At 32.8% G+C, this 72,089-nt stretch overlaps 2 protein-coding genes across 2 annotated transcripts; both read left to right on the top strand.

Annotated features, from left to right (window-relative positions):
- The first annotated feature begins 36,474 nt into the window (after positions 1-36,474).
- Positions 36,475-38,032, top strand: LOC114759149 (probable S-adenosylmethionine-dependent methyltransferase At5g38780). Its single transcript, XM_028948242.1, has 3 exons — positions 36,475-36,567; positions 36,795-37,448; positions 37,691-38,032. The coding sequence occupies exons 1-3, from the start codon at positions 36,475-36,477 to the stop codon at positions 38,030-38,032; spliced, it is 1,089 nt and encodes a 362-aa protein (XP_028804075.1).
- Positions 38,033-41,881: 3,849 nt separating this feature from the next.
- On the top strand, positions 41,882-42,621 carry LOC114759147 (probable S-adenosylmethionine-dependent methyltransferase At5g38780). Its single transcript, XM_028948241.1, has 2 exons — positions 41,882-41,974; positions 42,055-42,621. Exons 1-2 carry the CDS (start codon positions 41,882-41,884, stop codon positions 42,619-42,621), a joined length of 660 nt encoding a protein of 219 aa, XP_028804074.1.
- Positions 42,622-72,089: the final 29,468 nt, after the last annotated feature.

Raw genomic sequence — 72,089 nt, 5'->3', positions numbered from 1 at the left:
AAGCCATTCTCTAATCATACCTATCAAGCCATATAACAATTAGGGTGACATAATTCCTTGGGGTCTTGTCACTAGATCCCAACAAGATTAAATTCCAATTAGCCACTAATCAATGTAATTAAGCCCTTAATGAAAGCGTAAGCATACCTTGATTGCTTGCTTAACTTGGCTAATCTCTATTGCTCTTTCTCTCTCTTAAATTCAAGAGAAAAATATTCCCCTTTTAGTTTATCTAAGCTAGCCAAATTTTTTGCTATGGGAGGGGGTATTTATGGGCAAGTTTTTGCCTTTGTTTTGCCTTTGAGAAAATTGAAAATTTCAAAGCTACTTGTTCCTTGATCATGTCATCTTTGTTAAGATGAAGACAAGTGTCTAAATGTGTGATAAAAACCTAATTAAAAATAATAAATCAAGCTCTTTTATAATAAGATCATACTATGTGTCTTCCAAACCCTAAGATCATATCATATGTAACATCCTGGATTAGCCTGAAATGGGTAGGCTACCAGATCTCTTTTGGCAGGAGTTTTAGAAGTTTTCTAGAAGGATGAGAAGATTCCCAGGGACTAAATCGTTTAGTACACTACTATAAAAAGACATATGACATTGGGAACAATGGCAGTTAAAAAGAAAAACGCCATAGAAAAAAAAGGCAATGGTATTTTTGTAAATAAATAGCGTGACTGTTAACTTTCCACAACAATTATTAAGATAACCGCTATGGAAAGTACTTTTAATGACGATTAGTCTTCTCAACCACTATTAAAAGTACTTTCCACGACATTTATCTCAATAACCACCCTAGAAAGTTTAAAAGTTAACCCTATTATGTGTTTTGCTTTTCATATTTTCACAGTTTCACATAGTTAGTGCACCGTGGCCCCCCTGTCCCACTACTGAACTACAATATCGGCAAATCCCCACTGTTTCTTGCTCTGTTTGGTCCTCAATTTCACTTGTGATGTGATCTTCTGCCACCACTATTGCGTCTTTGTTTTAATCGTCTCCACTGAGTGAGTTTCATCTTCTTTCATTCTTTTCTTTTCTTGGTGTCTTGGATGCTTTGGTAATAGAAATCTATTATATTTCAAATAAGTTGATTGATTTTACATTTTGAATGTCTTGCATTGTTTATTTTATGTTTCTTATATGCTTGAGGGGTTGGTTGGTGACATCTGGAGTTAGAAAACCTCAATTACTCCCTATACATGAATTAGAAATATGTTTAAATGTTCAAAGTTGATTAGTTCTTAAGTTTTTAATTTTTTAATAATTTTTTGATGTTTTAGTTCAAATTTTTGTAATAAACTTGAGAATTTACCAATAAATAATCTGTTAAGTGGTTTGGCCAATTTTTTTTTTGTTATAAACTTTATTGATGATAAAGTGTTATTTAAAATTTTATGACAAATTCATATCATTTGTGTTCTCATTTTGGACTCAAAAGTTTTAGCTTAAAGAATCTTTATTCATTGAATTAGTTTGAGATTAAATTGTTACTTTTGTTTTGTTCGTTATAGTTTTTTAGATTTATCTTGTATTTGTTTATTATATTGTTGGTTTGTTGATTGATTGATTTGTCTATTTTTTAAATAATTTGGGATTTTTTATATTTAAAGGGAAATTCTGTCAAAATTTTTATAAAATAAAAAAGACATTCCCTTTAATTTGTAATTAAATGTTAGTCAATTTTAATTTATTGACTAACACTTAATTATTTTATTTATTTGAATATTTGAATTAAGCAGTTAGAATTGAGCTTGACAGTACAACTATGCTTATTGACTCTGTAGAACAATGGATCATCGTTGGATGAAAGCTGAAAGAATTAGCAAAGAATATAAGGATGGAATTGAAAGGTTTTTTGAGTTTGCTCGGAGAAATGCCCCTAGTAAAAAAGATGGCTTATGTTGTTGTCCTTGTGTCAAATGCTTAAATAATAGTCAACAAAGTATTCCTAAGATAAGAGAGCATCTTATCTATGATGGGATAAATTTGAGGTATACAAATTGGATATGACATGGCGAAATTAGAAAGACTACATTGTTGGGAAAGGAGAAGGTTGTGAATTATGACTTTGGTGATAGAATTTCAGATATGTTTTGTGACACACGGTCTTGAGTCCTTTGCACAATTCTCTCCTACATGTGAAAGTTTGTGTAGTGATATAGAGATGCCTTTGTACCCAGGGTGTAAAGATGATTACACAAGGTTGACAACCGTGTTAAAGTTGTTGAACTTGAAGGCAAGAAATGGTTGGACTGATACTAGTTTCACAGAATTGCTTGAACTATTGAGTGGTATTCTTCTAATAAGGAATTCACTTCCAAAAGGAGTGTATGAGAAAAAGAAAATTTTGTGTCTGATGGGTTTGGAATATGAGAAGATACATGTATGCCCTAATAACTGTATATTATTCAGAAATGAGTATGAAGGGTTAAATAAGTGCCTTAAATGTGGCACTTCAAGATACAAAGTTAAAAAAGGAAGTGGTCCTTATAATGAGATGACCAAAGGTCCTCCTTTGAAGGTATTGTGGTATCTTCCCATAATACCATGGTTTAAGTATTTATTTACTAATGCCACACAAGCAAAAAACTTGAGATGGCATTCCAATGAGAAAATATGCGATGAAAAACTTTGTCACTCCGCAGATTCTCCTCAATAGAAAGCAATAGATCAAAAATTTTCTCTATTCAATAGTGTGCTAAGAAACCTTTGGCTAGGGCTCTGTACTGACGGAATTAATCCATATGATAATCTTAGTAGCACACACAGTTCTTGGCCAATTCTCCTAGTAGTTTACAACTTGCCTCTTTGGTTATATATGAAAAGAAAGTATATCATGTTTATCTTTGATGATCTTAGGGCCAAAACAGTTGGGAAACGATATCGATGTAAGAGTTTTCTCGAACTATGAAACGGGAACTTAGAGTCTTCAATGAAGTGTCAAGGACTCAAGTATAGGAATTGGAGATGATTGGGAGCCAAAGGTTATGCTTGGAACCTCAGTGAGATGATTCCTAAGGCTAAACTTGAGTAGCGACCTAATCATAAATTTAAAAAGTTTTGGACTGAAAAGGGTAGTAATAGAAAGTACGCCCAAATATTCTAGAAAAATTCTAGAAAAATGAGAAATAAGGTTTCGAGGCCCATGTGGGGTTAAAAATGATGAAAATACCCATGTAGCAAATTGATAATATTTTCAGGGTCTTAGCTAATTAAGAATATTAGCTGAAATTGAATTATTTAAAATATAAAGAGGCCTCAGATAATTGGAAAAAATAGAAAATAATACTTGAGAAATTATCACATGTTTTAAAAAAAATTCTGTCCCTAGAAAGGGAAGATGTTGGCTTTAACATAATTTAAAGCCTATTTATATACAATCTAAGAAAAGTTAAGATAAATTGTTTATAAGTTGATTTTGAACTTGAGAAAAATTAGAAAAATTTCCTGTGATTAAAAAAGTAGTATTGGTACCCATAAATGTATAGATTCTTAGAGTCATAGACTGATAGAAAGAATTCGATCAAGTTTACTTGATCAAGTCACTCCCTCTTTAGGCATATTATATAATACCATTTGAGGTTAATTATGATGAAGAAAGGATGGCAAAACATGTCCTAGTGGTACCAGGTAAGTCAGGACCCGGAAAAGTACCTAATACAGTATAAAATAGCAAGATAGGTGGAGCAATATCTAGGGGCTACATTTGGCTCAAATTTTTCTTATTTTTCCTCCCTATCTTATTGCTAAATTGATAACGGGACATGGAGGGGATTATGTGTATGGTTAGATGGAAGGAAAAGGTATTACGTATGATGAAATAAAAAAAAAAAAAAGACACATGGCATTTGATTAAGCTTCATTCCCTAGGATTTACACATACGGCTTAATCGAGATTGAAAGAAAGAAGATAAGGGATATATGGCTAAAGAGATTAAATAAATAGCCAAGATCAAGCCATACACACACAAGATCAAGGGCTAGGGTTTAAGCAAATTTTTATAAATATCTCCGCTCCCTATTTAGGCCAAGATTTCAGCCAAACACAAGAGAAAGGGGAGAGACTAAGCAAGGGAGAACCAAGGAAATAGAAGAGAGAAAGCTTGAAGTCCCATGCAAGATCAAGCTCTAACACAAGGTAGTTTTTGATGTTTTTTATGTTTCCCTTGGTGTTATTTAGCTTGGATATGGTTTTATTGAGTTTTGGGGCTTGAAAACTTTAAGGGGAGGTCGTCATGAAATTTCTAAAGTGAGAATAAGATGGAATTGAACCTAGATTAAGGATTAAAGGCTAGAAAAGAATAAGAATCAAGTGGCTTTGTGATGAGTTTGCAAGAAAACCAACTTCTCCCTAACCTTTGAATAATTTTTGGCCAAACCTGGGTTTGAGTTAGGGCTGAAATTTGATGATTTTGATGCTTTTAATGTATTTAGAATGAAAAATTTTGTGGAGTAAAGGTGAGAAAGCAAGTTTGGAATCATTAGAATAGGAAATGGAATTTTGAACCCTAAAACCCTATGTGTTTGGCCAAGGCTTGCTCATGAGGAAGTTGGATTTTGTTGGTTTTGAGCTTAGAAATGGATTCTACATACAAAATATAGGGAAACAAGATGTGGAATTGATTTTAAAATGATTGGAATTAAAGCTCAAAAGTTAGAGGTTAAAGTATGTTAAAGAGTAAATTATGAATGTCATTGGTTCTATGGCTCTAATAAATGAATGGCAATTACATGTTGATATGACTAAGGCCATGTGACATCAAGAAAGATCAATGGGAAAGGTTGATCAAGCAACCTTGATGGCTGGGAGCAAGGGGAGCAAGAGAAAAGATCAAATATAAATGCTAAAGGTAGCAAACATTACCCTACTCTTATGTTCTTGGTATTTGCTTACATGTATGACATGTTTGTATAGTTATGTGATTTTATGAACTCATGCATTGCAAATGTGAATATGTTTAAACTATATCATAGGCCTATGTGTTTTTATGATAAATGCATGATGATTTCTAAACATGTAATTATGTTAGAAAGGTGTTAAGTTACAAGCATATTATGAATGTCAAGCTTGCCATGTATATATGTTTAGGTAGTCACTGTTTGCTATCGAGATTATCCTGAATTTCACCCTCTCTTAATCAAGCATAATAGGTATGATGTGCAAAAGAAGAGGAATGCATAAAAGAGAAGAAAGAAAGAAGAGAAGAATGTGATAATTGAGCTTATGTATTTAATGTAACCTTTATGTTAATGTATATATAAACATGCCTCTCAATGTTATATGATGTTAAATGATGACGATGGCATGTAAGATTGAACATGATGATACATGAGAATGAATTATTCAATGTTGGCATGATTATGAAATAAGAAATAAATGAATATGAATTATTAATGCAAGTAAGAGGGTAAGTTATCCCTAAATGGGTCACAAATTTGTGACAAAGTAGAAGTAAGGCAAACGATGGAATCCACCCATGAAATTTCACATGCTTAAAGTACACATCCTAAGCTTTAAAAAATAATAGATCACTTAGAATGGATGTGTGCGCTAAGAGTTATGACTGTTCAAATTTAGGGTAGAGAAACTAGAAAGTATAGTTTTTACCAAATAAATAGTAAACTTTCACAAATTAACTATACGAATTGATAAGGATTAAGTCTAGATTTATATTCTTTCCCTATAAGGAACTAAAATTTCTTTAAATAGAGACTTAGATCATGTCAATATGATTTTTCTATAATTTTATAAATTTTCAAAGTTGGACAATTTAATAGTGAATAGTAAACCAAGAATTAAATTTCAAAATTTCAATCTACTGGCTTATTTCGTGAACCGCTTGAACTGTAACACTTTCAAACACATACTAAAAGGGGTGAATGGAAGGATGTTTCACCATGTGCCTTGTGAGGTGTCTTCCTTCTAAAAGAACATCTGTTTAAAAACATATTATTTTATTACATAATTCATTCTTCCAAGCATGCCCTTCATAAATTTGGAAAATTCCAACCATGTCCCCTCTTCATAAATTGGCACAAAAAAATGGTAGAAAATTAGGGACTAAAATTGCTCCACCAAGTTTTAGGTCATTCCACTGAATAACTACACCAAATCAATTAAATTGTTTTTAAATAATGTCCAAGCTAGTTGCTCTAAAAATTTATATCTTCATACCAATAACTTCCTTTTAATTATAGGAAGCTTCTTAATTTTTCTCATATTAAAATTTAACCCATAACTCTCTCTATTCAAATTTCTTTGAAATCAGCTTCTTACCGATATAATTTGACATTAAATATTTTCAAAGTTAACCTCTGCACTTTCACAAGTGTTACATCTTACATCTAGAACAACTTAGAGTTAATTTAGAATCATTTTAGACCACATTGGATGGTCTTGAGCTCAAAAACCTCATTTGGGATGTGCATTTCAAAAATTTACTGTTTATGTGGTAAGTTCCAGATTTCTGTACCAATTTCAAAAAATCATAACTTAATCTAGAAAAATCAAAATGGAGTGGTTCAAAATTCTATGGAAAGCTGTTTGAAAGCTCTTTCAATGAAAAATAATCTTGTACACCAACTCCTTTTGAGAAAGTACCAGATTTTTGTAAAAGTTACCACTGTTACTTTGATAAAATTCATTTTTCCAAATTTTGAACCTTAAATTTGAAAATTCATTAAAAATCACACAGTTGTCCATTTTTAACATGTTACCTATCAAATTGAAGCTCAGGAAGTACCAAATTTAGTGATTTAAAACATTTAAGAACTTAATAAAAATGTAGCTCCAAGTTGGCAATGTACTTAGGGTTACAGCATCCATGTGACATAATTATGCATAACTAAAAGTCAAATGATTTTTATGGCTTAACACCACAATTTACAATTGAATCTATAGCTTCCCCTTGGATAATTCAGCTCCTAAGTTGTTGGATTATTTTTGGGAGGAGTGAAATTTTAATGAAATCTCAATAGCAAAAGTAACCAACTATAATACCAAGCAAGCATCATCATTATGCAAAACAACATTAGCTGCCATTGAAGAACTAATACCCTTATAATTGGGCAGCCTCAAACATGCAAAAGCCAAGGCAATAAAATGCAAGGAGCAACCACATCATAATCATCATAGTTCACTTACATGATAACAATCATCCATGCAATAATAAACAATGCAATGTCAATGTTAGTGGCTAGGTTAAACTTTGCTACCTTGCTCCAAATGCTCTTCTTCCTTTCCTTCACAAATATCAAACCCTAACATCACAATACATAAAAAGGGAAGCCATATTACCAACCACACCATGCAAAAATCATAGGTAACATACAAGTAACCCCTTATCCTTTTTATCTTTAATCTTTGTTAGCTAAAGTATATATTTGGTCCTTTAACTTTGTATAAGGTTTCAACTTGGTCCCTTAACTTTACAAAGTATACTTTTAGTCCATTAACCCTAAAATTTGTTTTAAAAAAATGATGATATTAAGATATTAAATGTTGATAAAACATTCTCAAATGCTAACATATGAAGTTTAATTTTCAAAAATCCATGATTGTTACAAGAAATTATCATTAAAACCTAATGATTTTAGGGTTAAAGGCCCAAATGTATGCTTTTTAAAGTTAAGGGACTAAATTGAAACCTTAGACAAAGTTAAAGGACCAAATGTATACTTTAGCCATCTTTGTTTTTGGAGCCTTGGTTTCCTTAATCCTAAAAATCCTTTCTTGGTTCATTCCTACATAATTTTTCATGTAGATTCCAAATATACATTTAGATTTAAGAAAAGAAATTTCTTTCCTCAAGAACCAAGTTAGCCAAACACTTAGGGTTTGTTTTCCAAATATCACAACTTTGATTATAGTGCTTCCAACACTTATTCATTAGGCTTATCCTACACCATTTTCCTTTTTAAACATCATAGAAGCATCAAAACTTTAAAAATCTCATCCTAAGATAGAGTTCTTGAAGTGGCCAAATAGTACCTCTTAAGATTCAACCATGAAATCTTTTCAAAAGTAACATATAACCACTTGAAACAACCATGAAACAAGGTATTCTAACTATGTTTAGCAACCAAAACTTCCTTCCCTACTCAATGTTCATTTCGGCCAGCACCATAAAGGGACAAGAACATATTTTTTCAATCATACAACTCAAGAAAACAAGGCAAGAAACATATTAAAACAACTTACGAACTTTGAATCTTAGTTGGAAGACCAAAGTAGCTTGCTTTTCCCTTGATCTCTCTTCAAAATCACTCTTTCTCTCTCTTAGCGGAATTGAAGGTTTGAAAATGCGGGAAGGAGAGCTCTCTTTTGATGCCAAAATATCTCAACTACCAATATTTAATAATGTGCCAAGTGTCAACTCCCTACTTAGTCTTGAGACCTCTTTCTTAATTAAGTAAATCCAAATGTAATTAATTTTAAAAGTCAAGATCCTCTCCATTTAAAGCTTGACATTTGGCAACTTTAAATACTCTCCATTAATGTCTTGACAAGTGGCAAATTCTGGGCTAAAAAAAGCACAAGACTCTAGTCTTCACTTTATCGATGCACTTTTACTCTGGGTTTAACTTCTTTTCTATAATTACAGTACTCTGACCTTTGTAATTATTTTTTGTCAGATCCATAAATTATTCTCCTTATTTTTCTCTTTCCAAAATGCTCTCTTTAAATCAATCTCAATTTTCCATTAATTAAATAAAAAGAAAAACTATTTCCTTCTCATTAATGATTTTTCCATTTGTCAAAAGAATTAGAAAAAATATTAAATATTTGAGGGTCTCCTTTTAATCCCATAATCTCTTATAATTCCTTGGGATATCATAGAAATTTTCTTGGAATTTTATTCTCCTTAAAAATGTTTATTTGGAATTTTCCAAATAAAGGCCTTAAATTAGCCTAAATCACCCTTAAATTCTTTTGTAATTTTTATAAGGGTAATTTGGTTATAAAACCAATTATATATTGTCATATAATTCTCAAGGCATATTATCCCTATTTTTTCTTAATTTTTTGGGACTTGAAAATATTTTTTATAATTATTTTTGATCAGTTTTTCTTAATTAGTGAAGCATTTAAAATTGACTTGGAAAATCATAATAATTATTTTCTACTAAAATTCTTCTATTTTTCCTTATCATTTTTGGCCCTTAATTGTTTAGAAATACCCTTATCCCTAATTGTCATATTACTGGATGTGACACAGGTCGAGAATAATTTAACAGTTTGTAATAAACTTTCAAATAATTCTTCCTCATTTTTCTTAATTTATTGAGGCCTCTATATAATTAAAATAATTTAATTTGGCCAATTTTTTCTTAATTAGCCAAAATACCAACAATTACAAAAAATTATAAAATAAATTATTTTCAATTTCTTTTCACCCTTTAGGCCCTTTGTTTTATTTTTCATAAATTTTCAAAAAATTTCAGAAATTTTGGCCATAATTTCCAATTTGCTTTTCATTGACTGGAACTTTTCAAAATGACAGTCCGGTCCTTGCCCGGGTTTCACTTCAAAAGTTGTACCGTCTATATCTCTACTATAATACCCAGCCCTTGGTCAATTCTAACTCTCTTATCAACTAGGTTATAATTAGCAGGGTCTAAAATATGATCAATGTAAATAATACGACAATGCAACATATTTCAAATGCTAACCAAAGTAGAAAAGAGTTCAAACTAATAAAAATTTAAAAATATATGCTACTAATGTTATAAAAAGAGTATTTATTATCTAACTAGATAACTATGATAGAAAAGGATAAAACTTAGCTTCAAAATGTCTATCATAATTAAAAGAGATAAAGTCCTTCTTAATTAACTATTTCATGATAAAAAAGAAAACTAATATTCAAAGACCATCATGGATAATAAAACCATTCAAAATCCAAATCATGATAGATAGAATATAACCTGTCTAACATGATCATAAAAATCAATCCTTGTTTAATATCATAACAAATGAGTCTTGAGCTTCCCGAAACCAAGAATATCAATTCACCAATAAGTCTATCTATATCCTTTTCAAATGATATTTAATCATAAATTCATATCAAAAGTATTTAACATCTCAAAGATACCAATTCAAAATGTGGATCCATAAATATCATGTAGTCCTAATGGCGTTCAACTAACTATCAGCATGCAATCCCAATATCAAGTTTAATCAAAAGTACTATAGCACATCAAAGTATGCAAAATGAGCCTTAATATGGCAATATGAAAACATTTGACACATCATTAAAAGGAGAAGTCTATATAATGGTTATAGTACTATTTAGATCTCTAAAGCCTTTCTTATCAGACCCACATGAGAACTAACATTTGAACATGTTAATAACAACAGTGGTGAGACAAATGCTTTAGTAACCAATAATCCGACTCATGATATATGCCAGTATGTGTTCATGTGGTGTTAGTTGGAGCAATTACAAGTGCACAGAATTCAAATAACTCTCATATTGCTAAAGCATATAAAAATACAATAGCTAATCCTCTAACCTACATTATATCCACCCACGTTATATCCTCTAATTGAACTCATGGGCTAAATTCTCATTCATGTGATTGGTAATTAAACAAGCTCATTGATGAAGTGATATAAATTGGCCAAAGTTCATAGAGTATAAGGCCAAATCATGAGTTCCTCCTCTATTCCATTAGTGGGGTTCAATGCCCTATAATAAATAATTAGGCCAAAGGACCAACTAGTATACACCTACTGGCCCTACCGCTTTATATATATATATATATATATATATATCCTCAAATGTACATGTTTCCCCCCTTATATCCTGTTTAGTATATTTCTCATCATCAGCATCCATGACCCCTCTCATATATCAATACTTAAAAGAACAGACAAGTAACAGACATTAACGATGCTATTATTTTTCCCTCCTTTTGACAACTTCATGTATATTTTTGCACCAAAAACTTTTTATTATGCCTAATGGCCCTTGGTGTAAACTTAGTTCTTAAAATTGCACTTTAAGCATTTTTTATTAAAATTTTATAACTCCATCTTTTCAAATTTTTAAATTGAACTCATCAAAATATTTCCTCCTCCCTCCCCTTTATATCTCTTGTACCAAACATAAGGTAAGTTTTACTTAAATACTACATCTAGTCCTAAATATATGAGCTAGATGGGGGTTTGATTTGTTTCTAAATATAATACCTTAATCCACTTTGTCTTTCAAATTCATAATTTTTTCTCCAAAATATCCCTATTGAGTATAAGGGTTTTCACCAAAGGATAAGTCTAATGTATATGATTAAATAGGGTAATTTAGGGAGTTCATCTTGTTACATATAACTAATCTAACTAATTTTCATAATCTCCACAAATTAATTGTCTAACTCTTATATTAATCATTGGAGATAATATATATGAGATTACATGTTTAATTACCTGTCAGCAGGATAAATGCTTGAATTCCTTTTGTTAGGTCAACGACGGCAAGAAAAAGAATGGTATTGGACCGTCAAAACTATTTATTATCCATTTAATTGGATATTTGAGAAGGAAAACCGAATGGAAAAAGGCTAACTATCATGGTGACATTATAGAAGCATATGGTAAGAGAATAAATAAAATGGAATGAAAGAATGAAATGAGGTGGCATGAATTTGGTGAGCGGTGAGAATGCTAAATGGATAAGATCCAATCACCCTATCTTATACAAGTAGGAGGTGGCAATAGATTGACAAATTATATGAGAAGACGAAGCGGTGAGGAAAGATAGAAGCAAGCATAAGGCGGCAACATCAAGCAAGAAAGCTATTTCTTCATCTCATCAAAGTTAAATTACTTTCACGCATATCAAGTATAAGCTCAGAGGATAGAGTCCCACGGAATTCTAGAAGAATTTCAAAATTTCAAAGTGTGTCGCAAGGGAAGAGGTTAGCTGCCCCTTCAGATTTAAAATGTGTGTGAGTATAACATCTTTGAAAAAGTTTGGGTTTTTCATAAGTCTGATTTCAGATTTGTTGGATCATTCAGTGCATTTTTTTTATTTTCATCTTTAATTAATTATATTTGTCATTCATATCTTTTTTCCACTCATTTTCTTTTGTCTCTTTTTTTACCCATAATTTCTCTCATTCACCCTCTCTAAAAATAAGGGTATTTTAGAAAAATAAGTTTTTTTTTTTTTACATATCTGTTGTCTTTAACTACTCCCTTCAGTCCATAATATAAGAAATTAGAAAAAAAATTGTGGTCCAAAATATAAGAGGTTGCCAAGATAATTAATGTGATTTGTTTACTTTTGCTCCTATTAAATACAGAGGAAACAGGAGAGAGATGAGATAATAAAAGTGTATTTAAAGCAATTTATTACTTTTGAATTACTTTGTCACATCCCGAATTTTGGACTTAGAAACACTGGAATTAGCCTGAAATGGGCAGGCTACTAGACCCTTTTTGGCAGAGGTCCCAGATATTCTCTAGAAGGACAGAGGGATTCTCAGGAACTAAATCGCAAAAAGAAAGTTGTTTGGGACTAAGAAAAGAGAAAGTTAGAGCCTCAGAAAAAGTCTTAGGGCCCAAAAATGATAAATAAAGATAAATATAGGCCAAAAGTTATGTTGGAGGCCTCAATGAGATGAATTTTGAGGTTAGGCCAAACTAGGGGCAAAATCATAATTTTACAAAGTTTTAGGCTGGTAAGGACAAAAATGGAAATTATGCCCAAAAATCCCAGAAAAATCTCTGAAAATAGGAATTGGTAGTTTGAGGCCTGAACACTTTAGAAAAATTCCAGAAACATGGGGATAAGGTTTAGAGGCTTGTATGAGCTAAAAATAACGAAAATGCCCCTAGAAGAAAATTGTGGAATTCCCAGGGTTTTGACTGATTTGGAATATTTTCAAAAATGAATTATTTAAAGTATAGGGAGGCCTCAGATAATTGGAAGAAAATGGGAAAAATATTTGAAGAATTATCACAGGTTTTAAAAATAATTTCGTCCCCAGAAAGCGAAGAGGTTGGCTTTAATAAAATTTAAAGCCTATTTATACACTATCCGGGAAAAGTCAAAGTCAAAGGTCTAGAGGTTGACTTTTGACTTAAGAAAAATTAGAGGAATTTCCTGTAATGGATAAATAGTATTGATACCCAGAGATAGATTCTCGGAGTTGTGGATCGGTAGAAAGAATTCGGTAAAGATCACTCCGAAATAAATATTATTAATTATTTTAATTATTTTAATGGAAGAGCAAGGGGAAGAGCATCACTCTCTCTTTAGGCATATTATATAATACAATGTGAATTTATTTGAGGAGAGAAAATGGTGCCAAAACATGTCCCAGTGGTCCTGAGAAAGTCAAGACCCCAAAAAGTACCCTATACAGTGTAGAATGGCAAGATAGGTGGAGGAATGCCTAAGGGTTATTTTTTGCACGAATTTTATATTAATTTCCTCTCTATTTTAATGTCTTAATAATGAAGGAATATGGAAAAGACAAGTGTACAAATTGGGCAAGGATAAGTCCAGTTTCATATTTTTCTCCTCTAGAGAATTGAAAGAGCTTCGAGTAGAATTTTGGAGCACCTTAATATGATTTTTTTATAGAATTAGTTATGATTTTTGAAGTTGGACCTGTAATCTAAAATTTACTAGTAAACAGTAACTCAAGAACCAATCACAAAGTTCAATCTACGGGCTTGTCTTGTGAATCGCTTGAACCATAACGCTTCCAAACGCGTACTCTGAGGGGTTAAAAGTATGATGTTTCATTTTGGTATCAAAGCAAAAGTTCTGACAATTGTTTAAACAGAACAGAGGTTTTGGTAAAAGCTCTGATGAAGGTATAAATGGAGCACTAGTTCAAGCAAAGCTCGGTAAGAGTGACATCTGTATCAAGGAAAGTGTTGGGTTACTAGGATTAGTCCAACTAAGGTTATGAAATTGAGGTGATTCTCCAGGGGAAATAGACACAAAGGAGAAGTAAGGAATGACTAAAAGTAATCTAAGAAATAGGTAGCACTATTAAGAGACTCCCCCCAGAAAAAGAATGGTTGAACTGAAAGAGACCTTGACTAGGGTATGAGTCAAAGTCAAAAGACTCCCCAAAAAGGTAATGGCTAAGAGTAGTAAACCTAGTAGGGGTAAAAGTCTATACCTTAATAGGGAAGCAGGATGACAACCCAAACCTTAAGTAATCGATGTGACCTTGATAGAGACAAGACAAGATACTTGAGGTTTGTTCAAATCCCTGAATAGAGGTAGAAACCCTTAAGGGATAGTAAACCAAGAGGGATAGATAATAGATGATATTGAATGAAGAATTGATGATAAGTTAGATGCTTGGCCTAGACACAACACAGCAAGGTGATTAAATGCTCGCTATGTGATGTGATTAGTAGATGATGATCAATACTTGACCTTAGGAATGATTGGCCAGAAGGTAAAGAAGGTTAGAAAAAGTAGAGTCAGGCAAGATCCCTCTTGATATAGTGGAATGAAAATAGATGAGAAGGTGAAATTTGATGGTTGCACTGAGAATTGATTTATAGAAAGAGATAAGTAGGTTCCCGATGATGCCTAGAGCGTGATGATGCTTAGATGTACGGTGACGTTTGGGACTAGTGAGTATTCCTTTATGTCCCTAAGGCATCAATGAGAAGTCCGACCACATCACTCAGGCCAGTAGGGAATCTAAGAGAGGAGATCCCTACAAATAGATGCCACTGCCATAGTAATCGAATGCGCCAGTTTGAGAGGCTCCCTTTTATAGGGATATGGTGTCCTGATAGAAATTGAATATGAGGAGAGTCTTGGCCATAGAATGTCTATCAAATTGGGAAGTGGTTCTCCAATGCAGAATGACGATGCTCTACTAAGAGTGAGCTGTCCTTTGAAGGGAAGGAAAGGAAACAGTTATGATAGAGTTGACAACATTATGAAGGTAACAATGCATCCTCCTGGAGCAGTAGAGTTGACGCCGTGCTTGTAAAAGTGTTATGTCCTCCATCAAGGTAGGGAAAGTGGTTGAGTTGACATACTCTGGCGTGAGCAACACCTCCTTTCATGGAGAGAATAACAGCAGTCGAGGAAAGGCTCATGGAGTTAACCTTACCCCAATGAGAGCAAAGTTGGCCAAGAGTAATGAAAGGATGGAATACCTGAGAAGATGATAGAGATGATCTTACAAGACCTCTCCCTATAAGATAAGAAAGAAAATCGTAAGACATAACAGACTAGCATGGATATGATGATAAGCCCAGAAGGCCATGGGTATGAACTAATGGCCTAGAAAATTAAAAGGGCATAATGAAAGGGAAATGGCCTGAGGTAGCTAAAAGTTAAGAGAAAAGGAAAGGCAGGAAAGATTAATGATTCTGGAGTTGACAGAAAGGATTGAGTAAGGCCTAAGAAGACAATACTGGCATTTGTGATCAGTCTTGGGGAATAATCAGTCAGGTTACCAGCTGAGGGTAGGTGACTTATTCCTTGACTCAGTCTACTGGTCTAAAGGCTCCTAAAGAGTAGATATGGCTCGGGTAGAATGGGAAAAAATCCAGGGTCACAGTAGATCCTGAAGAGGCTTACGAGAAAGCACAGTAGCTCTCAAATTCATAATAGATCAAGCCTAAAGGAAGGTTATTAAGCCATAAGAGTAGTATCTCTTTAGAGCGTGAGAATGAGACAACCAGGGATGAGTCTAAGATGAGAAAACCTCCTCAGGTTGGTTGCTTAGTATAGAGAGAGTACCCTTGACTTTTTCACAGACACTATTATTGTTGAATAGGCTGAGCTCAATTTTGTTCTAGTCAATAAAAGAAAGTAAGGAAAGTAAAAATTAAGGAAACCACAGGCTGTAAGCCTTAAAGGTTATGCATCAAGGCAAGCTATATGTGAAATGAGAGTGTGAAAGAAAGGAGATAGGCCCTTAGGATAAAGATGAGAAAGGTAGAGTATGCCGAGAAGAACAGATAAAGGCAGTGTTAGAGGAACCTGGAATGCTATGGTTCAGTGAAAAGCCATGAAGACATGTACATTGCTATGGCATTATTATGAAAGAATGGGCCTAAAGTATGGGAAGGCAATGATAAGATACATAAAAGCAAAGGTCATACTCGTATAAAGGACAGAAAAGTAAGAAAAGGAAAGCTATGTTAGCATGAATTCCAGGATTAAAACCTGGCAATGAGGTATAATGAAAAGTTAAGGAGGTGAAAGTTGAGTATAAGTGAGGATATTCTCCTCAGTTAACCTCTCATTAAGGGTAAGGATAGAGGCTTGACCTGGAAAGTTCGAGGACGAAATTTCTTTTGAGAGGGGGAGAATTGTCACATCCTGAATTTTGGGCCTAGAAGCACTGGAATTAGCCTGAAATCGGCAGGTTACTAGACCTTTTTGGGCAGAGGTCCCAGAGATTCCCTAGAAGGACTAAGGGATTCCCAAGGACTAAATCGCAAAAGGAAAGTTTTCTAGGACTAAGAAAAGAGGAAGTTAGAGACTCAGAAGAAGTTTCAGGGCCTAAGAATAAGAAATAGAAATAAATATAGGCCAAAGGTTATGTTGGAGGCCTTAATGAGGCGAATTTCGAGGTTAAGCCAAACCAGGAGCAAAATTGTAATTTTGTAAATTTTTGGGCTGGTAAGGGCAAAAATGAAAATTATGCCCTAAAATCCCAGAAAAAATCCCTAAAAATGGGAAATAGTAGGTTAAGGCCTGAACACTTCAAAAAAAAATTCCAGAAAAATGGGGATAAGGGTTAGAGGCCTATATGAGGCTTAAAATGACAAAAATGCCCTAATAAGGAAATTGTGGAATCCCAGGGTTTTGACTGATTTGGAATATTTTTAAAAATGAATTATTTAAAGTATAGGGAGGCCTCAGATAATTAGATGAAAATGGCAAAAATACTTGAGGAATTATCACAGGTTCTAAAAATAATTCCGTCCCCAGAAAGCGAAGAGGTTGGCTTTAATAGAATTTAAAGCCTATTTATACACTATCCAGAGAAAGTCAAAGGTCTAGAGGTTGACTTTTGACTTAAGAAAAATTAGAGGAATTCCTTGTGATGGATAAATAGTATTGGTGCTCAGAGATAGATTCTCGAAATTGTGGATCGGTAAAAAGAATTCGGTGAAGATCACTCCAAAATAAACATTATTAATTATTTTAATTATTTTAATGGAAGAACAAGGGAAGAGCATCACTCTCTCTTTGGGCATGTTATATAATGCCATGTGGATTTAATTGAGGAGAGAAAATGGTGCCAAAACATGTCCTAGTGGTCCCGAGAAAGTCAGGACCCCAAAAAGTACCCTATACGGTGCAGAATGGCAAGATAGGTGGAGGAATGCCTAAAGGTTGTATTTTACACGAATTTTATATTAATTTATTTTCTATTTTAATGCCTTAATAATGAAGGAACATGGAAGAGACAAGTGTATGAATTGAGCAAGGATAAGTCCAGTTTCATATTTTTCTCCTCTAGAGAATTGAAAGAGCTTCGAGTAGAATTTTGGAGCTCTCAATATGATTTTTATAGAATTAGTTATGATTTTTGAAGTTGGACCTATAATCTAAAATTTACTAGTAAACAGTAACCTGAGAACCAATCACAAAGTTCAATCTAGGGGCTTGTTTTGTGAATCGCTTGAACCTTAACGCTTCCAAATGTGTACTCTGAGAGGTTAAAGGTAAGATGTTTCATACTCTCTCTGGTCCTATATATAAGATGAGTCTGATTTAAAATATAAGCTTTATTTTTGAATTTGACTGAGCATTTATTACTCTCTTTTTTTTCCTATTTTACTCTTAGTTGACTGAATTTAGTAGTCTCTTTCATTAATATTACCTCCATATATTCATTCTCTTTCGTCTTTTTTTAGTTATTGTCTCTCATTTACTCTCTTAATAAATAAGAACAAATTAAAAAAAAAACATTTCTGACCTATTTATACTTTTTAACTAATTTTAACTACTAGTTTGTTAAATATAATTTAGTTATTTGAAACTTATATATAGGACTGGAGGGAAAACATTCTTCAAGGGTAAAATAGAAAATTTTGTAATTTTAAGACACATTTAATGACTAAACTTTTATTTCTTGGTATGTAAGAAACGTTAATGAACTTCTTATATTATGAATTAGAGAGAATAATTTTATCTAACTTTTCAAATTACGTAAGTTAGTGTTTAATGCTTATATTTTGAACCAAATAGAGTATTTGTTAAGGTAGCAATTTTCTTTCATACATGTTATATATATATATATATATATATATAGAGAGAGAGAGAGAGAGAGAGAGGCAATACATATTTGTTGTAATTTACTGAATTATTAACATGTTCGGTATTAGCCATTCAGTATTTGCACTAAAAATACACGTGAGATCACTCGAAAAGAAAGAAAGGTCAATCCCTGACTTACAAAACTTTGAACTGTATTCCTATAGACTTATTGGATTAAGTTTTATTAACTTGAGGCGACGGGAACTCAATTCAATAACTATAACATAAAGAAACATGTAATAAAAGCTGTTTGCCTAAAATAAAATAAAAGCTCATAAGGTATGGTGCTACTATATATAATTTTGACTTGTAGATTTTTATTAATTATTATATTATTATTAATACTTCAACTATTATTACGTGTGACGAAATAATAACTAAAATATTTCTAAGACTCATAGTTTTATTATTAAAATTATAATTATAGTTAGATATGAGTCCATATTTAGCGTTTTCCAAAAAAAAATATTACACATCTATATAAATGGTGTTATATATTCTTAAACTCATTGAAAGTGGGGAATGTCAAAAAAAAATATCAGAAGTGCCTGCATTTTATATTGGATTATGCCACTCTTGTCATCTTGGCAAAATAAATGAATAAATAAATAAATAAATAAATAAATAAATAAAACCACTATCATCATAAATGTATGTCTCTTGTAGGGAGAATTTTTTTATTCTAAATGTAAGTCACTTATGGTATATTTAATACTTATTTTTTAAATGTAAGCCACTCGTAGATATGAGAAGGATTTGTAAATACATAGAGAAAACTTTAATAAAGATAAAATTTAAAAATTTTGTTAATTTAATACATTCCTTGATATGTAAGAATATATTACAAGTAACTTATATTAAGGACTAGAGAGGTATACCGTATATAATGCAGGTACTTCTCCCAATATAACTTAATGATGGATTATATATTTATATTTTGTTACCTATATTCCTTAATATGAAAGCTAGTTGTTGTTGAATTTAATCCTAAATATAAAACCTTGATTCACCTTGTCCTTGAAATTTATAATTCATTCTCTAAAATATCTTTATTGTTTACACATATTAAAAGGGTTTTCATTTAAGGGGAGTTATAATTAAAAAGATATTTTAGGAAAATCAACTCATATTTATTACAAATAACTAATTTAATTAATTTTTTTTAATCTATCCAAATTAATTAAATAATTTTCATACTAAAGATAGATAGGAAGTATTACTCCCTCTAGTCCTATTTTTAAGCTTCAATTTGGAGGAGGGTGTGATCCATTTTATAAGTTTCACTTTGCAATATTTCTTAACATTTAATGTATTTTTTTTATTTTGTCCTTAATTATTTATTCTCTATCCTTTATTATACTCTCTTTTATCACATTTCCCTACATATTCTCTTTCATCTTTTTTCTCATTTATTATGAGGGCATATTTGGAAAGAAAACAATATTTTAAACCTATTTATTGCTTTTAATTAATTTTAATCAATGGTTCATTATCTGTGAACTAGTTAATTAAAGCTTATATTAAGGACTGGATAGAGTATAATTTAGTAGTATAAATCAACAATGGTTTGTGCTTATGTGGCAAGAAAAAAATCAATAGTGGGTTGCAATTAATGAAGGTTGGATCTTATAACATCTTCATTTTTTCGGCATTTAGTGTTAATTATAGTTTAGGATATATAATTAAAGAGTAAAATGATTTAAAAAGACTATTAAAAAATGATAATAATAATTGTTATTTTTATTCTAAAAAATGTGTGAAGAAGAAATATTTTTAATAGATGAGTATTTTTAGATGTATGTGTGCAAAAAAAAAAAAAGTTATTTCTATTACTATTTTAGTTAAGAGAAAAATAGCAGGAGGTTGATGCTAGATTAAAGGCACTCTCAAACCCCAAGACTTTGAAATTGAAGCTTTATTCGATTATGGTACAAACATTCATTTGTATCTGATAGTTATGTGTCTTATTTAAATTTGTATATGTATAATTTGTCATTATGGTTGTTTCTACATTGTAGGAGCCTCAGTGAAAACTTCTAAGACTTATTTGAATTATATGATTGAATTTGAGGGTAAGACTTCCACTATAGATTTTAATTGCCTACCCACGAAGGGTATCAATATGATTGTAGGAATGGATTGGTTGTCGGCAAATGACGTCATTCTTAATTGTAAAAGGAAGACCATTTCTCTACTAGTCATTTCAGTGAGTTTTAACAAGCCTTATCTCTTATGCAAGCTAAATGGTGCATTTGAAAGGGTTGTCAATTTAAATGTTGTTCTTCTTTGTTCAAGTAGAAGTTAAAGAAGGGTTAGACAAGATTGCAGTGGTGAGTGAATTCCTAGATGCATTTCTAAAACAAATGGTTGGTTTGCCTTTAGAGAGAAAAATAGAGTTTTCCACTGATCTTGCACCCAATATAAAGCCTATCTCTAAAGCTCCTTATCAAATGTCTCTATTAGTATTAGCAAAGTTGAAGAAGCAGATGAGGTGTTGATGGAAAAGGGCTTCATTAGGCCTACTATATCCCCTTGGGCCTCGCATATACTCTTTGTGAAGATGAAGGATGGGAGTATGAGGTTTTGCATTAATTACTGCCAATTGAATAAAGCAATAGTACCTAGGATTGATAATCTATATGACCGGTTGACCAAAGCATCTGTATTCTCTAAGATTGACCTGAGATTAGGCTACCCTTAATTAAGGGCTAAATCTAACGATATCCCAAAAACTGCATTTAAAACTAGATATGGCCACTATGAGTTCCTTTTTATGTTGTTTAGCTTAACAAATGCTATAGCTATCTTTATAGACTACATGAATTGAATTTTTAGGCCCTGCTTAGATAAATTTATAGTGGTTTTTATTGATGACAATCTTATCTACTTTAAGGATGAGGAAGAGCATAACAAGCATATTGGACTTGTGCTTTAGTTGTTGAGTGAAACATCCTTCCTTTAACCCCTCAGAGTATACACTCATAAGTGTTATCGTTCAAGTGGATCCCAACACAAGCACTTGGATTTAAAATTTCAACATAATTACTTGAGTTACTATTCATTTGGTAAAATTGGGAACTTTCAGATCCCGTGCCTCAATTTTAGAAATTCGTATCTCCTTGGATACACATCCAATTGAGGTGTTCTATCTATCATTTTAAATCTTGGGATGTGTACAACATGTCTGCCAAACTTCATGACTTAACTCTTTCATTTGATAGGTCAAACTAGAGCTGGACGTTGGCTGCTCCAGCACCTACATTTTATTCATTAAACAATTCTTACTTTAATCCTTTTTATTGTTTTGGCATGCATAACTTGGCTCTATCCTTTCCCATTCATTCTTATACCTTTCCATTCATGCCATAAACATTCTAAACAAATACATTACATCATTGGCACTCATATACATAATTTACACAATAGGAGAATTATACATTAACCAATAGCTTCAATTATTAACATGAATAATTCTCCACTTTCTTCTACTTCCTTCTCATGCTCTCTTTTATGCAATCATTGTCCATCATACTTAACCTAAATGGTGGGTTAAGGAGGGGTAAGATTTGGGAAAATCTCAGTAGCAAACAATAACCACCTAAACATACATGGCAAGCTTGACATTTATAACATGCTTGCAACTTAACATCTTTATAACATAATGACATGTTTAGAAATCATCATGCATTTATTATAAAACACATAGGCCTATGGCATATTTCAAGCACATTCACAATCACAACACATAAGTTCATAAAATCATATAACATAAAAACATGTCATACATGCAAGCAAATACCAAGCACAAAAGAGTAAAGTCAAGTTTGCTACCTTGTGTCCTTAAGCTTTCTTCTTACTCTTTTTGTTTCCAACCATTAAAGTTGCTTGCTCAACCATATCTAAACCTTCTCTTGGATGCCTCAAGGTCCTAATCATAGCCATAAGGGTCACATTACTTATTAGGACTAAGAATTACATAATATGGAAGACTTATGTCCTTAATCCCTTTTTCCTTAATTTATAATGTAGTGTTCTAGCTTTGTAAAAATTGTTCCCTTAGGTTAATCCTACACAATTTTTCCCAAAGAATCCAAATATGAGCTTAGATTCATCAAAATTCAACTCCTTCCCCTAGTTCTAGGCTAAAACCGAAATCTCTCACTTAATTTTCAGTTTTGATTCCAATGCTTCCAACTTCATTCTTTCATCTTATCCCTACACAATTTTTCATTTTAAACACATTGAAAGCATCAAAATCATCAAAATCACATCCTACGCACAAGAACCATGTCTGGCCGAAATATTTCCTTAAGTTACACAATCATGAAATTCAACCAATTTCAGCATAAACCCACTTGATTCATGTTTCTTTCAAGCCTTTAAACATTATTCTAACATCAATTTCATCCTCCCTCACACTTAAAAATTTCGTGCAGCACCTCCCCTAAGGGTTTCAAGCTTCCAAAAATCATTAAAATCCATAACCAAACTCAACAACAATAAGATTAGTGAAAACTACATCAAAAACCATGAACATACCTTACTTTAGAGCTTGATCTTGCATGAGACCACTTGGCCTTTCTTTCTCCCTCTTCTTTCTCTCTCTAGAAACCATTTTGCCAGAACTTCCCTAAGGTTTCCATGAGCTTGGACGAAATGAGAGGGAGGGGAGAGGGTATTTATAGAAAATAAGACTGAATCTGAGCCGTTGATCTTAAAAATATGTGGCTTGATCTGGACCGTCCATTTTCTCTTTTAATCTTATGGTGACAAGTGTCCTATGACATCATGCTTACATCATCAATCCACATGCTTTTAATCCAACTGTACACGTGTCTTGCGTCTAACCGTACACGTGTCTTGCATCCAGCCGTACATGTAATACCTTCTTTTCCCATCAAACCATACACTTGTCTCTTCTATTTTCCTTCATCATTAAGGCATTAAAATAGGGAGGAAATTAATATAAATTCGTGCAAAATACAACCCTTAGGTATTCCTCCACCTATCTTACTATTCTGCACCGTATAGGGTACTTTTTTGGGCCATGACTTACCTGGAACCACTAAGACATGTTCTAATACTATTTTCTCTCCTCAAATAAAGTCACATGGCATTATATAACATGGTCAAAGATAGAGTGATGCTTTTTACTTGTTCTTCTATTAAAATAATTAAAATAATTAATAATATTTATTTCGAAGCAATCTTAACCCAATTCTTTCTACCGGTCCACAGCTCCGAGAATCTATCTCTGGGTACCAATACTATTTATTCATCACAAGGAATTCCTCTAATTTTTCTTAAGTCAAAAGTCAACCTCTAGACATTTGACTTTGACTTTCCCCTGAAGTATGTAAATAGGCTTTAGATTCCATTAAAGGCAATCTCTTCGCTTTCTTGGGACAGAATTATTTTTAAAACCTGTGATAATTTCTCAAGTATTCTCCCCCATTTTCTTCCAATTATCTGAGGCCTCCCTATACTTTAAATAATTTATTTTCAATAATATTCAAAATCAGTCAAAACTTTGGGAATTCCACAAATTCCTTCTAGGGGCATTTTCGTCATTTTAGCCTCATACAGGCCTCTGAACCTTATTCCTATTTTTCTAGAATTTTTCTGAAGTGTTCGGGCCTTAACCTATCATTTTCCATTTTCTGGGATTTTTCTGAGATTTTCGGGCATAATTTCTATTTTTTCCCTTACTAGCCTAAAACTTTACAAAATTACAATTTTACCCCTGGTTTGGCTTAACCTCAAAATTCACCTCATTGAGGCCTCCAACATAACTATTGGCCTAGGAATCCCTCTATCCTTCTAGGGAATCTCTGGGACTCCTGTCATAAGGGGTCTAGTAGCCTCCCAATTCAGTCTAATTTCAGTACTTTTAGGCCCAAAATCCGGGATGTAACATTGAGAGATCATAAGCTCTATGCGAATAAAGTTGTCGAAGTGTGAGTTTTATATAAAGAAAAAGTTAAATTCTGGTGTTATGTTGTATTAGTAGATGGAGTGTTAGTGGACCCTAGTAAGATTGGTGCAGTATTAAAATTGGACAAACCACAAAGTGTCACAAAAATTAGAACCTTCTTGGGATTGGCAAACTACTACAGGAGATTCATTAAAGGCTTTTCACAAATAGTTACACCTTTAATCAAATTAACAGAGAAGGACTAGCAATTTGTTTGGAATGAGAAATATGAGGCACCCTTCTAGAATTTGAAGACTAAGTTGGCCACCACACTGGCACTTGTGATCATAGACCCTTATAAATCTTTCACATTATATACTGATACATCGAAAAAAGGTCTTAGGTGTGTATTAATGTAGAATGGCAAGGTAGTTGCTTATCCATCTTGATAGTTAAGGCTGCATGAGGAGAACTATCCTACTTATGACCTGATAGAGGTTGTGTTTTCATTAAAGATTTGGAGACACCATTTGTATGGTTCATAGTTTGAGATTTTTAGTTACCATAGAAGTTTAATGTACTTATTTGATCAAAGAGAACTTAACATGAGACAGAGATAATAGATGGAGTTCTTAAAGGATTACTTTTCACCATTTAGCTTTTAATCACAAGCATACGGGTCGCAGGTAATATAAAAAATATTGTTCCCTCAAAGATTAAGGCAAGACAAGTTAAAAATCAGACTTGTGCTCATGATTTGCTTAAGTGAAATCATTTTGTAAATGAAGTTCTTAAAAAAAAGTATTTTTGAAAACAAGAATTTAAAAGAGAGTTTGAAAAACTTGACTGAAAGATAAATAAAGACCTAGGGTTATTTCTCACTATTGTACTTTATAAAACTTAACTCCTCTTTAAGTGCTTTAATGACAACATATGCTAGTTCAAGGTTCACAAAATATTAAATAAGCTTTCTTGAGTCAAAACCAAGCTTTGCAATTTTAATAAACTTTCACAGTCTCTTGCTTTAGTTGAAAAGATTACACTTTGAAAACCAAAATTTTTTACGGAAAATAGTAAGTCAATAGATATATCACTATCTCTATTCTATCAAAAAACCATCCATTTAATAGATAAACTTTTAATCTAGTATGATTTTACCCAGGTTATATGATTAACTGAAATTTCTCAAGCATTAATCAATCAAACAAATCAATCCAAGTGGTGGCCGATCACAAGGAATTATTAGGTTTGGGATGAAAACAACATAACATTATCATTAACACCAAAGAAAAAGTCGAAACAAGTCTTAGTCTATACAATAGATCAAAATAACCCTAGAATGATTAATCTAGCTACACATGGTTAGAAAAGAGCCATAAAGATAAGAATATTTTGCAACCATTATAGAAACAAAGGAGAAGAGAAGAAGAAAACCAAAGGAAATAAGGAATGAAGTTTCAAATTTCTCTCAAACTTCTAGCCCAAAACTCTTAAGCCTCAAAACCTTTAAATCCTAGTAGAGAAGTTGTCCAAACAGGTCCCTAAGTTGAAGTATGGTCATAAATTGCGAGTTCCCCCTTTTATATGCTCTAATTTTTAAGTTAAAATGGGAAATGCACAGCTATGCGAGGAGGCGGATCGCATAGCTAGGGGGCCTTCAAAAGAGGGCTGGTGTCACGGCGGACTAGGGTAAAGGCCATGGCGTCTTAGGTAGTGAAACTCATTCCTTTTTGGTTTAAAGGTTGAGGCAGATTTAAGTAGAGGCTGCAGCGCTTGATGCCTTTTTAGCCTTTTTAACTTAATACATCATTCCTTGTTGTCTCTGCTACCATAATCTTCCTCTAGTGTTCCTCAACAGGTGGAATGCTCCCCTTTGTCATCCATCTCCTTGCCATTGCTTTTTCTTACACCATAACTCTTAAAAGAAATTGCACAAATAATACTCAAAAGTTAGTTCAAATCAATCTTCACATATTTAAATTATATTTTCCAGCTTTAAGGGAATAGGCATGCACAATTAGCTTCGACAAATCATAAATGAGTATTAAAGTAAGCCAAATTGGGGGAAATTTCAAGAGGTTATCAATTACAACTATGAGTTAAAGTACCATCAGTGAAAGGAAAATGTTTTAGCAGATACCTTAAGGAGAAAGTCTATCAATGAAGCCCATATGATGGTTCAAGAATGGAAACTGTTACAAAGTGTACAAAGTACACTTATTGATATAATATCTAGTTTAATCATTACTATGGAAGCATTAATCATTGAAAGTATAATGTGGAAGGAAATTAAAATGGTCTAATTGGAGGATGAGTATCTATTAGGAGCTAGAAAGGAAGTTAAACAAGAAAAAGAGTCAAAATTTCATGTTAGTGGAGATGGGATATTAAGATATAAAGATAGAATATGTCTCCCTAATGATAGAGAATTAAGAAAGCTCCTACTTGATGAAGCTCACTGAAGTAAATACACTATTTATCCTGTAGCAACCAAGATGTATCATGATTTAATGCAGAATTGTTGGTGGCCTAATATGAAGAAAGATGTAACCGAGTTTGTCTCATTGTTTAAGTTGCTAGAAGGTCAAAGTCAAACACTAGAAGCCCTCGAGCTTGTTATAGAATCCAAAGATTTCAAAATAAAAGTAGGATTACATCTCTATGGATTTAATGACGATTCTTCTCAGAACTAGATCCAAGCATGATGCTATTTGGGTAATTATTAATAGATAGACTAAATTAGCTTACTTTCTAACTATCAGGGTTGATTACCCTCTTGAAAAGTTAGTGGAGATATATGTGAAGGAGATATTTCGATTACATAGGATACCAAAAGTATTATATCATATCAAGATCCGCATTATACCTTCAGATTTTAGAGATCATTGCATGAGTCTATAGGGACTTGATTGAATTTTAGTATTGCCTATCATTCCTAAATTGATGGATAGACTGAAAGAATTATTCAAAATCTTGAGGACATGTCGAGAGTTTATGCAATTGAAGTAAAAGGGAGTTCAAATAATCACCTACCTCTAGCAGAGTTTGCCAACAATAAAAGTTACCACTCAAGTATTCAAATGGCTATTTACGAAGCCTTGTACAGAAGAAAGTGTGATCTTCACTTTGTTGGATAGAATTGAGTGAGAGAAGTTTAATCAGTCCAGAGGTGGTGGATCACACTACTCAGAAGATTAAGATGGTTCTACAGAAATTGCTTACAACACAACACAAAAAGAAGAGTTATGTAGATAAAATAAAGACAGCAACAAGTAGAATTCATGGTAAGAGACCATATATTTGTGGGAGTCACACTGATGACAAGTATTGACAGATCAATTCGAGAAGTTTCACTCCTCGCTTCATGGGTCCCTATGAGATTTCTGATAGAGTAGGGCTAATAGCTTACAAAATTGCCCTATCCCCATAGTTGGCTAACTTGCATAATATATTCCACATATCACAACTAAAGAAGTAATAATAGGATCCTTCCCATGTCATTGCACTAAAAAAAAAAATCAAATTAGCAACAGAATTTAGTGACGGAATTTCCATCACTAATCGAAATTAGCGACAGACTAGTGACGGAATTCAGTTAGCGAAGGAATTAGTGATGGAATTTTTTTCGTCCTTAATTCCACCGTTACTAAATAATTAGTGACGGAATCCAAAATTCCGTCGCTAATTATTGACGGAAATTTTCCATCACTAATCGGTTGCTAATTAGTGACGGATATTCCATAAAAATTCTGTCACAAAATAATGATGGATTTGTGACGAAAAATTCCGTCCACATGTCCATCATTGGATGCCACCTCAACTCGTCCTCTCTCCCATGCAGCCACGTCATCATAGTGTCCATGTCATCGCCATGTGTCCATTATTATGAGCCGCCACGTCATCACCTTGTCCACATCATCGCCACGTAATGGCTCAATTTGTGAAGAAGTATTAGTTCGAACCTGAGACCTCTTACACGAGTGCTGAAACCTTTGCCAATTGAACTGAGAAGCACCTACAAAATTCTTTTACAAAAATAAATATATAATATTTCTAATAACAAATACAAATATATATAATAAATATTATATACAGAATATAATAATATTATATAATATATTATTATTTATTTGAATTTTATTTTTTATATTTTAGTAAACAATTCTAATAATTTATATTTTTATTCAGATATTTAATAAATAATAAGCATATTATATATTTTTATCTTTATTTTCTTTTATAATATTTATTTTTTTTAATTTTTATATAATATATTATTTAAAAATTATGATATATTATTTTTTTAATAATAAGTTTAAAAAATAATTATTATACATTTATATTTTTTTTTTTGTGACGGATTAGTGACAGAATTGCAATGAAAATTAGTGACGGAAAAATTCCGTCACTAATTTCCATCACAAATGGGAGTTAGTGACAGATTGTTGATGGAAATTAGTGACAAAATTTTTTCCATCACTAATTTTCATCACTAATCATTTAAAACAAAATTAGTGATGGACTTATGACAGAATTTAGTGACGGAATAAGATTTTGTCACTAATCCATTATTAATCCCTCACAAATTCTGTCACTAATACCCTTTTTTTTTTGTAGTGTTGAGCTTGAGGAGATTGAACTTAAGGATAACATGACATACAAAGTTGAATCGGAACAGATTATAGATGTTAGAGACAAGCAACTATGGAATAATTAAGACCATTAGACTTGTGAAGGTTGTATGGAAAAGAATGGTTCCTGGTGATGCCACTTGGGAGACGGAGGAAAAGATGAGATAGGAGTACTAATGTTTGTTCACCTTGGTATATGTTTTAGCATGTGTGTCGAATTTTGGGGAAAAATTCCTGTTAGAAGGGGAGAGTAACATCCTCAAATTTTTTTTTAGTGTCAATTATGTTTAGGATATATAATTAAAGAGTAAAATGATTTTAAAAAATATTAAAAAATGATAATAATATTTGTTATTGTTATTCTAAGAAAATAGGTGAAGAAGAAATACTGTTACAAGATAAATGTTTTTAGATATATATGTGCAAAAAAAGTTATTTCAATTACTATTTTAGTTAGATAAAAATTATTTTTATAATCAAATGATAAGTAAAACCCTAATCCTAAATCTCTCTTCGATAAATTCTCCTTTTTCCCTTGATCTCTTGCCTTTTGCCACTGCTTATTCCCCTTACTGTTGCAGGTACCTCTCTCATTTCTTCTCCTTCCTCTTTCTTGTTCGGTTTTCTCTCCCTCTGTCTTGTTAAACTTTTCACTTCTTGCCTTCCTATTTTTATTACGGTTATATGTTTTGTCAATTAATCAGAGCCGAAAATCCTATGATTTTTTCAGGTCTTCGTTTGGTGCAATAGGATTGGAGTGATGGAATTTTCAGAGAGCTGCCGAGAAAGGGAAGTTGATGATGAGGGAGATGATGATTTTTCTGCCACATGAGCGCTTATTAATTTACACATAGGATGGCTATTTTTCAGTTGGACTGATAAGGATTATTCTCTGAAAAAAATAAAAGACAAGGATTGACTTTTAAGCTGGTCAAAAATTCAGTCGTACTAAGTCATACTCAAGAGATTAAGTTATATATTATAAGTGAGTTAAAAGTTAAAAAACTCAAAAATTAATTTTTTCTAAGAAGTTTTAAAAGAAATGGTAAATAAGGGTATAAGAAATGTTCTAGAAATATTCGGGAATTCCTATAACAGTGTGAAGAAAAAAAATAAGAAAATTAAGGGAAGCTTTAATTATGACATATGGTTCCAAATATATTAATTCTCAAAGCGTTAATATGATATTGTAATTGTAAGTAGGATAAGTACAAAATTAAGGACGATAAATAATTATTAATATTTATCATAGTTTGAGTGGATGATTTATGGTAAATTGGTAATTAGGATTCATGATACAACTAATTACACTAAGAGGACAGAGTTACCCCAAGATGGGGATAAAATTGAGAAGGGAATGTGCAGAATTGACTAATTCACGCCAATATATCAAGGCCTTTTGTTAGCGGGCAGCAATTACGTTGTCCTTTTGTCATTAAGGCCACTCAACTCATTTTTCATTATTCCCTCTCTTGTCCCTTATTCTTTCATTTCTCATTTCCTCTCATTCAAGTGAAGATCTGATGAATTTAGATTGTATTAATTAGGTGGTGAGGATCTTGGTTTGGTTTTACTGACATTAAACATCTCATTAAGTTTTATTTAAGTATGGGGTTACGTGTTCAATACTATATAAATGTGATAGGTGTGTGAGTTTCTTTCATTGCATGATGAACAATAAACCGAAGAAATGGTAGTATTAGGTGGCAAGTGATTGTGTGACCCACGTCAAAATTCTTTCCTTATCCATTTAATTGGATATTTGAGAAGATAAACCGAATGGAAGAAAATTACTTGTCAACATTCTAAATTATCATGATCAGATTACATATAGAAGCATGTGGTAAGAAAATAAATAAAATGGGCAGGAGGTGGTGGGAATGGTAAATGGATAAGATTCAATCATCCTATAGATCTTATACAAGTACGGGGTGGCAATAGATTGATTAATTAATTAAATTGGAAGATGAAGCGGTGGGGAAAGATAAAAAAGGAAGGAGTCATCATATCAATCCATTCATACAGATAGAAGCAAGAAAGCATGAGGTGGCAACATTAAGCAAGAAAGCTATTTAATACTTTCTTCATCTCACCAATGTTAAATAATTTTCATACGTATCACTTGTAGGCTCAGAGAAGGGCAGAGAACCACGGAATTCTAGGAAAATTTCTAAGTCTCGCTAGGGAACGGGATAAGTGGTCCGCCAATTCATAATATAAAAAATTGGTTAGAAAAAAAAAATTTAGTTCAAAATATAAGAAATTGACAGAATAATTAATGATAATTTTTTATTTTTAACTATTGTTATAAGGAGGAGAGATGATTTTAAATAATGCTGGAGAGATGAGAGTGAATTTTTCTTTTACTTTCTTTAATAAAAGTAAAATAGATAATTTTTATCAATTTGAAACAAATTTAATGACTTATGAGAAAAGTTAACTAGCTTCTTATATTATGGATCGAATGGAGTATATGGTAAGATAACATTTTTCTTTTATATACTTGTTCTTATTTACTGAATGGTTAGCATGTTCCGTGCGTACTGTATTCTATTAACCATTCAGTAAATTATATATTTATGCTGCAAGTACACGTGAGATTACTCAGAAGAAAGAAAGATGAATCCCTAACTTTGAAATGTAATTCTAAACTTAAAGGATCAAGTTTAATCAACTTAAGGTCATGGCAACTTGATTCAATAACTACTACCTTTGGTCTTAATTATAAGATCTTATTTGTAATCTATAAATAATGTCTTATAATTAGGATCGGAAGTAGTATAAGATAAAGAAACGTGTAATAAAAACTCATAAGGTGGAGATTTAATTGTGTCATAAATATAAGATTTTAATCTATTTTGTCTCTAATATAATATTTATTTATTTTGCCCCAAGTAATCCTCATAAGGATTGCACCTGTTAGAAAGTTTTCATGAAAGGATAATTTCAATACACACGATTGATAGAAATATTTTAGATAAGACAACATTTATTTATTATAAATAATTAACTTAACAAATTTTTTAAAGTTCTGTAATTTAGTTATTTAATTTTATACTGAAGACCAAGGTGGTATATTATAATTAAGATTTCTTTTTCTTTTTTTTTTTTACGTATAGCTATCTTCCCATCAAATGCAATGTTGTTTGAAATAATATCCAACATTAAATGCGGACGGCTTTTATGTGGGAATTATTATTAATACTTCAACTATTATTATGTGTAACAAAATAATATTACCTCCAATCCTAATTACAACACCCTATTTGTAGACTATAAACGGGGTTTTATAATTAGGATAGGAGATAGTAACTAACATTTCTATTATTAAAATTATAACTATAATTAGATATGAGCCTATATATGGCGTTTTTAAAAATTATATCTATACAGCCTATATTACTCTTAACTAACTCATCGACAGTACTTAAAAAAAAAAAAAGAAAAAAAAGAAACTTATTGAAAGTACTGTTGATTTTCAGCGGAAAGTTTTTTTTTTTTTTTGGTAGCGAGTGAGGATGTTGTCGATAAAAAATAACTGTTCTTTTTTTTTAATAAGAAACAATTATCATTTTTATCTATAAAAATATTTGCAAAAGCGTCTAAATGTTTTTAGTTGGTTTTCTGTTTTACTCCTTATTAATTACTCATTTTAATGCTTAACATATTTATTATCTCATTTTTAAAAGTATTATTCTTTTTACTTTAATAATTTTCTTATCATTTTCCCTATGCTCTCCATATATAAATGAGGATCTTTAAAAAAAAAAAAACTTACAATTTTTATATATTTATTATGTTCATCAATTTTGACCAACATTTTAATCCACATGGTTTGGTCAGGAAAAAAAGATGGAGGAATAAAGTATTGAAAGAAGTGCCTCCATTTTATGTTAGGTTATACCACTCTATTCTTTTTTCTTTTCTTTTTTTATTTTTTTGGAGTGAAAGAAGGGTTTTATTGCTCAACTATTAACTTCAGATACAGGGGAGAAATACAACTTTTAAACGAAGAAAGAGAGACGACTACCTATACATGATTCCTCACATTAAGAGTATCTATAGTATGATGAAAAACCAGCATGTTCTTATTTACAAATCATTTGTACTTCAAACAGCAAACTAAAAAATACATTAAATTGATAATTTCTTTTATATTTATCTTTGTTAAAGAAATGCTATTAAAAATATTTTCTATATTTTCCCTCATCTAAGGGTAGAACTAAAAAAAAAAATCATCAATTACCCTACAAGTGATTTATATTTAGCAACAAACTTTTTCCCTACAAAACTTATAAATAGAACCAAAGTTGTATATATTGTATAACGTAGGTACTTGTCCCAATGTAAGTTATTGATGAGTTATACTCTATTTGGCTCCTTTTAGAAGATCTTATTAACTAAATTATGCTGTCTAGACAGTTAACATTAGTTAAAAGTAGGGAAAATTAATCTTTTAATCCTTCAACTTTTAACTCTATTAAAACTCAGTTCTTCAAGTATGACTCGGTGTGACTCAGTTCCTGAACTTTTAACTCGCTTTAAACTCAATCCATTATCTTTGAATAATTTATATTTTTACCCTTTATCATGACAACTCATCTCCAATCATCATCCTCGCTGGCAAAAATTTATGACTCAAGGTCCATGTCATATATGAATCAGCATGGAAAGAAAAAAGAAGCGGAAATCAAACAAAGGAATCGGAGAAGAAAATCGCGACTCGCCACTGGATATTAGGACCTTGAGTTATACCAAGGTTGTTGTATGAAACAAATCGTTGAACCCTGAATCTTTTGTAGAGAACATCTTTTGAATTTTCAATCCAAAATATCCCCGTTGCCTTTGGTATATTAGCTAGACTCAAGGTTTGGGAGAAAAGCCATGGAAAATACTGCGACTCACGTCCCAGGAAATGAGTCGCGTTGCTTCAAAAGAGTTCTCTATTAGTATAAGACCCAGAAGCTCAATCCATGATAATGGTCATTTTTAAAATCTATGATGGAAGTATGATGCCATGGCTTGATTTTGACCCACAACTAGCACGGCCGCCATGGAAAGCACAACCACAACAACGCATGTTCAACTGAATGCATGTGTAAACACTCATGCCACCAAGGGGAAGAACAGGTCTCACTCTCACTCTCACTCTCACTGCAACCACAAGAAGCACAGTGTCAGTAACAAAAGCTTCAGTTACGGCAGCAGGGGCGACTGCTACTTGGATTGAATCATCGATCAACTACCAGAATGAAGGGAGGCCAGCAATGGACATTAATATCAAAACCAGCGTTAATGGCTAGAATTTATTGATCCTAATCGCCCGGCCACTGCTGATTTTCTTCCCCGATTCCTTTGTTTGATTTCCCTTTCTCTTTTATTTCCATACTGATTCGTATGTAACGTGGACCTTGAGTCATAAATTTTTGCCAGCTGGATGATGATTGGAGATGAGTTGTCATGATAAAGGACAAAAATATAAATTATTCAAAGATAAGGGATTGAGTTTTAAGCGAGTTAAAAGTTCAAGGACTGAGTTACACCGAATCATACTTGAGGGACTGAATTTTAACTAAGTTAAAAGTTGAAGGATTAAAAGATTAATTTTCCCTTAAAAGTAATAAAAGAAGAAAGATATTTAATGTTTAGACAATCCTTAGTAAGATCTTATAAAAAGAATAAAATCAATTTAAAATAATAACTAACATTTTTATTATTAAAATTATAATCATAACTAGATATGAGTCCATACATACATACATACATACACATATATATATATATATATAACGTTTTTCTAAATTATATCTACATAGCCCATGTTATTCTTAACTAACTTGTTGACAATGCTGTTGACTTTCAGCGGAAAGTTTTGTTTTTGGTAGCGAGTGTAGATGTTGTCAATAAAAAAATAACTGTAACTTTTTTTATAAGAAACAATTATCATTTTTATTGTATTTTTATCTATAAAAAATATTTACAAGATGTCTTAAATTTTTTTAGTTAATTTTCTATTTTTCTCCTATTAATTATTTATTTTAGTACTTAATATATTTATTATCTCATTTCCAAAAGTATTATTCTCTTTATTTTAATAATTTTCTTATCATTTTCCCTATGCTCTCCATAAATCAGGGTTTTTTCTTTTAAAAGAAACTTAGAATTTTTACATATTTATTGTTTCATCAATTTTGACCAACATTTTAATCCACATGGTTTGGTCAGGGGAAAAAAAAGATGGAATAGAGTATTTAAAGAGGTGCCTCCATTTTATATTAGGTTATGCCACTCTATTCTTTTTCTTTTTGTTTTTTTTTTCCTGAGTGAAAGAAGGATTTTATTTCTCAACTATTACCATCAGATACAGGGGGGAAATGCAACTTCTAAACGAAGAAAGAGAGATCGATGACTCCCTGTACACGATTCCTTACATTAAGAGCATCTACAGTATGGTGAAAGATCACTCTTTTTTATTGATAAATTATTTGTACTTCAAACCCGCAAACTAAAAATGTATTATAATTTTTATATTTGTTTTTGTTAAAAAAAATTGTATTAAAAATATGTTTTATATTCTCTCTCACCTATTTAAGTTAACAAGGGTAAAACTAGAAAATGCTCATTAATTGTCCTACAAATAACTTATATTTAGAAACAAACTTTTTTCCTACAAAACTTATAAATAGGAACAGAGTTGTATATATTGTATAAGGCGAATCTCCTAATATAACTTATTGTTGAGTTATATTCCATTTGGTTTTTTTTATAAGATCTTATTAACTAAATGATGTTGTTTAAATAGTTCAAATTACTTTTTTAAAAAAAGGAAGAAACACATTTAATGTTTAGACAATTTTTAGTAAGATCTTATATATAAAAAGAACAAAATCAATTTAAAATTTGGGATCTTATGTATAGGAACGGATTATATTGTATAATGTATCAATCAACAACGGTGGCTTGCAATTAATGGAGGTTGGATTCAGGGAGTGTTTGGATACTCTGAAAAGTACTTTTCGGAAGTACTTTTCCGCAAATCGAGATAAATGGTGTGTTTGGATTAGCAGTGGAGAAGTAACTTTTTTTTCATTCTGACTTTTACAGAAGTCAGATTGGAGAAAAGCAGCTTCTTTGAGCTTCTTGTATAAGTCCGTTTCAGTGACAAAAGTCAGATAGTCCCATCGCAGATCCAAACATGTAAAACCACAGTTACATTAAAAGCCAGATTGAGACACACATTTGGAGGCCCAAACGTGGTCCCAAACGGACCCAAAGTCCTCCACATATTTAGACCGTAAAATCCCTTCTAAAACTATAGTTTGATTTCTATCCAAACACACTGTCAATCGAAGGAGACTTGAACATTAAAATTTCTGCCATGGAAAATGCTTGCATTTAATGTCATGTTCTGCGTTTAGTGTTGTACTGAGAAAAGTGCCCACTTGCTGCCCCGACAAATATAGCTATACTCCGAAAAAATAATGGCAGCCTCTACAATTATCGATTCCTTTTCACGGTAGCCTCCCTCCCCCCCCCCCCCCCCAAGAAAAAATCCACTTCCAGTAAAAAATACTTGCATACAAATTTCAAATATACAAGTGCGCATGTTCATACAAGCGCGATGCGCAAACAATTACTCTATCATATGGCAATGGAAAGCCAAAAAGTCTCCAAATCATATCAGGCATTTCCAATGAATGGTGGAGATGGGCAGCAAAGTTATGCTCGAAATTCCATGTATCAGGTTCTTCTTCTTCTTCTTCTTCTTCTGCTTCTTGTCCGTAGTTTTTAAAATTTCATTCAGACTGATTTTCTTGTCGAGCAACTCAAAAGATAGAGCCCCCATCGCCACTTGATATACTTCAAAACTGTAATCTTCTGGTGTTCGTCACAACAATACTTAAAATATGTTTGCATCTAAATCGTAGGTTGCCTCATACAAAGCTAATGAAGTTTGATGTTGTTTGGCAGCGAAGAGGAACAGATATTACTAAAAACATTATCAGAGAGACCATTCTTGAGAAGCTAGATCTGGAAACACTTCCGCAGAATTCCTCTGATACTTTTCGCATAGCAGATTTGGGCTGTTCAGTTGGACCAAACACATTTTTCACTGTTCAAAACATTATAGACTCCGTGGACCTTAAATATCAATCTCAAGAATACAATAAAGACTCAGTTGAATTTCAAGTGTTTTTCAATGATCATGCTGGTAATGATTTCAACACACTTTTGAAGTCCCTCCCTGAGGACAAGCAGTATTTTGCAGCAGCTGTGCCTGGTTCCTTTCATGGCAGATTGTTTCCAGAATCAAGCATTCATGTCTTCAACTCATCTTATACTCTTCATTGGCTCTCAAAAGTGCCTAAAGAAATAGTTGACAAGAACTCTCGAGCCTATAATAAAGGGAAGATTTACTTTACAAGTGAAGATGAGGAAGTTGCAGAGGCATATTCTGCACAATTTGAAAGAGACCTTGAAAGCTTCCTGAATTCAAGAGTCTTAGAACTTGTTCCTGGGGGCATCATGATTCTTATCATTCTCTGTGTCCCACCAAATTCCTTGAATAGATTCGAAGCTTCTGTAAATATCATTGGCGATGTTCTTGTGGAGATGGCCAAAAAGGTAAATAATGAACAGTTACTCTATATTTTATGTCTGTTTATAAGTTTCTGAGGTGATTATTGATTATGCTAACCAACAAGAAGGAAACAACAAAACTGCTAAATTTTTGGGCAAAGGATGTTATATGTCATATAGAACTGAGTATTATTAGTTGTTTATCTCATCTCATTGATTTTGATTTGTTATGTAAAATGATTATTGATTATCCTCCTTCAAGTAACTTATTTTGCAAATGAATTAAGGGTTTAATAAGTGAAGAACTGGTTGATTCATTCAACATTCCCATCTACGTTCCAACATCAGAAGAGGTGAAGAAATTGATTAAGGAGAATGGGAATTTCAAAATTGAGAAGTCAGAATTATTATTTCGCCTAATTGACAACGATACGTATCAAATAGATGCTCATAGTTCGAGTATGCACTTGAGAGCTGCGTTTGAAGGATTTTTTAAGGAAAACTTTGAGCAAGACACTGTGGATAATGTTTTTGTACAGTTTGAGAAGAAATTGGCATCAGAATCCAACTTCCTTGCAGACCCAAGTTCCAAGGAATTGGGAGAGTTATTTATCATGAAGCGCAAATGAGGATTATTGTGACACAAATTAAATAAATGTCTTCAAGTCTATGTTCAATTCTTAGAAACGCTAGTGAAGTTGATCTTGTATCGTGACTTGACAAAATCATAGCAAACTTTTTCCTATATCATCATATTTGTACAATTTTGTTTAAAAAAATATTATCGTGTTCGTGTTATATCCAGCTGGAAGATAACGTGAACTGTAGAAATTATTGATATCTGTTACTCATAATTACCAATATTTAATTATATAGCCCAAACTTGACATTATTGTACATAAATAATAGACTTGATGGTACAGCTCTTGAATGGTGGTTTAATTCAATCATACTTAGAATGTGTCCCCTAGAATTCAATTATCATTATTCAATTTCTATCTCTCTATACATAACTAAAGTTTCTCAAAGGATTTCAACATGGCATTATTTATAAGAGTTAAAGGTCAATTTTATCCAAAAGTATTGGTACAAGAACAGTTATTATCTGGAACTTTTTAAGAAAATTTTGACTAAATGGGGCAATGTCACCCTAGTGCCCTACTTCAATAGGAAGCATGATACTCATCATTATGATAAGATCTACGTCATCTAAATACATTATCAATAGTTAAATTTAAAATTTTCAATTAATAAAAATTATTTTTAAAAAAAAAAGTTATAGTTGAGGCGTGCTTGACCGTCCATTTGATGATCATCACTATGTTAAACAAACAGCATTAAAGAAGAGGCGTGCTCGTGTATAATAGGATAAATAATGGATGAGAGAATGTCCGTGTAAAGACAGGTGTGCCTGTGCATGCGCAAAGGTTGTGTGTGCATGTAAAGAAAAGGAATACTCTAACTCTCAAAGGTTGAAGATGGAGTTGGATGAACTAGTTTCGTTTAAAAAGATAATGCCTCCGGTACTATATACAAAACTCCAAAATTTAAGTTGGTATGTTTCTTTTTATAAGATCGTACTAAAAATTATCTGAACATTAAATGCATTTTTACCAATTTTGTTCCTAATTAATTTTTTATTCTCTTTCCTAAATCATCATCTTTTTCTCATATTTCACTCTCTTTCATCATTTATATCGTTGCCAATATTTCTATCTCTTATTTATTGCTTCATTAAATAAGGACATACTTAGAAAAAAGAGATTTAATTTGCACATATTTATTGTTTTAAAGTAATTTTAACTGTTTTTTTAAACGGTATAATTTAGTTAATAGAATCTTATAAAAAAACATAGTACATTAAATTTGGCTTTATATAAATAAAAAAATAAAAAGGAGGACGAACTAGATAATAAAAAGGACAAACAGCTTTCTAATTTTGCTTCAAAATGTCAACATAAGTCAACAATCATATGTGTTGCTAAAAAAAATCAATCAACCACCATTTACAAAAGGGAAAATTTAATTAAAAGACCACTGTAGCTACATAACTTTCATTTACCCAAAATAATTTTGAGACATCAATTTAGTAGTAAAGCATAAAAATGAAATTAGTTCTTTATGTAAAATACCAAAATACCTCCTTCATCATGCTTCTTTTTTGGCCAAGGTTGTGAAGTAAATTTAGCCTAACATAACATGATGAACAACAAAAAAATTCCATTGCAAAACAAGCCACCAGAAAAATGAACAGCAAGAAGATGACAAGAGGAAACTTAGATTTGAGATCCAAGATCAGTTTGGATCTCCGATTTCTAGTCAGTACTCCTAGCTTCCAATATCTTGAATCTTATCCTCTTGTTGCCCGAATCAAACAAGAGTGTCAAATTGGATTGTATACAATACTACCTCTAATCCCTAATATAAGACTCAATTGACTAATTTAGAAGGATTAAAAAAGTTACTAAATTATTTAATTATAGCATAAGTTATATGATCTCTTTAAAATGTTATGTGTATCATTACATTATATATCAACTTATAAGTAAGACAAATTAGTTCGGAGAAAAAGAATAAATATAAATGCTCTAACATGATGGGAAAATCACGGGAAAAAAAAAACTGTCAAGATAGAAAAATTACAAATAGGGACTCATGACAATATTAGTGGGGAGAATTACAATCAAGTTCCACAGAAGAAAAATAATTATCAAAAAGTCCCAATAACAACCTGTACAGCCTATAATGACAAGTTCTATAGTGAGAATGACAACCTCTAGGACTTGTTTTTTAATTTTTTTTCCTTGCTTGGGACCTCATTATAATTCTCCCATATTAGTATAGGTTTTGAGAACAATAGTATAGATTTGATAACAATTTTTACGAATAGGTCCTTGTGTGCAATTTTTTATTTTTTAAGGTCTATTTTCGTGATCTTCCTATAACATACATAATTTAGTAATTTTTTTAACTTTCTCAAATTAGTCAACTGAGTCGTAAATTATGGATTGGAGGTAGTATTTTTCTTTTACCCCCGATGAGCTTAGAACCAAGTTGTTTTTATTTTTTTTTTAAGAAAAATAAAAATAGTACATTTCTAATTCCTTCTTTTAGTTCCAGCTTCATGTGTGCAAAATTTACACATGCTGAAGCTTGGTGTATCAATATGGCTGTGAAATTTTCAAAACGAAGAGATTCATATGCCGCTATTTTAATCCATTAATAAAGAAAAATAACATTACAGTCTATCTATGTGTACATTAATGCTAGAAATCATGCATAGTCAAATATGACTTTTTTTATTTTAATTAAATTATACTCCCCTGGTTCTAAATATAAAACTCATTTTGTAGTGTAAATTATACTATAAAATGAGTTTTATATTTAGGATAAAGAGAATACAAAATGAGTTTTATATTTAAGAATATAGGGAATATTATTTCAATCATGATCAATTTGACTTCGTGACTTCGCATCGAATATCATAGGAGTACTAATCCTTGAATCTCACATCAATTTTTATATAAAGTCACATTGAATTAATTATATAAACTCCAGATCCTCACAAAGTCCGCGAGCAAACGTTGCTTTCTTGGCCGTGGGATCGTGTAGCATGGATACCGCAATGACTCTTCCAAGGTTTGTTTCTACGTCGCTTTCTTTTTTTTTTTTTTTTTTTTTTTTAAAAAAAGGGAGAAACAGTTGATGATGTTCGTATCATAATTTTATGCCCATTGTTTTTTCTCTTAGATCTCCCCCCAGATATGCTTTAATTTTTGTAAATATGAAGGAATCACATTGGATACATCGTGCTTGGATATGGATATGATAATATCCATGTGCTTAGGTGATTAGAGACGCAAGATTGTTAAACTCGTGAATTTATACAAACCCATGATAGGGATGTAAACTCATATAGTAAAATTGTTAGAGTTTATTTTTATTAATAAATTGATATTAAAAGTATATAATCAAATAATTAATATATAAAAATGACAACAATTTCATTTAAGTATATTTTAAATTTAAATAATTGAAATTAATTCAATTAACATTCATAATTTACCATATTCAATAAAGAAATTTCTATAAAATTTATATATAAAGTCAATAAATATAACTAAATCCAAAAATTTAGCATAGATTTAAGAGTAAGTTGATATAATTTTGTAAGTTAAAAACATAAAAGCGATAAACTCGGTAAGAAACTCTTAAGTTCAATCAAGTTTATACTTAGCATGAGTTTAAAAGCGAGTGACATAATTTCATAAGCTGAAACTGTAAAAATATTAAACCCAGAGAGTTAACTCATGAGTTTGACAACAATAATAAGAAGGATCAGAATATTGGGCCGAACCACTAGCTAGGTGCCAAATTACCGGTCACTTAATGAAATAATGTTTGTGTTTATGTAATCAATAAATAGCATAGATGTGTCACCAGATACATGTTTCTCAAACGCTCTCAACATAACGAAGATGGAAAGGAAAAGAAGCAACCAATCTTATGAAGCATTCCCAATGAATGGGGGAGATGGCCAATATAGCTATGCTCAAAATTCCAACCATCAGGTTTTTCATTCTCACTAATTTTATTTTTTGTTTTCCTTTTTAATAACTTCTTTTTTCATTTTTATGATGGGCTTTTGCAGCGAACTGGAGCAGATACTACCAAACACATTGCAAAAGAAGTCATTCTTGAGATTCTTGATCTTGAAACCCTTTTACAAGATACCTCTAAAGTTTTCCACATAGCAGATTTGGGATGTTCAGTTGGACCCAATACATTCTTTACAGTTCAAAACATTATAGACGCTGTGAACCTCACATTTCAATCTCAAACACATAGCACAATAGACTCATCACTTGAATTACAAGTGTTTTTCGATGACCATGTTGGTAATGATTTCAACTCACGTTTCAACTCCCTTCCTGATGACAAGCAATACCATGCAACTGCAATGCCTGGTTCAGTTTATGGCAGATTGTTTCCAGAATCAAGTATTCATATTTTCAACTCATCTTATGCACTTCATTGGCTGTCAAATGTGCCTAAAGAAATAGTTGCAAAGAACTCTCACGCCTATGATAAAGGCAAAATTTACTTTACAAGTGAAGTAGACAAGGAAGTTGCAGAGGCATATTCTGCACAATTTGCAAGAAACATTGAAAGCTTCTTGAATTTCAGAGCCTTAGAGCTTGTTCCCGGAGGTATATGACTCTTATCATTCTCTGTGTTCCATCAAATTCTAAGAACAAATTTGAACCTATAGCAAATATCATGGGATATGTTCTTGATGAGATGGTCAATAAGGTAATAAATATCAGCCTTAACTTTTGAATATTTAACAATTATTTTATTAACATAAATCTTTGATTTTTAACAAAGTAATTTATTTGGCTAATGAAGGGCTCAATGAGGGATGAAATGGTAGATTCCTTCAACATACCTATGTACGTACCAACATCAGAAGAGGTAGAAGAATTGATTGAGAAGAATGGGAAATTCAAAATTGTGAAGTCAGAATTATTATTTCGCTTGTTTGGCAATGAGAAGCGACAACCAAATGCCCATAAGATTTGTATGCAAATGAGAGCTGCATGGGAAGGGCTTTTCATGAAGCATTTTGAACAAGATGATGTTGTGGATGAGATTTTTATTCAATATGAGAAGAAATTGGCAGAATCCACCTTACTCCCAGTTTCAAACGACCCAACCTACAAGCGCTTGGGAGGATTATTTGTCATCAAGCGCACACTTGTTTAAGTACATTGAATGAAACAACATGATTATTCAAAGTACAATAGCTTTTGTTGACCACCAAGAAGAAAAGGAAGGAGGAGATCTATGTGTATTTGGCTCTGATTTTTTCTAGCCATCATATTCTATAGATAAGAACAAGACAGGATTTTCCCGCCTTATAGTTTGCAAAAGTTTAAGCTAATAGCATTGTTAGTGACATAAAAATTCTCCTATAAGTTGGAAGGGATAATATGTGCAGTTGAACCCGTATGAATTGGATTGAAAAGGCTTATTCGAAGGCAGGTTGGCTTTCAGCCAACCTTAACCTGCCAAGGTGAATTAGTAGGTTGGCTCGCCAACCAGGCAACAGTTATTTTTTTTTTCTGAAGTTTTCTATTTTTAATTATATTTTCCTTATACAATATTCAAACAATATAATGAGATTTTTTTTTCCTTAAAATATTTGATTAAAAGCATCAAATAAATTTAAAAGTATTTTTTTAATTTTTTTTAGATAGAATATAATATATAGTAATATAATTATAATAATTAAAAATTTAAAAAAAATAAATGCGCGTTGGCAAGCTAACTCGCAGCAGGTTACAAGGCTGGCAATATGGGTTAAAAAGGTTTATTTACTAGCCGATTGGCTTTTAGCCAACCCTAACCTCCCATTTTTGGTAGGTTGGCGAATTGGACCTATGAGTTCAACACATATTACTAGCTCTAGCTGGAAGTTGTGGGTCACTCATACTCATAAGGCTATCAGTGGTAATCCCTCTAAATAAAAGTTTTGTAACTATTTACATCAGTTGTAAAAGACTTTTTACGTCGATTTCATTTTTTGAGGCATGGGGAATAAGGTCAACCTAGAAATATGATTAAAATTTTTTCAAGATTTTACGTCTCTTGCTTCCTTTCAATCATAGATCTAGAACCATATCTTCATTTCTTGCTTCTTTTGGTTGCAAATCTGGAACCATATTTTTTCCTTCTTGCTTCCTTTCAATCGCATATATATGTCCATCACCTCCTTGTCTCCGTCATCATCTTTCTATGTCAAAAATATTAAATATAAACCAAAAAAATGTATCAAGTTAGATCTATGTTCGAATCTGTGTTATTCTTCTAAAGCTCCAGAGTTGATCTACCAACCTCTCACGCAGAGTTTAAACAACTAGAACCTAAGCTTGAGTGGCACAACAGAGCACCATACAAGAGGGAATATTAAAGAGAGAGGAGAGAGCAGGAAAACTCAACTAGAATGAGTTGAACTGATAGATGGAAGCCTCTATTTACAATTTTAGCCAATAATATTTTGGAAAGGCAAAATATTCACTAAGCCTATCAGTTTGAATTTGAATTTGAATATCCAAATATCTCTCAATTGATAAGATTATGAATTTAATTAAAAAAGAACATTTTCTTGTCACTCTCCTTAGTGGTAAGTGGAGTCCACGTTTAAGTCTAATAGTCAAAATAAATATTTTGACTATTTTTCTTGAATTTTTTGTTTTCAAAACATTCTAAAAAGCGCCCATAGGTGAATGGGACCTCTAATTGAAATGTAGTTTGTCCCTAAAACTTTCTAAATTTAAGAGCTTCATTTTGATATGTAATTGGCCTATATTTAAAGTAAGTTTAGACCTGAAGTAGAATAAAGTTATTCTACATACAGAAAACATATAAAACTTTCATAATTGAATTTAAATTCATAATTGGTTTTAGATACCTTAAGAAAATTTTCTCAAATGAGATAAAAATATGATATTTATACTAAAAAGTTTTTCATAATTAAAAGTGATTTAGATGTGTCTATTTTTCATAAAATACACTCAAAACTTCAAGAGATAGGAAATAATAATTAATTTTGCAGTAATCTAAATGAGAAAAAATTATTAAGCAAAGTTAATAAGTCCTCCCAAACCTTCAAGCACACTGAAGAGATCAAGATTGAAAGGAACATCACACCTTTTCACAATTGTTGTGATAAGGGGTGTAAGCACAAGAGGTGCAAGGCTATCACCTCACAAGAAACTAATGGGATATATGCTTGCAAAACACATTCAATGAGGTACATACTGATTTTTACACCAACATGCTAGATAAAGCTACATGAAGAGCTAAACACAAGAGGTAAGGCATGAAAAATTGGCACATGGGTCAATGTGATATAAGTAAGTCAATTTCACTTTTAATAAAATAATAATAAGATATTGTTTTTTATGTTTGAATGTTTTTTTTTGTTGAATTTTGTGTTAAATTCTCACTCGAGAATTGAATTCAATAAATTCTTTTTGGTTATGAGTATTCATGCAATTATGATAAAATACTATATTATTATTTTTCTTATAATTGCTTTAACTAAGTAGTAGTTTCTAGACCATGATATCTAGAAATCCAATAAGGGGGATGCGTTTAAGTAAGATTACAATTAAAAAGGTGATGAGCTAACTAGCATGAATGGAATGGGAGCAAACATAGTTGACTCCTGAACACAAAACTATTGAATTTGTCATCTCATTAATCTTTATGTTACTTGAACAAGTACAAATTGTATACCATAATGCATAATTCTCTATGTGATCGAGTTATGACAACCAAGTCTCTTTGACTGAGTTTTGCTAATGAGTCAAGTTCAATAAGAGATAATAGCAGTTTAAGATACCACTAAATCTCTTTTATTCGTGAGAAATAAGACATCATGGACGTCTTACCAACTATTCTTTAGCACTAGAAAATTGAAGCACCTTAAAGGATATAAGAAGCTTATGACTACCTGAAAGAGGAAAGAACAATATTGGTTGAATAACTATACTTATTGCAAAGTATGACGGCAAAACATGCTAATTTAAGTAACACAACATAGGCTATGAAGATGGCCTTAAGAGATGAAATTGTTGACACTCACATGACCTAACACATCCAGTAGGCGCAATACGTGAGGTAAAATGTCAAATAAGACTAGGAAAATGAATCAAACGAGCGTGTTGTTTCCAATATACAACAAGTACATGCTATCAAAAAAATTCTCCTAGTGAGTGGGAGCATATAAAAATAAACCTTACTTATAATAAAAGATTGTGATCTTCAATGATGTGGTTCGCTACATTAAGCTTAAGACTAAAAGGTTATATCTTGGGAAATCCACTAGTCACACATTCTTAACTACAGTGGTAAAGGATTTGTCCTCTAAACCTAATTCTAATAAAGGCAATAGGCATACAAAAAGATTAGACTTAATAAAGGTCAAGTATAATTCTTGTTGTGAAACAATGCACCTTGACAAGAATTATCATGAGTAGCGAAAATACGCAAGATCTCCTTGTATTTCGCATGTGCATCCGGCACTATTCTCATAGCTAAATCTAATTCTTCATTGATTATAGACTTAAGGGCAATAGACCACGAAAGTAGAGCTTTCACTGATTTTTATTAGATGTCATAAAAAGGCAAATAGCTCTTAACTAAAAATAGCACAAGAGTAGAAGTCAAAGGAATTGGAACCTGCATATTAACTTTACAAAGAGAACCACCGTAGTACTATCCAATAGACCATATGCTTCATACAACTGATAAAATCTTGTGTTTCTTACTTCTTCAGTTAAGAACCAATCAACAATGGAACGAACCTTTGAAATATGATTTCAATAGCCTTAGAAACAATAATTTCAATTTCTTGCCATGTTATACTAGACTAAAGTCACATTTGATCAAGAGAAGAAGATTAAATAAGCAAAAGAGAATTTGCTAAGCAATGTGTCCAAAAGGAAAACATGTTCCCACGTGAAGATAGCCTAGTAAGATATTCAGAAAACCTTTAATTGAGTCCAATTCTTTTATACCATTTTATATCATTTTTAGGGCTTTTATTATAATTAGTAGCTCTTTTTGTGATAGTTATGCTTGATTTAGATTAAGAGTCTTTACTTTAAGTTAGTGTTTTTTTAAGGATAAAATTGTCATAATTGATTATTAATTGTATTCAAGTGATTTCTAGGACAATTAATGCTTCAAATTGTTACTTTTCATTGCAGGACATTTAAGAATTAGAGCCAAGATTGGAGACCAAGGGATTAGACAACACAAGACCCAAACCGAAAATATTGTTCCTAGAAAGCTTCACCACAGCCAAGATAATTATGCATCGTGGTGCAATTGGAAGATGTGCATCAGTATCATCTTAGGATATCTTTGCAATAACAACCTCACAAAATTTTGCTAAAACTCTTTTCAGGAAGACTTCACCGTAACAAACATTTCCCTTAGCTACGGCAAAGGCCTCATATTAGTAACCCAGATTCAGATTCTAATCACAAACTAGAGTATCTACTCATTAAATCCAACCCATTTCACCCTTTTAGAAACTCTATTTTTGATCCATCAATCCATTCACTCATCTATAGCCTCTTCCATTCATCCTCTCTCGCTCTCCCTCACTAAATCTTCTTCTTCTCCCATTTTTTCTTCATCTTCCATTATGGGTAGCTCGAAATCATTGCTGATTGTGGTGTTTTTTGCTCCAATACATGGCTAGGCATCTGTTCTCTTGAAGATAGGTTGATTGGCATGAGTTTTAAAAGCTTCAAAGGGAAGTTGGTTCATCTATAGTTCTAGTTGCTCCTTTATGAATTCCTAGATCTAAGGTTTGTAAAATTGTGGCTGAACTATGTTGATTATGATTATTATCAATTCTGGATGATTATCTTGTGTATGAGATTAGTTAATGTGATTACATATATGTTTCTATGTAATTCTTGTGATACTCTCTTTCTTACATGATATTGTTTGATTGTTGAGTTAATATGAATTTGCATTGAACCAAGTGCATTAATTAATCCTGATGCACACACTAAGTACGCTTTATAGGGTTTTATGATTGGATGGCTATTTATTAAGATCCTAGACTTAAAAGATTCTTTAAGGTTTTTTATTTAGAAAACTTAGTGATTTCTACTCCCTAAATCATTTTGAACTATGATTGCCAAGATCTATTTTCAAAAGGTTTCATCAACTGTTTTCAACACTTTGTTTCCATCCATTCCATCCTAGCTCCCAAAAATCCAAAAATATAGTTACAATGCATTTCATCTCAATTGATAGTTTTAATGAATATATATATATATATATATCTTAATGACTTTAATACCATATAAGTAAAAGATTAAACCACCTTATACACACACGTATATGGTTATCAAAACACTTACTATGATTTCGACATTCTAGAAAAATCTTAACACTTTATCATTAGTTTTATGAAACATTTTGATTTTATAAATCACTAATTATATCTAGATATCACTACATCCTAGAACAATTTTCCTATTTTTACAATCACTCAAGTTAATATATATATCAAATTAGATTCAATATGAGTTTGATAACAAAAAATACCTACATGTAATTTTAATATTGTAATTAAGTTTTTACAAAAATTATAAATTACTCCTTATTGGTCTCACGAGAGTTTCTAAGGGAACCAGTTGAATGCTAATGAATGTACTTTAAGCTCAAGTTCATGTATGGTACTAGAATCTGTGTCAGAGGTAATGTTGCATTCTAGGACCTCACGTACACACAAATCACAAATTAAAATAATAGCAGCTTTCTCCTTTAGCTTCATATTGAAATCCATAAACTGGGAATTCTATATACAAGATGTAGAAATACAAAGGTGGAGAACCTTACCTATTGATTGAGGAGGAGGAGAGATTAGATTTGGGACTGGGAGAGTTAGTGCAAGAAAAGTGGATGCTGGTGATGTCGCTTGTGAGGTCTGAGAGTGTGAGCTTAGAACTAGAGAGTGAGTAGCACCGGTAAGAATGAATTGAGAAGTAAGAACAAAGGTAGAAGATTCATAGTAGAGTACAATAGAGATTGGAGAGTGGGGAGTGGCGCTAGCTAGGTCTTAGGGAACCAAGGAGTTAAGTATAATGGTAGAGACCAGAGTGGAGAGCAAGCAGTAGTGACTAGGTTTATGTTTGAGCCAAAGAGGAATCATGATAAAAGAAAACGTAAGGATAGTATAGAGTAAATAATTTTTTTGCCAACTAATAAACTAGTTGAGTTTAAAATTATAAACAATGTATAATAAATAACAACCAAACACATTGGTATTGTGGTGGAGTTCTTACCTTCTTACCCATAGGTCCCAAGTTCAATACTTAGTTTTTATATAATTGAACATAATATATTGTAAATTCCTAACTAGCCCAGACAGGCTTGATAGGCTTGATAGGCTTTTTAGAGAGCCTGAGCCTGGGAAACAGGCCTCCAAAAAGGCCTAAGCTTGGGCTTATTTTTTAACAAGCTTAGCCTGATTAGGCCAAATATATGCCAAGCCATAAGTTCCTAATAGGCTGTCTAGCCTGTATGCACCTCTAGTCTCAACATAATATACTACAAATTCATGAATACCCTTAGAGTTAAAGGATATAACCTTAGTGAGGTTATTTTATCCTACAAAGAAATTTGGCATAGAACGCAAGAAAGAGTCCCATATTCAAGCTTAGTTGGTAACTGAATATACACAACACTGTGCATAAATACATGTTTTGAAACCGGGCCTGTGAGTCAATATTTAGTTTAACTCAGTAACACAAGTATTGGGAAGCTATGAAAAAGTATGGACTATAAGTTATACATCAAGGTAACAACTCACAATGCTGATTGGGTTAAAGACCCATACAAGTAATATTTGGTTTAGGAAAAGTATTGCTACTAAATAATAAGATCAGAGAACTAGACATAAGTATTTGTCTTCCATGGAATCAGAATATAGAATATGTTTTGCCACCACTCAAGAGGCAATATGGCTCAAGAGGTTCCAAGAGTGATTAAGAATGAATGGTGGATTAGAGGGTCATATTCTAATGTTGTGATAGCCAAGTATAACTTGTGCTAAGGATCCTCATTAACACAAGCAGAACTAAATACATAGATATAAATTATCTCTTGATAAGAGATAAGATTGCCAAAAGGCAAAGCCAGTTCAATACCACTCTACCCACAAAGAGTTGATAAATCCCCTTACACAACCCATTGTTAAGGATTTGTTAGTAAATGGTGAAAGACTTTGGTATGTGTATAATATAAAATCTTGGACTTATTTTATGAAGGAATAAAAGAAATGTATTATCATAATCTATGTTGAATGTGAACAAATACATATATGTGTAAGATATACAATAAGTAGCATATCGCACAGGTTAAGGTTGGCTTTCTCACACAAGAAACCGCCTTTTGTGTTCACGAGGAGCAGAGAGGATGAGACACTACATGATCATCATACTACAAGAATAATGATCGAGAAGTATCATAGCACATGTGTTATCTTAGATAAGTCTGAGATAAGATCCAAAGATTGGATCGAGTCATGGATAAATGAGATCTGTGAAACTTATAGCCAAAAGAAATCTTCTCTTATGAGACGTCATTGGATTTGTGTTGAAGAGTTCTAGTTTAGATATTGTGTATGCCTAAAACTTAAGTTTGGATGGTGTCAATAAATTAAAATTGACATACGCTCTTAACAAAGTTAAGATAAACACCTAACATGCAGTTTGCATGTGCTTATAAGAATCGCAACAAGAAATATGAGTGAAAGATCCCTATTCTTAGAAAGGAGAAAAATCTTTTCATAAAGCCCTTAAGACTTAGACAACATCATGAGGGGCTGATTTGGTGACAGCTACTTTAGCTTGTACCTTATGGTCATAAATGATTCAATCTAAAAGGTTAATACTAGGAGAGCGACCAAGTTAGACCCAATTGATGACCAATTTGAAGGAAGGTTTACCCTGAAGTACACAACTATGCTAGTATCTATGACCAGTTCCTTACTAAGTTGCTTGAACAACTTGTAAGTATGGATACTAAATGCATGAAGAGGCAACATGAGTTAATTAATAATTAACTCAAGAAGGATTAGATATGCAAGAGAAATGTGAGTATGGATAAACCTAGGGCATTCAAGGCAATATGTAAACTTGCAGGTGCATCCACGATGTCCTTATATGCTGATATTGTACAAAGGGCTTCTAGCACACAAGCATCTAGTGTTGAAGACGTCATGCTCGCGTAGTCATGACAGACACTGAGTATGAAGCAAGAAAGATGTAATAATTGCCTGATGGCTAGCCCATCAAGTGCAAGTGAGAAATGTTGGATTTTTAGGCTTGGATATGCCGTTGATGGGTTGAATTATTTGATTGGATATTAATAGAATTCAAGATATTTGACCGAGTCAAAATATCATAATCTTGCTTGGATATTTAATTACATATTAAGAGAATACTCCAATCAAATAACCAAGAAAGGTTATGATATTTTAACTTGGTCAAACATCTTGAATCAAATCCAATCGGTTGTAATATAACTAAGTTAGTTTATATTGTACAGCTTATATATATTAGAGACATATATATTTAGAATTATTAAGGTTGATTCTAGATTTAAATTCAAGATGTTTGACCGAGTCAAAATATCATAACCGTCCTTGAATATTTGATTAGAATATTTTCTTAATATCCACTAACATAATCTGGTCCATCAAGAGTGAATCCAAACCCAAAAATCCAACATTCTGCAACAATCTTCACCTTAGATTATGTTGGAAATTTTAGCCAAAATTTGATCTAACAGCCTAAGCAAATCTCATAAACAAACTTCTACACTTACTAGATCATGGGTTGCAAAAAAATCTGGAATGCATATTTATTATTGACGTTCCTTTTTTTTTTTTGCTGATTTATTCCTTTATTTTTGGATAATCAGTTGTTGTGTTAAGTCAGTTAGTTATAACTTATATCAGCGTAATCAGGCTGAATAAATACAATATTATAGCAGTAAAAAAATTAGAAGAAATTACATCTGCACTTGACTACTTTATCAATCTCTGCCGTTATTCTTTCATCCTTTTCATCTAAACTGCAAAATTGTTGAAAATGGAGATCTGGCCAAATATTGTGATAATAAATGAGGATCTTTGTGGCTGGTACGAAATCTCTTTGCCTTAGTGAGGAGGCATAACAATGATACAGGGGCATTGGAGTTAAGAAATAAATAAAGTATTCATTATTTACGTCTGTCAAAAAATAATGTCGTAAAAAATTAATAATAAAAATATTTTTTTTAGCTCTGATACATTTTTTACGTTAATGTTTTTCTGAACAACGTTAAAAATCCTTTTACATCAATTTTTCCTTCAATGTGAAAATGCAATATTAAAGCCATTTTTTATAGGGATAATCCTAATTAAATCCAGTTAAAACACTAAAATTCAAAAGTAGGTCTTCACTTTGTACAAATTCCTAATCAGGCCAATAGACCTAATTAGAGATTTAAGAATGTTGTTTAAAGTCCAAAATGCCCCTCTGTAATTAAAATGAGTTGTTAGTTCTATATTTTTCTCCTCTACAGATCGTTTTCCTAAAATACGAAAGTTCTCAATCCATAGTAAATGACATGAAATTATAATACTGTTCGCAATTCACATTAATAATTACTCCAATGCGCTAATCAATATGTAAAAAGTGCCGGTCTGAATAAGGGATCAAATGGTTCATAATCCTTAACTCAAGGGCTTTTCAAATAGTTTCCTATTTATTCATGACAATCGTATGCCTTTTCCTTTGACTATTTCAGAACAAATTGATTATGCATTATGATCCTCCGTCTACACCATTTTACCAATTTTCCAAGTGTACATGTGTGCATATATTATTAACTATATGGAGGATGGATCAATGTTAAAATTGAGCAAAAATCAGACCCATTGAAAATTAAAATCTAGCATTGACCAACATTGTTAGATTGATTAGAGTGTTGGAGTAATTATTAATATGAATCAATGATTGTATTGTAATTTCCTATTATTTACTAAACGTTTACTGTTTTTGTATTTCAGGAAAAGAATTTGTGAGGCAAACAAAGAATTTATGAGAGAGAAAAATATAAAGTCAACCAAAAAAAAAGAGAAAAAAATCACTCAAAAAAATATAAAGGTAACAATTCATTTCAATTATAGAGGGGCATTTTCGACTTTCAAGAACATTTCTAAATTCCTAATTAGGCCTTTAATCCTTATTAGGAATTTGTTCAAAGTATAGGCTTGATTTTGAATTTTGGTATTTCAGCTGGATTTAAATAGGATTCTCCCTTTTTTATAGTAGGGCTTATGGGGTACCAATTTTTTATTTTTGGTGTAGTGAAAAATAAAAAAAATGTAGGGAATAATTAGGAAAAGTAAAAGGGAGAATTACAATGAGGTCCCAAGCAAGGAAAACAATTGAAAAACAAGTCTCAGAGGTTGTCATTCTCACTATAAGACTTGTCATTATAGGCTGTTAAGGTTGTTATTGGGACTTTTTGGTAATTTTTTCTCTTCTATGAGACTTGATTGTAATTCTCCCAAAGTAAAAGGATTAAGGTGCATCCAGTACCCTAAAGTATTTTCTTAGGTGCATCCAGCACTCGAAGTATTTTTGTGGCACATCCCGAAGTATTTTTTAGAGGTGCCTAGTACCCTAAAATATTTTTTTAACCTTAGTGTTATATCTACTAAAAAATATTTTTAGATGCTGGACGCATCTAAAAAAATACTTTAAAGTGCTGGATACAACAAAAAATACTTTACGGTACTGGACACACCTAAAAAGATATTTTAAGGTGCTAGATGTACTACAAGATATTTTAAGGTGCCAGATATATCTTAACCCATAGTAAAATGCATAAGAGCTCGAATGTTGGATTTTCCTTGAATGCTTTCAGAAAGCACTAAACTCTATTAATTCTCAATGTAAGAAGCATTCAATGAATGGTGATATATTCATTAATTCTTAAGTTGATCTCTTCAGATTTTTGTCCTATATTTTACTTACTGTATTAGTATCCATTTCCAATTAACAAAATGCAGATGAACTCAGCTTCCAGGTGGAGAGAGCGCACATTTGGTAAAGCCAATTAAAAAGTTGCTTGTCGACTGGAAAGATAACTGTAGGGACAAAGAACAATCGAAAATCCAATTGGAAGGGGTTAATGTAAAATGACAAAAGTACATTTATGTAAATGACAAATGCTTTTTGTTTAGAAAAGCAAGTCAGTCTCAGTCCCAAAGACCATATTGGCATTGAAATAGAAGTAAATTAAATACCGTTATATTTATTTTACCAACAATTAAATACTACTCCTTCCAATGCTCACACTATAAAATGAGTCTTACATTTAGTTCCAGAGAGAATAGTATTTAATTGTTGGTTAAAAAAAAGATAATAGTATTTAATATACTTCTATTTTAATGTTAATATTACACTACAAAATGGATCTTATATTTTGAATGGAAGGAGTATCATCTATTAACTACTTTCTTGACTTATAAAGAATCATGATTCCGTTATACATTTTACATCTACACTGCCGTTAGAATACAATAGACTAAATATTGGATATTAAATAAGCTTTTCATACATTGTACTTATATTAGATTACATTCCACTTCTAATGGCTTATGAATAATGCAACTTGTTATAAAATTAAGGGTAAAAAACCTTTATATCCTAAACTATTTTTAGAGATGCATTCAGCACCCTAAACTATTTAGTGGTGCAATTTTGCCTCTAAACTAATAAAAATAAAGCAATTACACCTTTTTATTAATGGACATGAAAACGTCCATTTTCCCTTGAACAGATTGAAATTCTAATGACACGTAATTATGAAAATGGCACTAATGTGTAATTATTTTTTTAAAAAAAAAACAAACTTCCCAGTTTCAAATCTGTGATAGAAGCAATGGAATGAGAAAGAAGCTTCAACAAAGCTTCCCTTTTCAGATGATCTAAGCACTCTCTTTTTCCTATTTCTGTCTCTTCTCTCGGTGCACCCCAATTTCTTTTGTGTTGCATCTTGCCTTCACCAATGCAGGACCCACCGTCGGTCTAAATGCCGCCGATTCCAAGGGACAAGAGTGATCGATGTCACAACTGGTGGAACAGGCTAAGAGAAATTAAGTGTGAGAGAGGAGGGATGATGGAGGCCAAGAAGAAGAATTAAGACCATGACCGACCTATTTTGCAGATGTTTAATTAATCGAAATAAACTCATCGAAGGTATGATCTGAAGCTTCGTATTTCATATGCAGATCTGCTTGCAAAGTTGAGTTCTGATACGAAAGTGGACATGAAAATATGAGATGAGATGAGATGAGATGCCGCTGGATGTTGTGGCCGTGTGTGAAGGAAACAGGGTACTAGGAAGAGGGGTGAGTGATAATGAAGAGAGGGATGAAGTTGGAAGGGGCTTGGCTGAGTACTGAGTTGTATTTGGGTGAGCCCTCACTTTCAACAAAAATAAGAATACATGTTATTATTAAAAAGGAAAAAAAAAAGGTCCAGCCGACAATAAGAATAAATGGAGTTAGAGTTCTGTTAAGTTCGGGTTGGAATTGTTCCATTTTAATTAGATGAAGGGTAAAATTGCACCACTTAACGTTTTAGGGTGCTAAATGCACCTTTAAAAATAATTTAGGGTGTTTAGTGCACCTTTATCCTAAAATTAAAATAGTATTAAACATATTTTTGATCCATTAATATTTTATAATATGTCAGTTGAGCTATGTATGTTTTATATATATATATATATATATATATATATATTGACGATGAAAAGTGAGATAATAAAATGCTCATTACATAACTTGAAAAAATGTTGTGAGAGTGTGGTGATATTGTATTAATTTGTACTCTCAAGTCTCAACTCAACCCCATGTCTTTGTAACGAGTACACCGGCAAATAAATTTTTTTCTAAGAAAATAATACAAATAAACAAAGCAAGTAGCTTGATTATTTATCAAATTTTATCACTATTTATAAGTCATTGGCTTCCTACTATATAATGATTAATGATTGGTAAGTTGATTTATATGTTGTTTAAGCTTGCATATCAATCTGCAAATTTTTTTTTTTGGTTTTGTCAACTGCAAATTTCTGAATTAACTTGCTATCTTAGAGAAAGTGCACTAAATTTTATTATAACTTGATCCCATATGAACATCTGATTGCAATTTGTATCATATTATAATTTTTTTATAATGGTTGATGGGATTATTGAATTTAGCTTGCTTAGCTCATCAATAAGGATGCAAATTTTTCTAAACTTGCTATTATTTGAGAAGGATGAGAACACTTCTTTTTTTTAAAAAAAATAATCCTCGCTTATCAATTAAGGAATACAGAGTTTTGATCAATGACACAAACAACCCAACACAAACCAAATCACATAGTAGGATATATGGCCAAAACCCTCTAACCAAGAATAATTAGCTCATACATGATCCAAGAGTGTAAGATATTGAAATTTTTTATTTTAGTAGATTCATAAATCTTTTTTAAAAAAATAGATTTACCAATAAAAATTATATATTAAAAATTTAAATATTAAGCGGCTAAAACTAATTTGAATATTCACCGCAACAAACAATAATCATGTTGTCCGGATTTCAATGTTTGTTTCCGCATGGCAATTTTTATGGGGCTCACCTCATTTTTTTTAAACAAATGATACGATGTTCAAATCATATCTATTATTATTATTACCCCTCCTGTCACACCTCTTTTAATATCTCATTATATGTCAATTAGAACCGTTAGAACGTGTTTTGCAACCTTTTTGGATGAAAAATTTCAGTTTTAAAATTTCACCTTTAATTCTGTTCGTATACTATTCATCCGAATTTGGGTCAACTTTGAAAATTCATAACTAATTCTAAAAAAATCAAAATAGGGTGGTTCCAATTTTTACACGAAGCTTGCTAAGAGTTCTATGGAGAAAAATATTCATCAGACTCAATTCCATCTAGAACAGTACCAGAAAAATCGACAAGATGCACTATTCATATGGTAAATTTTTGAATTTTGAGGATTTTCTCCCAACTTTGGAAGGGCATAACGCTTAGAACAAAACTCCAATTTTAATGGTTTACCACTTGTTTTAAAGCTAAAAATGAGATCTATGAGCCTGTAAAATTTCATGCCCAAACTCTAACAATTGCTCATTATTTTATGTGTCACAAAATCAGCCACTTCTAGGGTATTTTTATCCTCTAATTCTATTTTCTTTAATTTTTATTCCCTTTTTTCCTTGTCCTTAACCTTGTGTCATTATAGCCTTTAATATTTGAAACATTCTTCCTTTAATCCCTCAGAGTATGCATTCAGAAGTATTATATATGATTCAAGCAATTCATGAAACAAGCTGTAGATTAAAATTTGCAATTAGTTCTTGGGTTATTATACACTGGTTAAATTTCAGATTTTTTATCCAACTTTGAAAAATCATAACTAATTCTATAAAAATCATATTGAGGTACTCCAAAATTCTACTTAAATCTCTTTTAATTCTCTATAGGAAAAAAAAGTATCAAACTAGACTTATCTCAAGCCAATTCGTATAGTTTAATCCATGAAAATCACTATTCATTTGGTAAATTTTGGAATTTTTAGTTTTCTTGGCTTAACTTTAGAAATTCGTATCTCTTAGTGCACATCTAATTGAGGTGATCTACCTATCATTTTAAAGCTTAGGATGTGTATAATACATCTGCCAAGTTTCATGGCTTAATTCATACATTTGGTAGGTCAAACTGGAGCTAGAAGCTGACTGCTTTAGGACCTACGTTTTATCCATTAGACAATTCTTGATTTAATTCTTTTTATTATTTTGTCATGCATAGCTTGGCCCTGTCCTTTCCGATTCATTTTTATACATTTCCATTCATGCCATAAACATTCTAAATAAATAAATTATATCATTGGCATTCATATACATAATTTACACAATAGGAGAATCATATATTAACCAATAGCTTCATTCATTAACATTAATAATTCTTCACTTTCTTCTCCTTCCCTCTCATGCTCTTCTTCATGCAATCATTGTCCATCATACTTGACCTAAATAGTTGGTTAGGGAGGGGTGAGATTCGAGAGAATCTCAGTAGTAAACAATAACCACCCCAAACATACATGGCAAGCTTGGCATTTATAGCATGCTTGCAACTTAATATCTTTATAACATAATGACATGTTTGGAAATCATCATGTATTTATCATAAAACACATAGGTCTATGGCATATTTCAAACACATTCACAATAACAACACATGAGTTCATAACATTATATAACATAGAAACATGTCATACATGCAAGCAAATACCAAGCACATAAGAGTAAGGTCAAGTTTGCTACCTTGTGTCTTTAAACTTTCTCTTTACTTCCTCTTGCTCCCTTTGCTACCAATCATTAAGATTACTTGCTCAACCTTTGCTATTCCTTTTTCTTGATGTCTCATGGCCCTAAATGCATCAACTCATCATTTCCATTCATTCATTAGAGCCATGGTAATCAACAACACCAACACTTTATTTTCTTTGAGCTATATTGACTTCTAACTTCTGAGCTTAATTTCCAACCTTTTCTAAAATTAATTTCACATACTATTTCCACACAATTTTGCATAGAGAATCCATTTCCAAGCTCAAAATAATCAAAATCAAACTCCTTCCTTGTGAATTAGCCTTGACCGAAATATAACTCAAGTTACATAGTCATGAAATTCAACCAATTTCAACATAAAGCTACTTGATTCTTGTTCCTTTTAAGCCTTTAAACATTATTCTAACATTAATTTCATCTTCCTCTATTCTTAAGAATTTCATGCAGCATGTCCCCCTAGAGTTTCAAGCTCCCAAAAATCATTAAAATCTATAACCAAGCTCAACAACAATAAGAGTAGCCAAAACTACATTAAAAACCATGAACATACCTTGTTTTGGAGCTTGATCTTACCTATGACCGCTTGACCTTTCTCTCGCCCTCTTCTTTCTCTCTCTAGAATCCATTTTGTAAGAGTTTCCCCATAGGTCCATGGCTTGCACGAAAATGAGGGGTGGGGAGGTGGTATTTATAGAAAACAAGACTGGATCTGGGTCGTTGATCTTAAAAATATGTGGCTTGATCTAGACCATCCATTTTCTCTTTTAATCTTGTGGTGACAAGTGTCCCATGACATCATGCTTACATCGTCTTGATGACATCATGATTACATCATCAATCCACATGCTTTTAATCCAGCCGTACACGTGTCTTGCATCCAGCCGTACATATAATACCTTCTTTTCTCATCTAACAGTACACTTGTATCCTCCATATTCCTTCATCATTTTAGCATTAAAATAGGGAGGAAATTAATATAAAATTCGTGCAAAATACAACTCTTAGGTATTCCTCCACCTATCTTGCCATTATGCACCGTATAAGGTACTTTTTCGAGCCCTAACTTACTCAGGACTACTGGGACATATTCTGACACTATTTTCTCAACTCAAATAAATCCACAAGGCATTATATAACATGCCTAAAGAAGGAGTGATGCTCTTTCATTGTTCTTCCAGTAAAATAATTAAAATAATTAATAATATTTATTTTGAAGTGATCTTGACTAAATTCTTTCTATCGGTCCACAACTCCAAGAATCTATCTCCGGGTACCAATGCTATTTATTCATCATAGGGAATTCCTCTAATTTTTTCTTAAGTCAAAAGTCAACTGCTAGACAGTTGACTTTGACTTTCTCCGGATAGTGTATAAATAGGCTTTAAATTTTATTAAAGCCAACCTCTTCGCTGTTGGGGATGGAATTATTTTTAAAACATGTGATAATTCCTCAAGTATTTTTTCCTATTTTCTCCCAATTATATGAGGCCTCCCTGTACCTTAAATAATTCATTTTTTGAAAATATTCCAAATTAGTCAAAACCCTAGGAATTCCACAATTTCCTTCTAGGGGCATTTTTATCATTTTTAGCTTCATCCAGGCCTCTGAACCTTATTCCCATTTTTTTCTGGAATTTTTTTGAAGTGTTCAGGCCTTTACTTATCATTTCTAGGATTTTCAGGCATAATTTTCATTTTTGCCCTTACCATCCTAAAACTTTACAAAATTATGATTTTACTCTTGGTTTGGCTTAACCTTAAAATTCATCTCACTAGGGCCTCCAACATAACCTTTGGCCTAAAACTCTATTTCTCATCCCTGGGCCTCAAGACTTCATCCAAGTCTCTAGCTTCCTCTTTTCTCAGTCCTAGAAAACTTTTCCTTTGCGATCTAGTCCTTAGGAATCTCTTTGTCCTTCGAGGGAATCTCTGGGACCTCTATGCCAAAAAGGGTCTGGTAGCCTGCCCATTTCAGGCTAATTTTGGTACTTCTAGACCTAAAATTCAGGATGTAACAATATTCCAATATTAGGGTATGTCATATAAACATAATTTACATCATATTATCATTCATAATCCCTTACAACTTAACATCAAACTCATTAAAACATTACACCACTTTCCAATATGTAATGAATTCCTTATTGCTCCTTCATCCCAAAACCATTTTCATGCCCTTGCCATTAGATGAATCATTCCCTATTTGAGACATAATTTAACATAGGGGGAGTGAGATTTCAAAGAAATCTCAGTAGCATTTGAATTACAATTATCATGCAAATCAAGCAAGTTACAATGTGACATGTTATAGAACTTCAAGACATCCTCAAGTCATATAAAATCATACTTAATCTCATACTAGGAGAGGAATATCAATACTTCCACATTAGCAAAATTCAATGCATTTGGCCAAAGCATAAACCAAGGTTATTCAACCAACCAAAATCACCACCAGAAGTTTCTCAATCCAAGCAAACAACAAATCACATTAAACAAGCAAGATATATAATCAAATTATAATTCAAAGTTACCTTTTTAACACTTGTCCACTAGGTTACTTCAAGGGATAAAGCTTCACCTTGGTTCCTCCTCACAATGCTTATTAAACCAAGCATAAACATATGCCATATTAATCCCTAAACAACTTAAACACAATTCTTAAACTTTAACTCAATAATTTCTCCCTTTTTCTTTGATTTTTAAGAAAGTGATTCCTCCTTTAGAATAAATAACCTCATGACTCATTCCTACACAATTTTTCATGAGAAATTCAAATATGGAATCAGATTTTTGAAATTCACACTCCTTCCCCATGAACTTGGTTTGGCTAAATAGGGGGTTATAACTTCTAAAAATTCTACTTTTTATTCCAGTGATTTTAAACACTTTCCAACCATATATCCCTACACATAAACATGTTTTTAAAGCCATTGGAACCATTAAATTAAGCCAAAACAATTTGCTTATACATGAACAGTGCTTGGCGAAACCTCGCCCCCAAAACCCTAACTTTGATTTTCTTCCAAAAATCAATCCATACACCATTTAATCTTACTTATTCCACTTGATCATTAAGGTTTCTATCCTTCCCTAAGTGCCACATGATCCAGCGAAATTGGACAGCATTTTCCCATGATTTTCCAAGCTAAAAACTCTAACCAATCAAGCTTGAAACTTAGGGGTAAGGATGCTTAAACATACCTTGATGTTTTCTTGATGTAAGTTGGATGATTCCTTGCCTAAAACACTTGAAACTTTCAAAGGAATAGGGTTGGAGCTACAGTGACAGAGTTTTCCCTTATTTTTTCCAAATTTTCTAACATTTATTTGTATTTTCCAAGGGGTATTTATAGAAAAATTTGGTTTGCCCTTCTCCCTCCTTGTTTGGCCAAAAATGGACACCTCATGGGGGTTATATGGCAGTCATCAAATGCCAAAATAATTAGATCATCCCAAGTGGCCATAATCTAGATTATTCCAACCATTTATCCCTTAATTTTGCATTTATTTTAGTTATTTTTAGTGGGGTCCAGAAATTACACAAAATTGAGCCTTTATTGGGCTCAATGTGGGCCCCACAAAAGGCTTGGGTTGGTCCAAAAAGTTGGCCCACAAACCAAATCACTATCTCAAACCAATTGGAAACTTTATCAATTACTATTCACTAGTAACATTCCATAATTTTTCCAAACCTTCAAAAATTCATTTCTCTTCATGATAATTCACCTTTTAATATGAGATCTCAAAATTTTCAGAAAGTTTTGCCACCTCTAGGTATTTATTTTGAATTTTCTCCAATTAGGCCTTTATCGGTATCACTGTGGGAAAATAAATTCCTCAAAATTTATTCCTGAGTTTCCAAGGCCTAAAATCAATTTTATAAATTCAAATAAATATTTAGATGATTTATCCATCTTTTTTCCAAATTTATTGAGGCCTCCAACTACTTAAAATAATTATTTTCTTATGATTTTCCAATATTTTTCTAGAAAACCTCTCTTTACGGGAAATTCTGTAATAATTTTCTTTCACCATAATTTCACTTTTCAGGCCTTGATTGAGTTTTCAAAACTTCCAATTTATAATTTTCCCATTTTTTAGGAATTTTCTAGAATTTTTCTCAAATTTTCCCGTTTTGTCCTTCTTAGACTGATAATTACAAGAATGCCAACTCAAACCTTATCGAGGTTTTACATTAAAGTTGTTTGTCTCCCCATCTAGTTCCTACATTGCCTGTCATCCAAATTTTAATCCCTATAGCCAAGTGAAAATTTTTGGGATGTGATAATTCCTTCCCCTATAAATAAATTTAGTCCTCAAAATTTGGAAACATAACTTAGTTGAACAATCCTGGGTATCTGGCCTTCATGTCATCCTCTTTTTCCCATGTAGCTTCTTCTCGGGTTAGATCCCTCAGATGACTTTGACCATCGGAATAGTCTTATTCCGCAACTGCTTAATCTGCCGATCTATCACTTTAATTGGTTTTACCTCAAAGGTGAGGTTATCTCGCAGCTCTATGTCTTCTTATTTCAAGACATGTGAGGGATCTAGTTGATGTTTCTTTAATTGGGAAACATGAAAGATCATGAATTTGGCTCAGGTTGGGGGTAGGACCAATTTGTAGGCTACTAGGCCAACTCTTGATAAGATTTGGAAGGGTCCAATAAATTTTGACGTCAATTTACAGGCCTTGATCTATCTTCCTACACCCGTAATTGGAAGAAACTTTTAGAAATACATGATCTCCAACTTCAAACTCTAGAGGCCTTCTCTGTACATCGCGTAACTCTTCTATCTACTTTATGCCGTAAGTAGCCTCTCTTGGATTATCTTTATTTATTATGAGGTTTGCTCTACCAAGTCGGGACCAAATATCTTCCTTTCTCCTAATTCAGTCCAACACAATGGAGATCTACATTTCCTCCCGTACAAAGCTTCATAACGAGTTATTTGGATACTAGAATGGTAACTGTTGTTATAGGTGAACTTTGCCAATGGTAAGTATTCATCCCAATTCCCTTTAAAATCTAGGACACATGCTCTTAGCATATCCTCTAACATTTGAATAGTACGTTCTGTCTACCTGTCAGTTTGAGAGTGATAAGCTGTATTGAAACTCAGCTTAGTGTCCATGGCTTTCTGTAATGCTTTCCAAAATCTAGAGAGAAATATCGGGTCCCTATCAGAGACAATTGTTTCGGGTACTTTGTGCAACCTCACAATTTTCCCAATATATATCCGTGCCAACTTTTCTGGTTAGTATTCTTTCTTGACGGCCAGGAAATGAGCTGACTTCATCAGGCGATCTACAATCACCCATATCATGTCGTAACCTTGATGTATGGGGTAGTCCCATTACAAAGTCCATGGAAATGCTTTACCATTTCCATTTCAGAATACTCAATGGTTGCAGGGATCCTGATGGCTTTTTGGTGCTCTATCTTTACTTTCTGACACGTGAGGCACTTTGACACGTAGTCTGTCACATCTTTCTTCATACCAAGCTACCATAACAATTCTTTAAGATCTCGATACATCTTGGTCATGCCTGGATGTATGGTGTATCGACTCTTGTGTGCCTCCTCCAAGATTTGCTTCTTAACTTCTAAGTTCGGGAGAATGTAAGTTCTTCTTTTTTATTTTCGGATCCCTTCTTAAGTTATCTTGAAGGCCCTCATCTCATTTCTCAGCACTTTGGCTTTCAACATCTTGGCCAGTTGATCTCTCTGTTAGGCCTTCTTGATCTGTTCAATGATCTGTGCTTCTCCTTTTGCAATACTGATCTAGCCCTCCATCAGCCGTATCTAGATGGTGAGATCCCAATCTCAGATATTTTCAATCAACTCTTGTTCCTTTATCATCAACAATGCCACCTACACCATCTTCCAGCTTAACGCATTTGCTACTACATTTGCTACTACATTTGCTTTCCCTAGATGGTATTTAATTTAATAATCGTAATCTTTGAGTAATTCTATCCATCTCCTTTGTCTCATGTTGAGTTCTTTCTAGTCTTACAAGTACTTGAGGCTCTTATGATCGCAATACAATTCAATAGTTACCCCATACAGGTAATGCCTCCAGATCTTCAAGGCATAAACATTTGCTGCCAACTCAAGATCATGAGTGGGATAGTTCTCCTCATGTGTCTTTAATTGTCATGAGGCATAAGCGGCCACTTGACCTTGCTGCATCAACACACATCCCAATCCCTGCTTACTCGCATCTGTATACACTGCATATGGTAACGTAGGATCGAGAATTATCAGTACAGGAGTCGAGGTTAACTTCTGCTTCAACTCCCAGAAGCTAGCCTCACACTTAACATCCCAATTGAATGGTTGATTCTTTTAAGTGAGCTTGGTCAGCGGTAGGGCAATCCGTGAAAAATCTTGTATAAACCTCCTGTAGTACCCTGCCAGTCCCAGAAAACTTCTCACCTTAGTTACCATCTTGGGCCATTCCCAATTCAATACGGCCTCTATCTTACTTGGGTTTGCCACTACTCCATCTCAAGCAATCACATAACCTAAGAATTTTACCTCATTTAGCCAGAATTCACATTTGCTTAACTTAGCATACAGTTGCTTTTCTCGCAATGTGCTTAATACAATCCGCAGATGCCATTTGTGCTCCTCTGGTGATTTAGAATACACCAGGATATCATCAATGAAAAACCACTACCAAACTGATCCAAATATGGTTGGAAGATCCTATTCATGTAGTCATGAATAAAGCAGGTGCGTTCATCAAACAAATGGCATCATCAGAAATTCGTAATGCCCATACCTTGTTCGGAATGTAGCCTTTGGGATATCTTCTACTTTGATCCTCAATTGATGGTATCCTAACCTCAAGTCAATCTTTGAGAATATAGTGGCTCCTGCCAATTGATGTAGCAAATCATCAATCCGTGGTAACGGGTACTTGTTCTTGATAATCACTTTATTCAATTCACGGTAGTCTATACATAGCCTAAGCTACCATCTTTCTTTTTCATGAACAATACTGGTACACTCCATGGAGATAGACTGGGGCATATGAACCCTTCTCTCCAAGTTGCTCTCTAGTTGCTTCTTTAGTTCTGCCATCTCATTCGAAGCCATCAACATGAAATCCATAGCAAATTCAATTTCCCTTTTAGGGGTAATATGCTAATCTTTGTTAGAAATACCGCAGGGAATTCACGGACTATAGGGATACACCATATAACCCTGGCAACCCTGTCTTAACCACTTATCGCCTGAGCAGTCGAAATCAAGTTCAACTTCACTTCTGCCGTAGGGGTTAACTTTAGGTAGGAAGGATCAGTGTTTTGTTTTTACAATCAAGGAGAAAATTTCGATAGGACAACCAGTTCAAACCAAGGATAACATTAAATATCATAGAAAGGCATGCATATCAGGTCTAACATAGTACAATAGTGGGCATACAGATAATGCAGTTTAAACAAACAGTAGAAGTTAAAATTTTTGTTTTGTAGGAGTGGAAATGAAACGCCCTGCTTTAACTCCTCAAAGTACGATGTTATGGTTCAAGCAGATCATGACACAAACCCGTGGATTTAAAATTTCAACATAATTACTCGAGTTACTATTCACTGGTTAAGTTACAGATTACAGGTCCAACTTCAAAAATTCATAACTAAATTCATAAAAATCATATTGAGATGTTCTAAAATTCTACAAAAATATATTTCAATTCTCTTTAAGGGAAAAAATTCAATTAGACTTATCTTCGCCCAATTCGCACAGTTTAATCAATAAATATTACTGTTCATTTCATAAAATCTGGAAGTTCCAGATTCTGTGCCTCAACTTTGGAAAATTGTATCTCCTGTGTACACATCTAATTGAGGTGATCTACCTTTTATTTTAAAGCTTGGGATGTGTACTATGAGTTTGTCAAATCTTGTAACTTAACTCATTCGTTTGACAGGTCAAACTAGAGCTACAAACTCACTGTTTTAGGACATACGTTTATCCCTTAACATCTCTTTACTATAATTCTTTTATTTCTTGGCATACATAACATGGGCTTACTCTTTCTGTTCATGCTCATACATTTCTATACATGCCATAAGCATTATAATTAAATACATGGCATCATTGGCATCCACAACATAAATTACATAATAGGAGAATTTACACATTGGATAATAATATCATTCATTAACATGAACAATTCTCCACTTTCTTCTCCTTGCTTCTCATGCCATTATTGCCCATTGATAATTAACCCAAATGGTTGGTTCGAGAGGGGGTGAGATTTGGGAGAATCTCAGTAGCAAACAATACCATATTAATCATGCTAGATGGATGCTAATGCACTACACGCAACTTGTTTATTCTCTTGTTAGTTAGTGACATATTAGCATGCTCAAAGCTAACTTCTTGATGCATGGCCATGGAGACATAATCTACTTATCATAAATAGCAATTACAGTAGCTAAAACATGTCACATTAACATTCAAATAACATGTACACAGCAACACACAAGCATACAACATCAAGCAATAACAATAGGTAAGTTCACTACCTTGCACCTCAAGCTTTCCTCTTACTTTTCCTTTGATTCTTGACTTTCCAACCATGTGGGCATTCAGTTAACATCACCAAACATCCTCTTGGATGTTCCAAGGTCCTAAAATATCATAATGATGATCATACAATCTATTAGGACCACTAGATTACATAAAGTTCAAGACTACCTCTCTTGAACCTCGACTCTTTCTTTGGTCTCAGGGTTTTCTTTCTAGCTTTTCTAATATAAATCTCATCATTTCCCATCCTTAAGATCTATTTCTTGTCAATTAGGACCACTTTAGATGGCCTTAGATTCAAGAAGATCAAATCTGAAAATGTTGCTTCGCAAGTACTGTTCATGCAGAAATTCAAGAATTTTTGCTCATCTTTGAAAATTCATAATTAATTTTATAAAATCAAAACTGAGTGCTTCCATGTCTCACTGAAATCTCCTTAAGTTAAATTTAGACAAAAAATAGTTTCAGAAACCAATTCTATTCTGAACAGTATCGGAATTGTACGGAACTTGACACTCTTCTAAAGGTTAAACACTGTTTCCAGATTTCAAACCCTAACTTTGAAAAATCACCATAAATCGTACACATATCCAAATGAAGTGTTCTACCCATGGATTTAAAGCTTAAAAGTTTACTTTAATCATGAAAATTTTAGAATCAGATACAAAGAGTAACTTATTCAAAATAGGAATCAAATCAGATGCTATAACCATCACATACCTTGATCTTGAAGCTTGAATCTTGTTCCTTCTTCTTGGCCTTCACCCCTACATTTTTCTCTCTAAATTTTGGCAGAGTTTTCTCTCTACAAATGGCTGCCAAAATTCTCTTCCAAGGTGGGGTATTTATAGCCAAAACTTTGGCTTGAATGGACCAAAATGCCCTTGGTGGCTAATAGAAAGAGTAAGGGCAATTTTGGAACTCTAAGTTGACTTTTACATCATCATTGCATCATCTTCTTGCATCATCCTTACCTCATTCTTCTAGAAGATGCCAAGTGTCACAAATGTGGTGGAGGAGAAGGGAGATTAGATCCTAGCCATTGGATAAAAACTCGTTCCCTAAGTTTCCTCCGAATTTACTTGGCCCACATTTCTCCGGCTTTCTTTACGGCTTTCTGGAGCTCAGAAAATTCTTCTGTCTACTCCATAAATTCTTTTAATTCTAGAGAGTATCATGAATTTTCTTAGGCCATAACACTTCCTTTACGCCTTACATAAAAATTCATTTACTAAAATGCCCTTTTATCGGCATAAACAGCTTTTTAATTTATTAAAGCCATTCTACTAGCCTTTTGGTTGTGGGACTAATTTTATAAATTAGTACAACCTTTCAACCATTTAACCTCATTTTTGTGTATATTTTTGAGGTCTCTTGCTATTTCAAATAATTACCTCAAACGGTATACTTTTTACAGGCCATAACCTCAAATTCCATTTAAGCTACCTCAGGGGTATTTTGTCTTTTCTCTTCACAGAAGAGCCTTAGAATATTATTTCTCATTTTCTAAGATTTTCTTGGAATTCTCTGTATATTCTTTCATTTTTATCCCTGTTGGTCATAACTTTCTGAATTTACAGTTTAGTCCCTACTTGGACTTAACTTCATACAATCCTCTCTTTGAGGTTGACTTAACTTCATACAATCCTCTCTTTGAGGTTTCTAACTTAACCCTTGGCCTGTATCTAGCCTCTTTTCTCTTTTTGAGCCCTTAAGACTTTACTAGAGCCTCTAGCTTGATTATACTTGAGCCCCTAAAAACTTTCACTTTGCAGTTTGTCCCTAAAACTGCTTTGACTTCATTTCTCATCCTTGGGACTTTTACTTAAAAGGAGTCTAGTAGCATATCCAATTTAGGCTATTTCTAGTACTTCTAGGCCTAAAAGTTTGGATGTTACAGGAAACACACAAACCATACAGTAATGTGTCGACATCAAGACTTAAGCACCTAGCGCAATCATACCATATAAACGAGTGATTGACACCCGAGTCAAAAAAAGCATCCACAAGGTAGCCATTCATAGTAACTGTACCTTAGATCATCTCGGGCGACTTATGAGCCTCTTCCCGGTTGAGGCGAACACCCTACCTGTGCCTAAGGTCTTCTCGTGCTGTCAGCACCTTGCAAGCACTCCCTAGCAAAGTGTCCGGGTCATCTACACTAGAAGCACATGCTCTGACCGATCATGTGTGGCCTATCTCTGTGATTGCAGCCACAACGCTTGCATTCTCTTCCTTGGCGAACATTCTCTACTCCTTGACAAATATTTTCTGCACTTTCTTGTCGGGGTCCCTGTCTTGATTTCCTGCTCCAATTAAATCTCTTCCTCTTCCAACTCTCGCTAAAAGAAGTACCTTCCTGACCTGTTCTTGCCCCTGGCTTCTTGGCTCACAGGTTTGCTCTAGCCAACTCAGCATGATTTTGGCTATTCTCGGTGATACGACAAACTTCCACCACTTTACTAAAAACTTCTAACTGTCTCGAGGCTACCTTGTCTCTCAACTCAGGCTTCAGCCCCCTAATCATCTTCTCTGTGAACCATTGTTCATCATTCATGTGTTGGAGATTAATGGAGTACTCGGATAACTTAATGTGTCTTGCCAAGCACTCATCGAAAGGTTCATTCACATCTTGCTTTATAGTGAGAAACTTTGCTTCTTTCTCATCCCTCACAGACCAAGAAAAATATTTCAAGAAAAACTGGTGCTTGAACACTTCCCATGTAACTGGGGTTCCGTTAGCCTGGAGGACCAACTCAGTGTTTTCACCATCTATTTACTTCCCTTTCTAGCTTATATATTGCCATCTGAGCCTTCCTCTTAGACAGACATTTCAAAATAGCAAAGATCTTTTCTAGCCAGGTTATCCAGTCCTCCACTACTTGCACATCAAAGGTTCCCTTAAAAGCAAGAGGGTTGTGTTTACCGAACTTAACAATCCACTACTACAGCATATCAGGTTCTGCAGTAGATTAGGGTCTCACAAAAGCAGTTTCCTGTAGTTGCTGTGGTGATATGGGCTGGGCTATCCCAGCCATTCCTTACCTGGACTGTTGTAACTGTACCAGTATTGCTACTACTGATGTAGCTATAGCAGTATCCCTCTTTGTTCCTGCTTCTTGCTTGTGTGGCTTGCATCTCAGCTATATTTTTTGATGTCCTCCAACCTCTCCATTATCTACTCAGTTGGGTCAACAGGGGGTCTTGATGATTCTCTCCTTGTACCAGGTCTCTTACCTCTAGATCCTTGTCTTCCTCTTACCATTTGTTGTTTTCGTCTTAACTACGAGAGGAACAGAATTATTAATTTACATAAACGACATTTATATTACCCTTTAGTTTATATATACATAAGCACAGTTAGCAAAAAGTAAGGTCACAGCCCACCACAGTTAGTACAGTATATAGTCGTCCTATATTTACAACCCAATAGAGGAAGAGGGAAACAAAGTAACTACAAAAAGTTCTATGTCATCTCACAATTGATCAAAATCACTGGGCATAGAGGATTTGTAGAGCTGTCAAATTTGTGTCTGCTAAACTTTGAGTTGTAGGTAATGTCTCTAGTAACACTCGGCACCATAAGGCATCATCCACACACTGACCTTCCTTGACTATTTCATTATGCAGTAACCTCAAGCAATAGAAGTAGTCCTTATAGACCGTAACATACTGATTATGGGTTGGATCTATGTGTCTACCGAGTTCAATGAATTCTTGGAAGAGACTATTATGATCTTTAAATTTCTTCTTTACTAAGAGAGATCTCTTCTTGATTGGCAGATCCTTGGGCTTAATCTGCTCTGGCTTCACCATTTGGATAGGCACTGCCCTGATGGCACTGAGGCCCGCCTCATTACGGTGTTGCTAAGGTCTCGTAGTACTTTAGGCATCCCCTTTCTCAAGCTTCATAATGTTGTTAGAATCTTCCTCAAAAAATATATCCTCTATCTCCCAGAGAGGCTGATAATATCTGGATGGTGGTATCGGGTGTCGGGGTCTGGAATGTGAGGGTGATACTATTCCGGGTATGGCTCCCCCGGTATTCTCTGATTCACAATTTCTCTGGAATCATCGCTACAACAGGCCATGACTTTTTCTGCACTCAACTCAATCTATGATATACCACTTGACCCAAGATATAATCTCCACTAGAAGCATTCAATCAAACAACCACAATCCACAATCACCATAACAATAAACAATTGTCACACTTTATAACATAAAACAGTCAAAATAGTACACTTAAACAGAGTCAGAACCTTTGCTCTAATACCAAAAATTGTTGCACCTCCTTTAATATCCCATTATACGTCTACTGGAACTGTTAGAATGTGTTTTGCAATGTTTCCAGATGAAAAATTTCAGTTTTAAAATTTCACATTTAATTTTGTTCGTACACTGTTCATTCGAATTTGGATCAACTTTAAAAATTCATAACTAATTCTAGAAAAACCAAAATAGGATGGTTCTAATTTTTACACGAATCTTGCTAAGAGTTCTATGGAGGAAAAATATTCATCAGACTCAATTCCATCCAAAACAGCACCAAAAAAATCAACAAGATGCACTGTTTATATGGTAAATTTTTGAATTTCCAGGATTTTTCTCCCAACTTTGGAAGGGCATAACTCTTAGCACAAAACTCTAATTTTAATGGTTTACCACTTTTTTTAAAGATAAAAATGAGATCTATGAGCTTGTAAAATTTCATGCCCAAAATCTAACAATTGCTTATTATTTTCTGTCACAAAATCAATTACTTCTAAGGTATTTTTATCTTCTAATTCTATTTTCTTTAATTTTTATTCCCTTTTTTCCTTGTCCTTAAACTTGTGTCATTATACCCTTCAATATTCCAATATTAGGGTATGTCATATAAACATAATTTACATCATATTATCATTCATAATCCCTTACAAATTAACATCAAACTCATTAAAACATTACACAATCCAATATGTCATGAATTCCCTATTGCTCCTTCATCCCAAAACCATTTCCTTGCCCTTGCCATCGGATGAATCATTCCCTATTTGAGACATAATTTAACATAGGGAGAGTGAGATTTCAAAGAAATCTCAGTAGCATTTGAATTACAATTATCATGCAAATCAAGCAAGT

Source organism: Neltuma alba, unplaced genomic scaffold (genome assembly GCF_004799145.2).
Source record: "Neltuma alba isolate B1F8T4 unplaced genomic scaffold, ASM479914v2 tig00010801_pilon, whole genome shotgun sequence".
NCBI lineage: Eukaryota > Viridiplantae > Streptophyta > Magnoliopsida > Fabales > Fabaceae > Neltuma > Neltuma alba.
The sequence above is the reverse complement of the archived record's forward strand: the minus strand, read 5'-3'. Positions and strand labels throughout refer to the sequence as shown.

Coding starts and splice junctions, on each gene's coding strand:
- LOC114759149 (XM_028948242.1), top strand. CDS start 36,475: ATGGAAAGCCAAAAAGTCTCCAAATCATATCAGGCATTTCCAATGAAT. Junction 36,568..36,794: donor CTCGAAATTCCATGTATCAG/GTTCTTCTTCTT, acceptor GTTGTTTGGCAG/CGAAGAGGAACAGATATTAC. Junction 37,449..37,690: donor TTGTGGAGATGGCCAAAAAG/GTAAATAATGAA, acceptor AAATGAATTAAG/GGTTTAATAAGTGAAGAACT.
- LOC114759147 (XM_028948241.1), top strand. CDS start 41,882: ATGGAAAGGAAAAGAAGCAACCAATCTTATGAAGCATTCCCAATGAAT. Junction 41,975..42,054: donor CTCAAAATTCCAACCATCAG/GTTTTTCATTCT, acceptor GGGCTTTTGCAG/CGAACTGGAGCAGATACTAC.